This window comes from Scyliorhinus torazame, chromosome X, assembly GCF_047496885.1.
Source record: "Scyliorhinus torazame isolate Kashiwa2021f chromosome X, sScyTor2.1, whole genome shotgun sequence".
NCBI lineage: Eukaryota > Metazoa > Chordata > Chondrichthyes > Carcharhiniformes > Scyliorhinidae > Scyliorhinus > Scyliorhinus torazame.
The window spans coordinates 44,445,773-44,513,778 of NC_092738.1; positions in this window are offsets into that span (position 1 = coordinate 44,445,773).

The window sequence follows — 68,006 nt, forward strand, 5'->3', positions numbered from 1 at the left end:
TCCTTCTTCTCGTTTCGCTCTCTTTCACCCTCCTTCGTCTCGTTTAGCTCTCTTTCATCCTCCTTCGTCTCGTTTCGCTCTGTTTCACACTCCTTCGTCTCGTTTTGCTCTCTTTCACCCTCCTTCGTCTCGTTTCGCTCTCTTTCACCCTCCTTCGTCTTGTTTCGCTCTATTCCACTCGCCTTCGTCTCGTTTCGCCCTCTTTCACCCTCCTTTGTCTCTTTTCACTCTCTTTCACCCTCCTTCATCTCGTTTTGCTCTTTTTCATCCTCCTTAGTCTCGTTTCGCTCTGCTTCACACTCCTTCGTCTCGTTTTGCTCTCTTTCACCCTCCGTCGTCTCGTTTCGCTCTCTTTCACCCTCCTTCGTCTTGTTTAACTCTGTTCCACCTGCCTTCGTCTCGTTTCGCCCTCTTTCACCCTCCTTCGCCTCGTTTCGGTCTCTTTCATCCTCCTTCGTCTCGTTTCGCTCTCTTTCACCCTCCTTCGTATCGTTTCGCTCTCTTTGACACTCCTTCATCTCGTTTCGCTCTCTTTCACCCTCCTTCGTCTCATTTCACTCTCTATCACCCTCCTTCTTCTCGTTTCGCTCTCTTTCACCCTCCTTCATCTCGTTTCGCTCTCTTTCACCCGTCTTCGTCTTGTTTCGGTCTCTTTCACCCTCCTTCGTTTCGTTCCGCTCTCTTTCACTTTCTTCGTCTCGTTTCGCTCTCTTTCACCCTCCTTCGTCTTGTTTCGCTCTATTCCACCCGCCTTCGTCTCGTTTCGCCCTCTTTCACCCTCCTTTGTCTCTTTTCGCTCTCTTTCACCCTCCTACATCTCGTTTCTCTCGCTTTCCCCCTCCTTCATCTCGTTTTGCTGCCTTTCACCCTCCTTCGTCTCGTTTCGCTCTCTTTCACCCTCCTTCCTCTCGTTTCGCTCTCTTTCACCCTCCTTCAACTCCTTTCGCTCTCTTTCACCCTCCTTCGTCTCGTTTCGCTCTCTTTCACCCTCCTTCGTCTCGTTTCGCTCTCTTTGACACTCCTTCATCTCGTTTCACTCTCTTTTACCCTCCTTCATCTCGTTTCGCTCTCTTTCACCCGCCTTCATCTCGTTTCGGTCTCTTTCACCCTCCTTCGTCTCGTTCCGCTCTCTTTCACCCTCCTTCGACTCCTATCGCTCTCTTTCACACTCCTTCATCTCGTTTCGCTCTCTTTCACCCTCCTTCGTCTCCTTTCGCTCTCTTTCACCCTCCTTCGACTCCTATCGCTCTCTTTCACACTCCTTCGTCTCGTTTTGCTCTCTTTCACCCTCCGTCGTCTCGTTTCGCTCTCTTTCACCCTCCTTCGTCTTGTTTCACTCTGTTCCACCTGCCTTCGTCTCGTTTCGCCCTCTTTCACCCTCCTTCGCCTCGTTTCGGTCTCTTTCATCCTCCTTCATCTCGTTTCGCTCTCTTTCACCCTCCTTCTTATCGTTTCGCTCTCTTTGACACTCCTTCATCTCGTTTCGCTCTCTTTCACCCTCCTTCGTCTCATTTCACTCTCTATCACCCTCCTTCTTCTCGTTTCGCTCTCTTTCACCCTCCTTCATCTCGTTTCGCTCTCTTTCACCCGTCTTCATCTTGTTTCGGTCTCTTTCACCCTCCTTCGTCTCGTTCCGCTCTCTTTCACTTTCTTCGTCTCGTTTCGCTCTCTTTCACCCTCCTTCGTCTTGTTTCGCTCTGTTCCACCCGCCTTCGTCTCGTTTCGCCCTCTTTCACCCTCCTTTGTCTCTTTTCGCTCTCTTTCACCCTCCTACATCTCGTTTCTCTCGCTTTCCCCCTCCTTCATCTCGTTTTGCTGCCTTTCACCCTCCTTCGTCTCGTTTCGCTCTCTTTCACCCTCCTTCCTCTCGTTTCGCTCTCTTTCACCCTCCTTCAACTCCTTTCGCTCTCTTTCACCCTCCTTCGTCTCGTTTCGCTCTCTTTCACCCTACTTCGTCTCGTTTCGCTCTCTTTGACACTCCTTCATCTCGTTTCACTCTCTTTTACCCTCCTTCATCTCGTTTCGCTCTCTTTCACCCGCCTTCGTCTCGTTTCGGTCTCTTTCACCCTCCTTCGTCTCGTTCCGTTCTCTTTCACCCTCCTTCGACTCCTATCGCTCTATTTCACACTCCTTCATCTCGTTTCGCTCTCTTTCACCCTCCTTCGTCTCCTTTCGCTCTCTTTCACCCTCCTTCGTATCGTTTCGCTCTCTTTGACACTCCTTCATCTCGTTTCGCTCTCTTTTACCCTCCTTCATCTCGTTTCGCTCTCTTTCACCCGCCTTCGTCTCGTTTCGGTCTCTTTCACCCTCCTTCGTCTCGTTCCGCTCTCTTTCACCCTCCTTCGACTCCTTTCGCTCTCTTTCACCCTCCTTTGTCTCGTTTCGCTCTCTTTCACCCTCCTTCGTCTCCTTTCGCTCTCTTTCACCCTCCTTCGTCTCCTTTCGCTCACTTTCACTTTCTTCGTCTCCTTTCGCTCTCTTTCACCCTCCTTCGTCTCGTTTCGCTCTCTTTCCCCTCCTTCATCTCGTTTCGCTCTCTTTCACCCTCGTTCGTCTCGTTTCGCTCTCTTTCACCCTCCTTCGTCTCGCTTCGCTCTCTTTCACCCTCCTTCGTCTCGTTTCGCTCTCTTTGACCCTCCTTCGTCTCGTTTCGCTCTCTTTCACCCTCCTTCGTCTCGTTTCGCTCTCTTTCACCCTCCTTCTTCTCGTTTCGCTCTCTTTCACCCTCCTTCGTCTCGTTTAGCTCTCTTTCATCCTTCTTCGTCTCGTTTCGCTCTGTTTCACACTCCTTCGTCTCGTTTTGCTGTCTTTCACCCTCCTTCGTCTCGTTTCGCTCTCTTTCACCCTCCTTCGTCTTGTTTCGCTCTGTTCCACTCGCCTTCGTCTCGTTTCGCCCTCTTTCACCCTCCTTTGTCTCTTTTCACTCTCTTTCACCTTCCTTCATCTCGTTTCGCTCTCTTTCACACACCTTCGTCTCGTTTTGCTCTCTTTCACCCTCCTTCGTCTCGTTTCGCCCTCTTTCACCCTCCTTCGTCTCGTTTCACTCTCTTTCACACTCCTTCATCTCGTTTCGCTTTCTTTCACCATCCTTCGTCTCGTTTCGCCCTCTTTCACCCTCTTTCATCTCATTTCGCTCTCTTTTGTGCTCCTTCGTCTCGCTTCGCCCTTTTTCACCATCCTTCATCTCGTTTCGCCCTCTTTGACCCTCCTTCATCTCGTTTCGCTCTCTTTGACCCTCCTTCGTCTCGTTTAGCTCTCTTTCATCCTCCTTCGTCTCGTTTCGCTCTGTTTCACACTCCTTCGTCTCGTTTCGCCCTCTTTCACCCTCCTTTGTCTCTTTTCGCTCTCTTTCACCCTCCTTCATCTCGTTTTGCTCCCTTTCACCCTACTTCGTCTCGTTTCGCTCTCTTTCACCCTCCTTCCTCTCGTTTCGCTCTCTTTCAGCCTCCTTCGTCTCGTTTCGCTCTCTTTCACCCTCCTTCCTCTCGTTTCTCTCTCTTTCACCCTCCATCGTCTCGTTTCGCTCTCTTTCACACTCCTTCGTCTCGTTTTGCTCTCTTTCACCCTCCTTCGTCTCGTTTCGCTCTCTTTCACGCTCCTTCGTCTTGTTTCGCTCTGTTCCACCCGCCTTCGTCTCGTTTCGCCCTCTTTCACCCTCCTTCTTCTCGTTTCGCTCTCTTTCACCCTCCTTCGTCTCGTTTCGCTCTCTTTCACCCACCTTCATCTCGTTTCGCTCTCTTTCACCCTCCTTCGCCTCGTTTCGGAGTCTTTCATCCTCCTTCATCTCGTTCCATTCTCTTTCACCCTCCTTCGACTCCTTTCGCTCTCTGTCATCCTCCTTCATCTCGTTTCGCTCTCTTTCACCCTCCTTCGTCTCGTTTCGCTCTCTTTGACACTCCTTCATCTCGTTTTGCTCTCTTTCACCCTCCTTCTTCTCGTTTCGCTCTCTTTCACCCTCCTTCATCTCGTTTCGCTCTCTTTCACCCTCCTTCGTCTCGTTTCGGTCTCTTTGACACTCCTTCATCTCGTTTTGCTCACTTTCACCCTCCTTCTTCTCGTTTCGCTCTCTTTCACCCTCCTTCATCTCGTTTCGCTCTCTTTCACCCTCCTTCGTCTCGTTTCGCTCTCTTTCACCCTCCTTCATCTCGTTTCGCTCTCTTTCACCCTCCTTCGTCTCGTTTCGGTCTCTTTCACCCTCCTTCGTCTCGTTCCGCTCTCTTTCACCCTCCTTCGACTCCTTTCGCTCTCTTTCAACCTCCTTCGTCTCGTTTCGCACTCTTTCACCCTCCTTCATCTCGTTTCGCTCCCTTTCACCCTCCTTTGTCTCGTTTCACTCGCTTTCACCTTCCTTCGTCTCATTTCTCTCTCTTTCACCCTCTTTGGTCTCGTTTCACTCTCTTTCACCTTCCTTCGTCTCGTTTCACTCTCTTTCACCCTCATTCGTCTCGTTTCGCTCTCTTCCACCCTCCTTCATTTCGTTTCGCTCTCTTTCACCCTCCTTCGTCTCGTTTCGCTCTCTTTGACACTCCTTCATCTCGTTTCGCTCTCTTTTACCCTCCTTCATCTCGTTTCGCTCTCTTTCACCCGCCTTCGTCTCGTTTCGGTCTCTTTCACCCACCTGCGTCTCGTTCCGCTCTCTTTCACCCTCCTTCGACTCCATTCGCTCTCTTTCACCCTCCTTCGTCTCGTTTCGCTCTCTTTCACCCTCCTTCGTCTCCTTTCGCTCTCTTTCACCCTCCTTCGTCTCCTTTCGCTCACTTTCACTTTCTTCGTCTCGTTTCGCTCTCTTTCACCCTCCTTCGTCTCGTTTCGCTCTCTTTCCCCTCCTTCGTCTCGTTTCGCTCTCTTTCACACTTGTTCGTCTCGTTTCGCTCTGTTTCACCCTCCTTCGTCTCGTTTCGCTCTCTTTCACCCTCCTTCATCTCGTTTCGCTCTCTTTCACCCTCCTTCTTCTCGTTTCGCTCTCTTTCACCCTCCTTCGTCTCGCTAAGCTCTCTTTCATTCTCCTTCGTCTCGTTTCGCTCTGTTTCACACTCCTTCGTCTCGTTTTGCTCTCTTTCACCCTCCTTCATCTCGTTTCGCTCTCTTTCACCCTCCTTCGTCTTGTTTCGCTCTATTCCACTCGCCTTCATCTCGTTTCGCCCTCTTTCACCCTCCTTTGTCTCTTTTCACTCTCTTTCACCCTCCTTCATCTCGTTTCGATCTCTTTCATCCTCCTTAGTCTCGTTTCGCTCTGTTTCACACTCCTTCGTCTCGTTTTGCTCTCTTTCACCCTCCTTCGTCTCATTTCGCTCTCTTTCACCCTCCTTCGTCTTGTTTCACTCTGTTCCACCTGCTTTCGTCTCGTTTCGCCCTCTTTCACCCTCCTTCGCCTCGTTTTGGTCTCTTTCACCCTCCTTCATCTCGTTTCGCTCTCTTTCACCCTCCTTCGTCTCGTTTCGCTCTCTTTCACCCTCCTTCATCTCGTTTCGCTCTCTTTCACCCTCCTTCGTCTCGTTTCGGTCTCTTTCACCCTCCTTCGTCTCGTTCCGCTCTCTTTCACCCTCCTTCGACTCCTTTCGCTCTCTTTCAACCTCCTTCGTCTCGTTTCGCACTCTTTCACCCTCCTTCATCTCGTTTCGCACCCTTTCACCCTCCTTTGTCTCGTTTCACTCGCTTTCACCTTACTTCGTCTCATTTCTCTCTCTTTCACCCTCTTTGGTCTCGTTTCACTCTCTTTCACCTTCCTTCGTCTCGTTTCACTCTCTTTCACCCTCATTCGTCTCGTTTCGCTCTCTTCCACCCTCCTTCATTTCGTTTCGCTCTCTTTCACCCTCCTTCGTCTCGTTTCGCTCTCTTTGACACTCCTTCATCTCGTTTCGCTCTCTTTTACCCTCCTTCATCTCGTTTCGCTCTCGTTCACCCGCCTTCGTCTCGTTTCGGTCTCTTTCACCCACCTGCGTCTCGTTCCGCTCTCTTTCACCCTCCTTCGACTCCATTCGCTCTCTTTCACCCTCCTTCGTCTCGTTTCGCTCTCTTTCACCCTCCTTCGTCTCCTTTCGCTCTCTTTCACCCTCCTTCGTCTCCTTTCGCTCACTTTCACTTTCTTCGTCTCGTTTCGCTCTCTTTCACCCTCCTTCGTCTCGTTTCGCTCTCTTTCCCCTCCTTCGTCTCGTTTCGCTCTCTTTCACACTTGTTCGTCTCGTTTCGCTCTGTTTCACCCTCCTTCGTCTCGTTTCGCTCTCTTTCACCCTCCTTCATCTCGTTTCGCTCTCTTTCACCCTCCTTCTTCTCGTTTCGCTCTCTTTCACCCTCCTTCGTCTCGCTAAGCTCTCTTTCATTCTCCTTCGTCTCGTTTCGCTCTGTTTCACACTCCTTCGTCTCGTTTTGCTCTCTTTCACCCTCCTTCATCTCGTTTCGCTCTCTTTCACCCTCCTTCGTCTTGTTTCGCTCTCTTTCACCCTCCTTCATCTCGTTTCGATCTCTTTCATCCTCCTTAGTCTCGTTTCGCTCTGTTTCACACTCCTTCGTCTCGTTTTGCTCTCTTTCACCCTCCTTCGTCTCATTTCGCTCTCTTTCACCCTCCTTCGTCTTGTTTCACTCTGTTCCACCTGCTTTCGTCTAGTTTCGCCCTCTTTCACCCTCCTTCGCCTCGTTTTGGTCTCTTTCACCCTCCTTCATCTCGTTTCGCTCTCTTTCACCCGTCTTCGTCTTGTTTCGGTCTCTTTCACCCTCCTTCGTCTCGTTCCGCTCTCTTTCACTTTCTTCGTCTCGTTTCGCTCTCTTTCACCCTCCTTCGTCTTGTTTCACTCTGTTCCACCTGCCTTCGTCTCGTTTCACTCTCTTTCACCCTCCTTCTTCTCGTTTCGCTCTCTTTCACCCTGCTTCATCTCGTTTCGCTCTCTTTCACCCGTCTTCGTCTTGTTTCGGTCTCTTTCACCCTCCTTCGTCTCGTTCCGCTCTCTTTCACTTTCATCGTCTCGTTTCGCTCTCTTTCACCCTCCTTCGTCTTGTTTCGCTCTGTTCCACCCGCCTTCGTCTCGTTTCGCCCTCTTTCACCCTGCTTTGTCTCTTTTCGCTCTCTTTCACCCTCCTACATCTCGTTTCTCTCGCTTTCCCCCTCCTTCATCTCGTTTTGCTCCCTTTCACCCTCCTTCGTCTCGTTTCGCTCTCTTTCACCCTTCTTCCTCTCGTTTCGCTCTCTTTCACCCTCCTTCGACTCCTTTCGCTCTCTTTCACCCTCCTTCGTCTCGTTTCGCTCTCTTTCACCCTCCTTCGTCTCGTTTCGCTCTCTTTCACCCTCCTTCGTCTCGTTTCGCTCTCTTTCACCCTCCTTCGACTCCTTTCGCTCTCTTTCACCCTCCTTCGTCTCGTTTCGCTCTCTTTCACCCTCCTTCGTCTCCTTTCGCTCTCTTTCACCGTCCTTCGTCTCCTTTCGCTCACTTTCACTTCCTTCGTCTTCTTTCGCTCTCTTTCACCCTCCTTCGTCTCGTTTCGCTCTCTTTCCACTCCTTCGTCTCGTTTCGCTCTCTTTCACCCTCGTTCGTCTCGTTTCGCTCTCTTTCACCCTCCTTCGTCTCGCTTCGCTCTCTTTCACCCTCCTTCGTCTCGTTTCGCTCTCTTTGACCCTCCTTCATCTCGTTTCGCTCTCTTTCACCCTCCTTCGTCTCGTTTCACTCTCTTTCACCCTCCTTCTTCTGGCTTCGCTCTCTTTCACCCTCCTTCGTCTCGTTTGGCTCTCTTTCATCCTTCTTCGTCTCGTTTCGCTCTGTTTCACACTCCTTCGTCTCGTTTTGCTCTCTTTCACCCTCCTTCGTCTCGTTTCGCTCTCTTTCACACACCTTCGCCTCGTTTTGCTCTCTTTCACCCTCCTTCGTCTCGTTTCGCCCTCTTTCACCCTCCTTCGTCTCGTTTCACTCTCTTTCACACTCCTTCATCTCGTTTCGCTTTCTTTCACCTTCCTTCGTATCGTTTCACCCTCTTTCACCCTCTTTCATCTCATTTCGCTCTCTTTTGTGCTCCTTCGTCTCGCTTCGCCCTTTTTCACCCTCCTTCGTCTCGTTTCGCCCTCTTTGACCCTCCTTCATCTCGTTTCGCTCTCTTTGACCCTCCTTCGTCTCGTTTAGCTCTCTTTCATCCTCCTTCGTCTCGTTTCGCTCTGTTTCACACTCCTTCGTCTCGTTTCGCCCTCTTTCACCCTCGTTTGCCTCTTTTCGCTCTCTTTCACCCTCCTTCATCTCGTTTTGCTCCCTTTCACCCTACTTCGTCTCGTTTCGCTCTCTTTCACCCTCCTTCATCTCGTTTCACTCTCTTTCAGCCTCCTTCGTCTCGTTTCGCTCTCTTTCACCCTCCTTCCTCTCGTTTCGCTCTCTTTCACCCTCCATCGTCTCGTTTCGCTCTCTTTCACACTCCTTCGTCTCGTTTTGCTCTCTTTCACCCTCCTTCGTCTCGTTTTGCTCTGTTTCACGCTCCTTCGTCTTGTTTCGCTCTGTTCCACCCGCCTTCGTCTCGTTTCGCCCTCTTTCACCCTCCTTCTTCTCGTTTCGCTCTCTTTCACCCTCCTTCGTCTCGTTTCGCTCTCTTTCACCCTCCTTCATGTTTTTTCGCTCCCTTTCACCCTCCTTTGTCTCGTTTCACTCTCTTTCACCTTCCTTCGTCTCGTTTCTCTCTCTTTCATCCTCTTTGGTCTCGTTTCGCTCTCTTTCACCTTCCTTCGTCTCGTTTCACTATCTTTTACCCTCATTCATCTCGTTTCGCTCACTTTCACCCTCCTTCGTCTTGTTTCGCTCTGTTCCACCCGCCTTCATCTCGTTTCGCCCTCTTTCACCCTCCATCGTCTCGTTTCGCTCTCTTTCACACACCTTCGTCTCGTTTTGCTCTCTTTCACCCTCCTTCGTCGCGTTGCGCTCACTTTCACCCTCCTTCGTCTCGTTTCACTCTCTTTCACCCTCCTTCGTCTCGTTTCGGTCTTTTTCACCCTCCTTTGTCTTGTTTCGCTCTCTTTCACCCTCCATCGTCTCGTTTCGCTCTCTTTCACACACCTTCGTCTCGTTTTGCTCTCTTTCACCCTCCTTCGTCGCGTTGCGCTCACTTTCACCCTCCTTCGTCTTGTTTCGCTCTGTTCCACCCGCCTTCATCTCGTTTCGCCCTCTTTCACCCTCCTTCGTCTCGTTTCACTCTCTTTCACACTCTTTCGTCTCGTTTCGCTCTCTTTCACACTCCTTCGTCTCGTTTTGCTCTCTTTCACCCTCCTTCGTCTCGTTTCGCTCTCTTTCACGCTCCTTCGTCTCGTTTTGCTCTCTTTCACCCTCCTTCGTCTCGTTTCGCTCTCTTTCACGCTCCTTCGTCTTGTTTCGCTCTGTTCCACCCGCCTTCGTCTCGTTTCGCCCTCATTCACCCTCCTTCTTCTCGTTTCGCTCTCTTTCACCCTCCTTCGTCTCGTTTCGCTCTCTTTCACCCTCCTTCATCTCGTTTCGCTCCCTTTCACCCTCCTTTGTCTCGTTTCAATCTCTTTCACCTTCCTTCGTCTCGTTTCTCTCTCTTTCATCCTCTTTGGTCTCGTTTCGCTCTCTTTCACCTTCCTTCGTCTCGTTTCACTATCTTTTACCCTCATTCATCTCGTTTCGCTCTCTTCCACCCTCCTTCATTTCGTTACGCTCTCTTTCACCCTCCTTCATCTCGTTTTGCTCTCTTTCACCCTCCTTCTTCTCGTTTCGCTCTCTTTCAGCCTCCTTCGTCTCGTTTCACTCTCTTTCACCCTCCTTCGTCTCGTTTCGGTCTCTTTCACCCTCCTTTGTCTTGTTTCGCTCTCTTTCACCCTCCATCGTCTCGTTTCGCTCTCTTTCACACACATTCGTCTCGTTTTGCTCTCTTTCACCCTCCTTCGTCGCGTTTCACTCACTTTCACCCTCCTTCGTCTTGTTTCGCTCTGTTCTACCCGCCTTCGTCTCGTTTCGCCCTCTTTCACCCTCCTTCGTCTCGTTTCACTCTCTTTCACACTCTTTCGTCTCGTTTCGCTTTCTTTCACCATCCTTCGTCTCGTTTCGCCCTCTTTCACCCTCCTTCATCTCGTTTCGCGCTCATTTATGCTCCTTCGTCTCGCTTCGCCCTTTTTCACCCTCCTTCGTCTCGTTTCGCTCTCTTTCACCCTCCTTCTTCTCGTTTCGCTCTCTTTCACCCTCCTTCATCTCGTTCTGCTCTCTTTCACCAGCCTTCGTCTCGTTTCGGTCTCTTTCACCCTCCTTCGTCTCGTTCAGCTCTCTTTCACCCTCCTTCGACTCCTTTCGCTCTCTTTCACCCTCCTTCGTCTCGTTTCGCTCGCTTTCACCCTCCTTCGTCTCCTTTCGCTCTCTTTCACCCTCCTTCATCTCGTTTCGCGCACTTTCACTTTATTTGTCTCGTTTCGCTCTCTTTCTCCCTCCTTCGTCTCGTTTCGCTCTCTTTCACCCTCCTTCGTCTCGTTTCGCTCTCTTTCACCCTCCTTCGTCTCGTTTCGCTCTCATTGACCCTCCTTCACCTTGTTTCGCTCTCTTTCACCCTCCTTCATCTCGTTTCGCTCTCTTTCACTCTCCTTCTTCTCGTTTCGCTCTCTTTCACCCTCCTTTGTCTCGTTTAGCTCTCTTTCACCCTCCTTCATCTCATTTCGCTCTCTTTCACCCTCCTTCCTCTCGTTTCGCTCTCTTTCACCCTCCATCGTCTCGTTCCGCTCTCTTTCACACACCTTCATCTCGTTTTGCTCTCTTTCACCCTCCTTCGTCTTGTTTCGCTCTCTTTCACACTCCTTCGTCTCGTTCCGCTCTCTTTCACTTTCATCGTCTCGTTTCGCTCTCTTTCACCCTCCTTCGTCTTGTTTCGCTCTGTTCCACCCGCCTTCGTCTCGTTTCGCCCTCTTTCACCCTGCTTTGTCTCTTTTCGCTCTCTTTCACCCTCATACATCTCGTTTCTCTCGCTTTCCCCCTCCTTCATCTCGTTTTGCTCCCTTTCACCCTCCTTCGTCTCGTTTCGCTCTCTTTCACCCTTCTTCCTCTCGTTTCGCTCTCTTTCACCCTCCTTCGACTCCTTTCGCTCTCTTTCACCCTCCTTCGTCTCGTTTCGCTCTCTTTCACCCTCCTTCGTCTCGTTTCGCTCTCTTTGACACTCCTTCATCTCGTTTCGCTCTCTTTTACCCTCCTTCATCTCGTTTCGCTCTCTTTCACCCGCCTTCGTCTCGTTTCGGTCTCTTTCACCCTCCTTCGTCTCGTTCCGCTCTCTTTCACCCTCCTTCGACTCCTTTCGCTCTCTTTCACCCTCCTTCATCTCGTTTCGCTCTCTTTCACCCTCCTTCGTCTCGTTTCGCTCTCTTTCACCCTCCTTCGTATCGTTTCGCTCTCTTTGACACTCCTTCATCTCGTTTCGCTCTCTTTTACCCTCCTTCATCTCGTTTCGCTCTCTTTCACCCGCCTTCGTCTCGTTTCGGTCTCTTTCACACTCCTTCGTCTCGTTCCGCACTCTTTCACCCTCCTTCGACTCCTTTCGCTCTCTTTCACCCTCCTTCGTCTCGTTTCGCTCTCTTTCACCCTCCTTCGTCTCGTTTCGCTCTCTTTGACACTCCTTCATCTCGTTTCGCTCTCTTTTACCCTCCTTCATCTCGTTTCGCTCTCTTTCACCCGCCTTCGTCTCGTTTCAGTCTCTTTCACCCTCCTTCGTCTCGTTCCGCTCTCTTTCACCCTCCTTCGACTCCTTTCGCTCTCTTTCACCCTCCTTCATCTCGTTTCGCTCTCTTTCACCCTCCTTTGTCTCGTTTCGCTCTCTTTCACCCTCCTTCGTATCGTTTCGCTCTCTTTGACACTCCTTCATCTCGTTTCGCTCTCTTTTACCCTCCTTCATCTCGTTTCGCTCTCTTTCACCCGCCTTCGTCTCGTTTCGGTCTCTTTCACACTCCTTCGTCTCGTTCCGCTCTCTTTCACCCTCCTTCGACTCCTTTCGCTCTCTTTCACCCTCCTTCTTCTCGTTTCGCTCTCTTTCACCCTCCTTCGTCTCCTTTCGCTCTCTTTCACCCTCCTTCGTCTCCTTTCGCTCACTTTCACTTTCTTCGTCTCCTTTCGCTCTCTTTCACCCTCCTTCGTCTCGTTTCGCTCTCTTTCCACTCCTTCGTCTCGTTTCGCTCTCTTTCACCCTCGTTCGTCTCGTTTCGCTCTCTTTCACCCTCCTTCGTCTCGCTTCGCTCTCTTTCACCCTCCTTCGTCTCGTTTCGCTCTCTTTGACCCTCCTTCATCTCGTTTCGCTCTCTTTCACCCTCCTTCGTCTCGTTTCGCTCTCTTTCACCCTCCTTCTTCTGGTTTCGCTCTCTTTCACCCTCCTTCGTCTCGTTTGGCTTTCGTTCATCCTTCTTCGTCTCGTTTCGCTCTGTTTCACTCTCCTTCGTCTCGTTTTGCTCTCTTTCACCCTCCTTCGTCTCGTTTCGCTCTCTTTCACACACCTTCGTCTCGTTTTGCTCTCTTTCACCCTCCTTCGTCTCGTTTCGCCCTCTTTCACTCTCCTTCATCTCGTTTCGTGCTCATTTATGCTCCTTCGTCTCGCTTCGCCCTTTTTCACCCTCCTTTGTCTCGTTTCGCTCTCTTTCACCCTCCTTCTTCTCGTTTCGCTCTCTTTCACCCTCCTTCATCTCGTTCTGCTCTCTTTCACCAGCCTTCGTCTCGTTTCGGTCTCTTTCACCCTCCTTCGTCTCGTTCAGCTCTCTTTCACCCTCCTTCGACTCCTTTCGCTCTCTTTCACCCTCCTTCGTCTCGTTTCGCTCGCTTTCACCCTCCTTCGTCTCCTTTCGCTCTCTTTCACCCTCCTTCATCTCGTTTCGCTCACTTTCACTTTCTTTGTCTCGTTTCGCTCTCTTTCTCCCTCCTTCGTCTCGTTTCGCTCTCTTTCACCCTCCTTCGTCTCGTTTCGCTCTCTTTCACCCTCCTTCGTCTCGTTTCGCTCTCATTGACCCTCCTTCACCTTGTTTCGCTCTCTTTCACCCTCCTTCGTCTCGTTTCGCTCTCTTTCACTCTCCTTCTTCTCGTTTCGCTCTCTTTCACCCTCCTTCGTCTCGTTTAGCTCTCTTTCACCCTCCTTCATCTCGTTTCGCTCTCTTTCATCCTCCTTCATCTCGTTTCGCTCCCTTTCACCCTCCTTCGTCTCGTTTCGCTCTCTTTCATCCTCCTTCCTCTCGTTTCGCTCTCTTTCACCCTCCATCGTCTCGTTCCGCTCTCTTTCACACACCTTCATCTCGTTTTGCTCTCTTTCACCCTCCTTCGTCTTGTTTCGCTCTCTTTCACACTCCTTCGTCTCCTTCCGCTCTCTTTCACTTTCATCGTCTCGTTTCGCTCTCTTTCACCCTCCTTCGTCTTGTTTCGCTCTGTTCCACCCGCCTTCGTCTCGTTTCGCCCTCTTACACCCTGCTTTGTCTCTTTTCGCTCTCTTTCACCCTCCTACATCTCGTTTCTCTCGCTTTCCCCCTCCTTCATCTCGTTTTGCTCCCTTTCACCCTCCTTCGTCTCGTTTCGCTCTCTTTCACCCTTCTTCCTCTCGTTTCGCTCTCTTTCACCCTCCTTCGACTCCTTTCGCTCTCTTTCACCCTCCTTCGTCTCGTTTCGCTCTCTTTCACCCTCCTTCGTCTCGTTTCGCTCTCTTTGACACTCCTTCATCTCGTTTCGCTCTCTTTTACCCTCCTTCATCTCGTTTCGCTCTCTTTCACCCGCCTTCGTCTCGTTTCGGTCTCTTTCACCCTCCTTCGTCTCGTTCCGCTCTCTTTCACCCTCCTTCGACTCCTTTCGCTCTCTTTCACCCTCCTTCATCTCGTTTCGCTCTCTTTCACCCTCCTTCGTCTCGTTTCGCTCTCTTTCACCCTCCTTCGTATCGTTTCGCTCTCTTTGACACTCCTTCATCTCGTTTCGCTCTCTTTTACCCTCCTTCATCTCGTTTCGCTCTCTTTCACCCGCCTTCGTCTCGTTTCGGTCTCTTTCACACTCCTTCGTCTCGTTCCGCTCTCTTTCACCCTCCTTCGACTCCTTTCGCTCTCTTTCACCCTCCTTCGTCTCGTTTCGCTCTCTTTCACCCTCCTTCGTCTCCTTTCGCTCTCTTTCACCCTCCTTCGTCTCCTTTCGCTCACTTTCACTTTCTTCGTCTCCTTTCGCTCTCTTTCACCCTCCTTCGTCTCGTTTCGCTCTCTTTCCACTCCTTCGTCTAGTTTCGCTCTCTTTCACCCTCGTTCGTCTCGTTTCGCTCTCTTTCACCCTCCTTCGTCTCGCTTCGCTCTCTTTCACCCTCCTTCGTCTCGTTTCGCTCTCTTTGACCCTCCTTCATCTCGTTTCGCTCTCTTTCACCCTCCTTCGTCTCGTTTCGCTCTCTTTCACCCTCCTTCATCTGGTTTCGCTCTCTTTCACCCTCCTTCGTCTCGTTTGGCTCTCTTTCATCCTTCTTCGTCTCGTTTCGCTCTGTTTCACACTCCTTCGTCTCGTTTTGCTCTCTTTCACCCTCCTTCGTCTCGTTTCGCTCTCTTTCACACACCTTCGTCTCGTTTTGCTCTCTTTCACCCTCCTTCGTCTCGTTTCGCCCTCTTTCACCCTCCTTCGTCTCGTTTCACTCTCTTTCACACTCCTTCATCTCGTTTCGCTTTCTTTCACCATCCTTCGTCTCGTTTCGCCCTCTTTCACCCTCTTTCATCTCATTTCGCTCTCTTTTGTGCTCCTTCGTCTCGCTTCGCCCTTTTTCACCCTCCTTCGTCTCGTTTCGCCCTCTTTGACCCTCCTTCATCTCGTTTCGCTCTCTTTGACCCTCCTTCGTCTCGTTTAGCTCTCTTTCATCCTCCTTCGTCTCGTTTCGCTCTGTTTCACACTCCTTCGTCTCGTTTCGCCCTCTTTCACCCTCGTTTGTCTCTTTTCGCTCTCTTTCACCCTCCTTCATCTCGTTTTGCTCCCTTTCACCCTACTTCGTCTTGTTTCGCTCTCTTTCACCCTCCTTCATCTCGTTTCACTCTCTTTCAGCCTCCTTCGTCTCGTTTCGCTCTCTTTCACCCTCTTTCCTCTCGTTTCGCTCTCTTTCACCCTCCATCGTCTCGTTTCGCTCTCTTTCACACTCCTTCGTCTCGTTTTGCTCTGTTTCACGCTCCTTCGTCTTGTTTCGCTCTGTTCCACCCGCCTTCGTCTCGTTTCGCCCTCTTTCACCCTCCTTCTTCTCGTTTCGCTCTCTTTCACCCTCCTTCGTCTCGTTTCGCTCTCTTTCACCCTCCTTCATGTTTTTTCGCTCCCTTTCACCCTCCTTTGTCTCGTTTCACTCTCTTTCACCTTCCTTCGTCTCGTTTCTCTCTCTTTCATCCTCTTTGGTCTCGTTTCGCTCTCTTTCACCTTCCTTCGTCTCGTTTCACTATCTTTTACCCTCATTCATCTCGTTTCGCTCTCTTTCACCCGCCTTCGTCTCGTTTCGGTCTCTTTCACACTCCTTCGTCTCGTTCCGCTCTCTTTCACCCTCCTTCGACTCCTTTCGCTCTCTTTCACCCTCCTTCGTCTCGTTTCGCTCTCTTTCACCCTCCTTCGTCTCCTTTCGCTCTCTTTCACCCTCCTTCGTCTCCTTTCGCTCACTTTCACTTTCTTCGTCTCCTTTCGCTCTCTTTCACCCTCCTTCGTCTCGTTTCGCTCTCTTTCCACTCCTTCGTCTCGTTTCGCTCTCTTTCACCCTCGTTCGTCTTGTTTCGCTCTCTTTCACCCTCCTTCGTCTCGCTTCGCTCTCTTTCACCCTCCTTCGTCTCGTTTCGCTCTCTTTGACCCTCCTTCATCTCGTTTCGCTCTCTTTCACCCTCCTTCGTCTCGTTTCGCTCTCTTTCACCCTCCTTCTTCTGGTTTCGCTCTCTTTCACCCTCCTTCGTCTCGTTTGGCTCTCTTTCATCCTTCTTCGTCTCGTTTCGCTCTGTTTCACACTCCTTCGTCTCGTTTTGCTCTCTTTCACACTCCTTCGTCTCGTTTCGCTCTCTTTCACACACCTTCGTCTCGTTTTGCTCTCTTTCACCCTCCTTCGTCTCGTTTCGCCCTCTTTCACCCTCCTTCTTCTCGTTTCGCTCTCTTTCACCCTCCTTCGTCTCGTTTCGCTCTCTTTCACCCTCCTTCATCTTGTTTCGCTCCCTTTCACCCTCCTTTGTCTCGTTTCACTCTCTTTCACCTTCCTTCGTCTCGTTTCTCTCTCTTTCATCCTCTTTGGTCTCGTTTTGCTCTCTTTCACCTTCCTTCGTCTCGTTTCACTCTCTTTTACCCTTATTCGTTTCGTTTCGCTCTCTTCCACCCTCCTTCATTTCGTTACGCTCTCTTTCACCCTCCTTCATCTCGTTTTGCTCTCTTTCACCCTCCTTCTTCTCGTTTCACTCTCTTTCAGCCTCCTTCGTCTCGTTTCACTCTCTTTCACCCTCCTTTGCCTCGTTTCGGTCTCTTTCATCCTCCTTCATCTCGTTCCACTCTCTTTCACCCTCCTTCGACTCCTTTCGCTCTCTTTCATCCTCCTTCATCTCGTTTCGCTCTCTTTCACCCTCCTTCGTCTCGTTTCGCCCTCTTTCACCCTCCTTCATCTCGTTTCGCTCTCTTTTATGCTCCTTCGTCTCGCTTCGCACTTTTTCACCCTCCTTCATCTCGTTTCGCCCTCTTTGACCCTCCTTCATCTCGTTTCGCTCTCTTTGACCCTCCTTCGTCTCGTTTAGCTCTCTTTCATCCTCCTTCGTCTCGTTTCACTCTCTTTCACACTCCTTTGTCTCGTTTTGCTCTCTTTCACCCTCCTTCGTCTCGTGTCGCTCTCTTTCACGCTCCTTCATCTTGTTTCGCTCTGTTCCACCCGCCTTCGTCTCGTTTCGCCCTCTTTCACCCTCCTTCTTCTCGTTTCGCTCTCTTTCACCCTCCTTCGTCTCGTTTCGCTCTCTTTCACCCTCCTTCATCTTGTTTCGCTCCCTTTCACCCTCCTTTGTCTTGTTTCACTCTCTTTCACATTCCTTCGTCTCGTTTCGCTCTCTTTCATCCTCTTTGGTCTCGTTTCGCTCTCTTTCACCTTCCTTCGTCTCGTTTCACTCTCTTTTACCCTTATTCGTTTCGTTTCGCTCTCTTCCACCCGCCTTCATTTCGTTACGCTCTCTTTCACCCTCCTTCATCTCGTTTTGCTCTCTTTCACCCTCCTTCTTCTCGTTTCACTCTCTTTCAACCTCCTTCGTCTCGTTTCACTCTCTTTCACCCTGCTTCATCTCGTTTCGGTCTCTTTCACCCTCCTTTGACTTGTTTCTCTCTCATTCACCCACCTTCATCTCGTTTCGCTCTCTTTCACCCTCCTTCGCCTGGTTTCGGTCTCTTTCATCCTCCTTCGTCTCGTTCCATTCTCTTTCACCCTCCTTCGACTCCTTTCGCTCTCTTTCATCCTCCTTCATCTCGTTTCGCTCTCTTTAACCCTCCTTCGTCTCGTTTCGCTTTCTTTGACACTCCTTCATCACGTTTTGCTCTCTTTCACCCTCCTTCGTCTCGTTTCACTCTCTTTCACCCTCCTTCTTCATGTTTCGCTCTCTTTCACCCTCCTTCATCTCGTTTCGCTCTCTTTCACCCTCCTTCGTCTCGTTTCGGCCTCTTTCACCCTCCTTCGTCTCGTTCCGCTCTCTTTCACCCTCCTTCGACTCCTTTCGCGCTCTTTCACCCTCCTTCGTCTCGTTTCGCACTCTTTCACCCTCCTTCATCTCGTTTCACTCCCTTTCACCCTCCTTTGTCTCGTTTCACTCTCTTTCACCTTCCTTCGTCTCGTTTCTCTCTCTTTCATCCTCTTTGGTCTCGTTTCGCTCTCTTTCACCTTCCTTCGTCTCGTTTCACTATCTTTTACCCTCATTCATCTCGTTTCGCTCTCTTTCACCCGCCTTCGTCTCGTTTCGGTCTCTTTCACACTCCTTCGTCTCGTTCCGCTCTCTTTCACCCTCCTTCGACTCCTTTCGCTCTCTTTCACCCTCCTTCATCTCGTTTCGCTCTCTTTCACCCTCCTTCGTCTCCTTTCGCTCTCTTTCACCCTCCTTCGTCTCCTTTCGCTCACTTTCACTTTCTTCGTCTCCTTTCGCTCTCTTTCACCCTCCTTCGTCTCGTTTCGCTCTCTTTCCACTCCTTCGTCTCGTTTCGCTCTCTTTCACCCTCGTTCGTCTCGTTTCGCTCTCTTTCACCCTCCTTCGTCTCGCTTCGCTCTCTTTCACCCTCCTTCGTCTCGTTTCGCTCTCTTTGACCCTCCTTCATCTCGTTTTGCTCTCTTTCACCCTCCTTCGTCTCGTTTCGCTCTCTTTCACCCTCCTTCTTCTGGTTTCGCTCTCTTTCACCCTCCTTCGTCTCGTTTGGCTCTCTTTCATCCTTCTTCGTCTCGTTTCGCTCTGTTTCACACTCCTTCGTCTCGTTTTGCTCTCTTTCACCCTCCTTCGTCTCGTTTCGCTCTCTTTCACACACCTTCGTCTCGTTTTGCTCTCTTTCACCCTCCTTCGTCTCGTTTCGCCCTCTTTCACCCTCCTTCTTCTCGTTTCGCTCTCTTTCACCCTCCTTCGTCTCGTTTCGCTCTCTTTCACCCTCCTTCATCTTGTTTCGCTCCCTTTCACCCTCCTTTGTCTCGTTTCACTCTCTTTCACCTTCCTTCGTCTCGTTTCTCTCTCTTTCATCCTCTTTGGTCTCGTTTTGCTCTCTTTTACCTTCCTTCGTCTCGTTTCACTCTCTTTTACCCTTATTCGTTTCGTTTCGCTCTCTTCCACCCTCCTTCATTTCGTTACGCTCTCTTTCACCCTCCTTCATCTCGTTTTGCTCTCTTTCACCCTCCTTCTTCTCGTTTCACTCTCTTTCAGCCTCCTTCGTCTCGTTTCACTCTCTTTCACCCTGCTTCGTCTCGTTTCGGTCTCTTTCACCCTCCTTTGTCTTGTTTCTCTCTCATTCACCCACCTTCATCTCGTTTCGCTCTCTTTCACCCTCCTTCGCCTCGTTTCGGTCTCTTTCATCCTCCTTCATCTCGTTCCATTCTCTTTCACCCTCCTTCGACTCCTTTCGCTCTCTTTCATCCTCCTTCATCTCGTTTCGCTCTCTTTCACCCTCCTTCGTCTCGTTTCGCCCTCTTTCACCCTCCTTCATCTCGTTTCGCTCTCTTTTATGCTCCTTCGTCTCGCTTCGCACTTTTTCACCCTCCTTCATCTCGTTTCGCCCTCTTTGACCCTCCTTCATCTCGTTTCGCTCTCTTTGACCCTCCTTCGTCTCGTTTAGCTCTTTTTCATCCTCCTTCGTCTCGTTTCACTCTCTTTCACACTCCTTTGTCTCGTTTTGCTCTCTTTCACCCTCCTTCGTCTCGTGTCGCTCTCTTTCACGCTCCTTCATCTTGTTTCGCTCTGTTCCACCCGCCTTCGTCTCGTTTCGCCCTCTTTCACCCTCCTTCTTCTCGTTTCGCTCTCTTTCACCCTCCTTCGTCTCGTTTCGCTCTCTTTCACCCTCCTTCATCTTGTTTCGCTCCCTTTCACCCTCCTTTGTCTTGTTTCACTCTCTTTCACATTCCTTCGTCTCGTTTCGCTCTCTTTCATCCTCTTTGGTCTCGTTTCGCTCTCTTTCACCTTCCTTCGTCTCGTTTCACTCTCTTTTACCCTTATTCGTTTCGTTTCGCTCTCTTCCACCCGCCTTCATTTCGTTACGCTCTCTTTCACCCTCCTTCATCTCGTTTTGCTCTCTTTCACCCTCCTTCTTCTCGTTTCACTCTCTTTCAACCTCCTTCGTCTCGTTTCACTCTCTTTCACCCTGCTTCATCGCGTTTCGGTCTCTTTCACCCTCCTTTGACTTGTTTCTCTCTCATTCACCCACCTTCATCTCGTTTCGCTCTCTTTCACCCTCCTTCGCCTGGTTTCGGTCTCTTTCATCCTCCTTCGTCTCGTTCCATTCTCTTTCACCCTCCTTCGACTCCTTTCGCTCTCTTTCATCCTCCTTCATCTCGTTTCGCTCTCTTTAACCCTCCTTCATCTCGTTTCGCTCTCTTTGACACTCCTTCATCTCGTTTTGCTCTCTTTCACCCTCCTTCGTCTCGTTTCACTCTCTTTCACCCTCCTTCTTCTCGTTTCGCTCTCTTTCACCCTCCTTCATCTCGTTTCGCTCTCTTTCACCCTCCTTCGTCTCGTTTCGGCCTCTTTCACCCTCCTTCGTCTCGTTCCGCTCTCTTTCACCCTCCTTCGACTCCTTTCGCGCTCTTTCACCCTCCTTCGTCTCGTTTCGCACTCTTTCACCCTCCTTCATCTCGTTTCACTCCCTTTCACCCTCCTTTGTCTCGTTTCACTCTCTTTCACCTTCCTTCATCTCGTTTCTCTCTCTTTCACCCTCTTTGGTCTCGTTTCGCTCTCTTCCACCCTCCTTCATTTCGTTTCGCTCTCCTTCACCCTCCTTCATCTCGTTTCGCTCTCTTTCACCCTCCTTCGACTCCTTTCGCTCTCTTTCACCCTCCTTCGTCTCGTCTCGCTCTCTTTCACCCTCCTTCGTCTCGTTTCGCTCTCTTTGACACTCCTTCATCTCGTTTCGCTCTCTTTTACCCTCCTTCATCTCGTTTCGCTCTCTTTCACCCTCCTTCGACTCCTTTCGCTCTCTTTCACCCTCCTTCGTCTCGTTTCGCTCTCTTTCACCCTCCTTCGTCTCCTTTCGCTCTCTTTCACCCTCATTCGTCTCGTTTCGCTCACTTTCACTTTCTTCGTCTTGTTTCGCTCTCTTTCACCCTCCTTTGTCTCGTTTCGCTATCTTTCCCCTCCTTCGTCTCGTTTCGCTCTCTTTCACCCTCATTCGTCTCGTTTCGCTCTCTTTCACCCTCCTTCGTCTCGTTTTGCTCTCTTTCACCCTCCTTCGTCTCGTTTCGCTCTCTTTAACCCTCCTTCATCTCGTTTCGCTCTCTTTCACCCTCCTTCGTCTCGTTTCGCTCTCTTTCACCCTCCTGCTTCTCGTTTCGCTCTCTTTCACCCTTCTTCGTCTCGTTTAGCTCTCTTTCATCTTCCTTCGTCTCGTTTCGCTCGTTTTCACACTCCTTCGTCTCGTTTTGCTGTCTTTCACCCTCCTTCGTCTCGTTTCGCTCTCTTTCACACCCCTTCGTCTTGTTTCGCTCTGTTCCACTCGCCTTCGTCTCGTTTCGCCCTCTTTCGCCCTCCTTTGACTCTTTTCACTCTCTTTCACCCTCCTTCATCTCGTTTCGCTCTCTTTCATCCTCCTTAGTCTCGTTTCGCTCTGTTTCACTCTCCTTCGTCTCGTTTTGCTCTCTTTCACCCTCCTTCGTCTCGTTTCGCTCTCTTTCACTCTCCATCGTCTTGTTTCACTCTGTTCCACCTGCCTTCGTCTCGATTCGCCCTCTTTCACCCTCCTTTGTCTCTTTTCGCTCTCTTTCACCCTCCATCATCTCGTTTCGCTCTCTTTCACCCTTCTTCTTCTCGTTTCGCTCTCTTTCACCCTCCTTTGACTCCTTTCGCTCTCTTTCACCCTCCTTCGTCTCGTTTCGCTGTCTTTCACCCTCCTTTGCCTCGTTTCGCTCTCTTTGACACTCCTTCATCTCGTTTCGCTCTCTTTTACCCTCCTTCATCTCGTTTCGCTCTCTTTCACCCGCCTTCGTCTCGTTTCGCTCTCTTTCACCCTCCTTCGTCTCGTTTAGCTCTCTTTCATCTTCCTTCGTCTCGTTTCGCTCTGTTTCACACTCCTTCGTCTCGTTTTGCTCTCTTTCACCCTCCTTTGTCTCTTTTCGCTCTCTTTCACCCTCCTTTGTCTCGTTTCGCTCTCTTTCACCCTCCTTCGTCTTGTTTCGCTCTGTTCCACTCGCCTTCGTCTCGTTTCGCCCTCTTTCACCCTCCTTTGTCTCTTTTCACTCTCTTTCACCCTCCTTCATCTCGTTTCGCTCTCTTTCATCCTCCTTAGTCTCGTTTCGCTCTGTTTCACTCTCCTTCGTCTCGTTTTGCTCTCTTTCACCCTCCTTCGTCTCGTTTCGCTCTCTTTCACCCTCCTTCATCTTGTTTCACTCTGTTCCACCTGCCTTCGTCTCGTTTCGCCCACTTTCACCCTCCTTTGTCTCTTTTCGCTCTCTTTCACCCTCCTTCATCTCGTTTCGCTCTCTTTCACCCTTCTTCTTCTCGTTTCGCTCTCTTTCACCCTCCTTCGTCTCTTTTCACTCTCTTTCACCCTCCTTCGTCTCGTTTCGGTCTCTTTCACCCTCCTTTGTCTTGTTTCGATCTCTTTCACCCACCTTCATCTCGTTTCGCTCTCTTTCACCCTCCTTCGCCTCGTTTCGGTCTCTTTCATCCTCCTTCGTCTCGTTCCGCTCTCTTTCACCCTCCTTCGACTCCTTTCGCTCTCTTTCACCCTCCTTCGTCTCGTTTCGCTCTCTTTCACCCTCCTTCGTCTCGTTTAGCTCTCTTTCATCTTCCTTCGTCTCGTTTCGCTCTGTTTCACACTCCTTCGTCTCGTTTTGCTGTCTTTCACCCTCCTTCGTCTCGTTTCGCTCTCTTTCACACCCCTTCGTCTTGTTTCGCTCTGTTCCACTCGCCTTCGTCTCGTTTCGCCCTCTTTCGCCCTCCTTTGACTCTTTACCCTCTCTTTCACCCTCCTTCATCTCGTTTCGCTCTCTTTCATCCTCCTTAGTCTCGTTTCGCTCAGTTTCACTCTCCTTCGTCTCGTTTTGCTCTCTTTCACCCTCCTTCGTCTCGTTTCGCTCTCTTTCACTCTCCTTCATCTTGTTTCACTCTGTTCCACCTGCCTTCGTCTCGTTTCGCCCTCTTTCACCCTCCTTTGTCTCTTTTCGCTCTCTTTCACCCTCCATCATCTCGTTTCGCTCTATTTCACCCTTCTTCTTCTCGTTTCGCTCTCTTTCACCCTCCTTCTACTCCTTTCGCTATCTTTCACCCTCCTTCGTCTCGTTTCGCTGTCTTTCACCCTCCTTCGTCTCGTTTCGCTCTCTTTTACCCTCCTTCATCTCGTTTTGCTCTCTTTCACCCGCCTTCGTCTCGTTTCGCTCTCTTTCACCCTCCTTCGTCTCGTTTAGCTCTCTTTCATCTTCCTTCGTCTCGTTTCGCTCTGTTTCACACTCCTTCGTCTCGTTTTGCTCTCTTTCACCCTCCTTTGTCTCGTTTCGCTCTCTTTCACCCTCCTTTGTCTCGTTTCGCTCTCTTTCACCCTCCTTCGTCTTGTTTCGCTCTGTTCCACTCGCCTTCGTCTCGTTTCGCCCTCTTTCACCCTCCTTTGTCTCTTTTCACTCTCTTTCACCCTCCTTCATCTCGTTTCGCTCTCTTTCATTCTCCTTAGTCTCGTTTCGCTCTGTTTCACTCTCCTTCGTCTCGTTTTGCTCTCTTTCTCCCTCCTTCGTCTCGTTTCGCTCTCTTTCACCCTCCTTCATCTTGTTTCACTCTGTTCCACCTGCCTTCGTCTCGTTTCGCCCACTTTCACCCTCCTTTGTCTCTTTTCGCTCTCTTTCACCCTCCTTCATCTCGTTTCGCTCTCTTTCACCCTTCTTCTTCTCGTTTCGCTCTCTTTCACCCTCCTTCGTCTCTTTTCATTCTCTTTCACCCTCCTTCGTCTCGTTTCGGTCTCTTTCACCCTCCTTTGTCTTGTTTCGATCTCTTTCACCCACCTTCATCTCGTTTCGCTCTCTTTCACCCTCCTTCGCCTCGTTTCGGTCTCTTTCATCCTCCTTCGTCTCGTTCCGCTCTCTTTCACCCTCCTTCGACTCCTTTCGCTCTCTTTCACACTCCTTCGTCTCGTTTCGCTCTCTTTCACCCTCCTTCGTCTCGTTTAGCTCTCTTTCATCTTCCTTCGTCTCGTTTCGCTCTGTTTCACACTCCTTCGTCTCGTTTTGCTGTCTTTCACCCTCCTTCGTCTCGTTTCGCTCTCTTTCACACCCCTTCGTCTTGTTTCGCTCTGTTCCACTCGCCTTCGTCTCGTTTCGCCCTCTTTCGCCCTCCTTTGACTCTTTACCCTCTCTTTCACCCTCCTTCATCTCGTTTCGCTCTCTTTCATCCTCCTTAGTCTCGTTTCGCTCTGTTTCACTCTCCTTCGTCTCGTTTTGCTCTCTTTCACCCTCCTTCGTCTCGTTTCGCTCTCTGTCCCCTCCTTCGTCTCGTTTTGCTCTCTTTCACCCTCCTTCGTCTCGCTTCGCTCTCTTTCACCCTCCTTCGTCTCGTTTCGCTCTCTTTGACCCTCCTTCATCTCGTTTCGCTCTCTTTCACCCTCCTTCGTCTCGTTTTGCTCTCTTTCACCCTCCTTCTTCTCGTTTCGCTCTCTTTCACCCTCCTTCGTCTCGTTTAGCTTTCTTTCATCCTCCTTCGTCTCGTTTCGCTCTGTTTCACACTCCTTCGTCTCGTTTTGCTCTCTTTCACCCTCCTTTGTCTCGTTTCGCTCTGTTTCACCCTCCTTTGTCTCGTTTCGCTCTCTTTCACCCTCCTTCGTCTTGTTTCGCTCTGTTCCACTCGCCTTCGTCTCGTTTCGCCCTCTTTCACCCTCCTTTGTCTCTTTTCACTCTCTTTCACCCTCCTTCATCTCGTTTCGCTCTCTTTCATCCTCCTTAGTCTCGTTTCGCTCTGTTTCACTCTCCTTCGTCTCGTTTTGCTCTCTTTCACCCTCCTTCGTCTCGTTTCGCTCTCTTTCACCCTCCTTCATCTTGTTTCACTCTGTTCCACCTGCCTTCGTCTCGTTTCGCCCACTTTCACCCTCCTTTGTCTCGTTTCGCTCTCTTTCACCCTCCTTCGTCTCGTTTCGCTCTCTTTCACCCTCCTTCATCTCGTTTCGCTCTCTTTCATCCTCGTTCGTCTCGTTTCGCTCTGTTTCACACTCCTTCGTCTCGTTTTGCTCTCTTTCACCCTCCTTCGTCTCGTTTCGCTCTCTTTCACCCTCCTTCGTCTTGTTTCACTCTGTTCCACCTGCCTTCGTCTCGTTTCGCCCTCTTTCACCCTCATTTGTCTCTTTTTGCTCTCTTTCACCCTCCATCATCTCGTTTCGCTCTCTTTCACCCTTCTTCTTCTCGTTTCGCTCTCTTTCACCCTCCTTCGTCTCTTTTCACTCTCTTTCACCCTCCTTCGTCTCGTTTCGGTCTCTTTCACCCTCCTTTGTCTTGTTTCGATCTCTTTCACCCTCCTTCGACTCCTTTCGCTCTCTTTCACCCTCCTTCGACTCCTTTCGCTCTCTTTCACCCTCCTTCGTCTCGTTTCGCTGTCTTTCACCCTCCTTCGTCTCGTTTCGCTCTCTTTGACACTCCTTCATCTCGTTTCGCTCTCTTTTACCCTCCTTCATCTCGTTTCGCTCTCTTTCATCCTCCTTAGTCTCGTTTCGCTCTGTTTCACTCTCCTTCGTCTCGTTTTGCTCTCTTTCACCCTCCTTCGTCTCGTTTCGCTCTCTTTCACTCTCCTTCATCTTGTTTCACTCTGTTCCACCTGCCTTCGTCTCGTTTCGCCCTCTTTCACCCTCCTTTGTCTCTTTTCGCTCTCTTTCACCCTCCATCATCTCGTTTCGCTCTATTTCACCCTTCTTCTTCTCGTTTCGCTCTCTTTCACCCTCCTTCTACTCCTTTCGCTATCTTTCACCCTCCTTCGTCTCGTTTCGCTGTCTTTCACCCTCCTTCGTCTCGTTTCGCTCTCTTTTACCCTCCTTCATCTCGTTTTGCTCTCTTTCACCCGCCTTCGTCTCGTTTCGCTCTCTTTCACCCTCCTTCGTCTCGTTTAGCTCTCTTTCATCTTCCTTCGTCTCGTTTCGCTCTGTTTCACACTCCTTCGTCTCGTTTTGCTCTCTTTCACCCTCCTTTGTCTCGTTTCGCTCTCTTTCACCCTCCTTTGTCTCGTTTCGCTCTCTTTCACCCTCCTTCGTCTTGTTTCGCTCTGTTCCACTCGCCTTCGTCTCGTTTCGCCCTCTTTCACCCTCCTTTGTCTCTTTTCACTCTCTTTCACCCTCCTTCATCTCGTTTCGCTCTCTTTCATTCTCCTTAGTCTCGTTTCGCTCTGTTTCACTCTCCTTCGTCTCGTTTTGCTCTCTTTCACCCTCCTTCGTCTCGTTTCGCTCTCTTTCACCCTCCTTCATCTTGTTTCACTCTGTTCCACCTGCCTTCGTCTCGTTTCGCCCACTTTCACCCTCCTTTGTCTCTTTTCGCTCTCTTTCACCCTCCTTCATCTCGTTTCGCTCTCTTTCACCCTTCTTCTTCTCGTTTCGCTCTCTTTCACCCTCCTTCGTCTCTTTTCACTCTCTTTCACCCTCCTTCGTCTCGTTTCGGTCTCTTTCACCCTCCTTTGTCTTGTTTCGATCTCTTTCACCCACCTTCATCTCGTTTCGCTCTCTTTCACCCTCCTTCGCCTCGTTTCGGTCTCTTTCATCCTCCTTCGTCTCGTTCCGCTCTCTTTCACCCTCCTTCGACTCCTTTCGCTCTCTTTCACACTCCTTCGTCTCGTTTCGCTCTCTTTCACCCTCCTTCGTCTCGTTTAGCTCTCTTTCATCTTCCTTCGTCTCGTTTCGCTCTGTTTCACACTCCTTCGTCTCGTTTTGCTGTCTTTCACCCTCCTTCGTCTCGTTTCGCTCTCTTTCACACCCCTTCGTCTTGTTTCGCTCTGTTCCACTCGCCTTCGTCTCGTTTCGCCCTCTTTCGCCCTCCTTTGACTCTTTACCCTCTCTTTCACCCTCCTTCATCTCGTTTCGCTCTCTTTCATCCTCCTTAGTCTCGTTTCGCTCTGTTTCACTCTCCTTCGTCTCGTTTTGCTCTCTTTCACCCTCCTTCGTCTCGTTTCGCTCTCTGTCCCCTCCTTCGTCTCGTTTTGCTCTCTTTCACCCTCCTTCGTCTCGCTTCGCTCTCTTTCACCCTCCTTCGTCTCGTTTCGCTCTCTTTGACCCTCCTTCATCTCGTTTCGCTCTCTTTCACCCTCCTTCGTCTCGTTTTGCTCTCTTTCACCCTCCTTCTTCTCGTTTCGCTCTCTTTCACCCTCCTTCGTCTCGTTTAGCTTTCTTTCATCCTCCTTCGTCTCGTTTCGCTCTGTTTCACACTCCTTCGTCTCGTTTTGCTCTCTTTCACCCTCCTTTGTCTCGTTTCGCTCTGTTTCACCCTCCTTTGTCTCGTTTCGCTCTCTTTCACCCTCCTTCGTCTTGTTTCGCTCTGTTCCACTCGCCTTCGTCTCGTTTCGCCCTCTTTCACCCTCCTTTGTCTCTTTTCACTCTCTTTCACCCTCCTTCATCTCGTTTCGCTCTCTTTCATCCTCCTTAGTCTCGTTTCGCTCTGTTTCACTCTCCTTCGTCTCGTTTTGCTCTCTTTCACCCTCCTTCGTCTCGTTTCGCTCTCTTTCACCCTCCTTCATCTTGTTTCACTCTGTTCCACCTGCCTTCGTCTCGTTTCGCCCACTTTCACCCTCCTTTGTCTCGTTTCGCTCTCTTTCACCCTCCTTCGTCTCGTTTCGCTCTCTTTCACTCTCCTTCATCTCGTTTCGCTCTCTTTCATCCTCGTTCGTCTCGTTTCGCTCTGTTTCACACTCCTTCGTCTCGTTTTGCTCTCTTTCACCCTCCTTCGTCTCGTTTCGCTCTCTTTCACCCTCCTTCGTCTTGTTTCACTCTGTTCCACCTGCCTTCGTCTCGTTTCGCCCTCTTTCACCCTCATTTGTCTCTTTTCGCTCTCTTTCACCCTCCATCATCTCGTTTCGCTCTCTTTCACCCTTCTTCTTCTCGTTTCGCTCTCTTTCACCCTCCTTCGTCTCTTTTCACTCTCTTTCACCCTCCTTCGTCTCGTTTCGGTCTCTTTCACCCTCCTTTGTCTTGTTTCGATCTCTTTCACCCTCCTTCGACTCCTTTCGCTCTCTTTCACCCTCCTTCGACTCCTTTCGCTCTCTTTCACCCTCCTTCGTCTCGTTTCGCTGTCTTTCACCCTCCTTCGTCTCGTTTCGCTCTCTTTGACACTCCTTCATCTCGTTTCGCTCTCTTTTACCCTCCTTCATCTCGTTTCGCTCCCTTTCACCCGCCTTCGTCTCGTTTCGGTCTCTTTCACCCTCCTTCATCTCGTTCCGCTCTCTTTCACCCTCCTTCGACTCCTTTCGCTCTCTTTCACCCTCCTTCGTCTCGTTTCACTCTCTTTCACCCTCCTTGGTCTCGTTTCGCTCACTTTCACTTTCTTCGTCTCGTTTCGCTCTCTTTCACCCTCCTTCGTCTCGTTTCGCTCTCTGTCCCCTCCTTCGTCTCGTTTTGCTCTCTTTCACCCTCCTTCGTCTCGTTTCGCTCTCTTTCACCCTCCTTCGTCTCGCTTCGCTCTCTTTCACCCTCCTTCGTCTCGTTTCGCTCTCTTTGACCCTCCTTCATCTCGTTTCGCTCTCTTTCACCCTCCTTCGTCTCGTTTTGCTCTCTTTCACCCTCCTTCTTCTCGTTTCGCTCTCTTTCACCCTCCTTCGTCTCGTTTAGCTTTCTTTCATCCTCCTTCGTCTCGTTTCGCTCTGTTTCACACTCCTTCATCTCGTTTTGCTCTCTTTCACCCTCCTTCTACTCCTTTCGCTATCTTTCACCCTCCTTCGTCTCGTTTCGCTGTCTTTCACCCTCCTTCGTCTCGTTTCGCTCTCTTTTACCCTCCTTCATCTCGTTTTGCTCTCTTTCACCCGCCTTCGTCTCGTTTCGCTCTCTTTCACCCTCCTTCGTCTCGTTTAGCTCTCTTTCATCTTCCTTCGTCTCGTTTCGCTCTGTTTCACACTCCTTCGTCTCGTTTTGCTCTCTTTCACCCTCCTTTGTCTCGTTTCGCTCTCTTTCACCCTCCTTTGTCTCGTTTCGCTCTCTTTCACCCTCCTTCGTCTTGTTTCGCTCTGTTCCACTCGCCTTCGTCTCGTTTCGCCCTCTTTCACCCTCCTTTGTCTCTTTTCACTCTCTTTCACCCTCCTTCATCTCGTTTCGCTCTCTTTCATTCTCCTTAGTCTCGTTTCGCTCTGTTTCACTCTCCTTCGTCTCGTTTTGCTCTCTTTCACCCTCCTTCGTCTCGTTTCGCTCTCTTTCACCCTCCTTCATCTTGTTTCACTCTGTTCCACCTGCCTTCGTCTCGTTTCGCCCACTTTCACCCTCCTTTGTCTCTTTTCGCTCTCTTTCACCCTCCTTCATCTCGTTTCGCTCTCTTTCACCCTTCTTCTTCTCGTTTCGCTCTCTTTCACCCTCCTTCGTCTCTTTTCACTCTCTTTCACCCTCCTTCGTCTCGTTTCGGTCTCTTTCACCCTCCTTTGTCTTGTTTCGATCTCTTTCACCCACCTTCATCTCGTTTCGCTCTCTTTCACCCTCCTTCGCCTCGTTTCGGTCTCTTTCATCCTCCTTCGTCTCGTTCCGCTCTCTTTCACCCTCCTTCGACTCCTTTCGCTCTCTTTCACACTCCTTCGTCTCGTTTCGCTCTCTTTCACCCTCCTTCGTCTCGTTTAGCTCTCTTTCATCTTCCTTCGTCTCGTTTCGCTCTGTTTCACACTCCTTCGTCTCGTTTTGCTGTCTTTCACCCTCCTTCGTCTCGTTTCGCTCTCTTTCACACCCCTTCGTCTTGTTTCGCTCTGTTCCACTCGCCTTCGTCTCGTTTCGCCCTCTTTCGCCCTCCTTTGACTCTTTACCCTCTCTTTCACCCTCCTTCATCTCGTTTCGCTCTCTTTCATCCTCCTTAGTCTCGTTTCGCTCTGTTTCACTCTCCTTCGTCTCGTTTTGCTCTCTTTCACCCTCCTTCGTCTCGTTTCGCTCTCTGTCCCCTCCTTCGTCTCGTTTTGCTCTCTTTCACCCTCCTTCGTCTCGCTTCGCTCTCTTTCACCCTCCTTCGTCTCGTTTCGCTCTCTTTGACCCTCCTTCATCTCGTTTCGCTCTCTTTCACCCTCCTTCGTCTCGTTTTGCTCTCTTTCACCCTCCTTCTTCTCGTTTCGCTCTCTTTCACCCTCCTTCGTCTCGTTTAGCTTTCTTTCATCCTCCTTCGTCTCGTTTCGCTCTGTTTCACACTCCTTCGTCTCGTTTTGCTCTCTTTCACCCTCCTTTGTCTCGTTTCGCTCTGTTTCACCCTCCTTTGTCTCGTTTCGCTCTCTTTCACCCTCCTTCGTCTTGTTTCGCTCTGTTCCACTCGCCTTCGTCTCGTTTCGCCCTCTTTCACCCTCCTTTGTCTCTTTTCACTCTCTTTCACCCTCCTTCATCTCGTTTCGCTCTCTTTCATCCTCCTTAGTCTCGTTTCGCTCTGTTTCACTCTCCTTCGTCTCGTTTTGCTCTCTTTCACCCTCCTTCGTCTCGTTTCGCTCTCTTTCACCCTCCTTCATCTTGTTTCACTCTGTTCCACCTGCCTTCGTCTCGTTTCGCCCACTTTCACCCTCCTTTGTCTCGTTTCGCTCTCTTTCACCCTCCTTCGTCTCGTTTCGCTCTCTTTCACTCTCCTTCATCTCGTTTCGCTCTCTTTCATCCTCGTTCGTCTCGTTTCGCTCTGTTTCACACTCCTTCGTCTCGTTTTGCTCTCTTTCACCCTCCTTCGTCTCGTTTCGCTCTCTTTCACCCTCCTTCGTCTTGTTTCACTCTGTTCCACCTGCCTTCGTCTCGTTTCGCCCTCTTTCACCCTCATTTGTCTCTTTTCGCTCTCTTTCACCCTCCATCATCTCGTTTCGCTCTCTTTCACCCTTCTTCTTCTCGTTTCGCTCTCTTTCACCCTCCTTCGTCTCTTTTCACTCTCTTTCACCCTCCTTCGTCTCGTTTCGGTCTCTTTCACCCTCCTTTGTCTTGTTTCGATCTCTTTCACCCTCCTTCGACTCCTTTCGCTCTCTTTCACCCTCCTTCGACTCCTTTCGCTCTCTTTCACCCTCCTTCGTCTCGTTTCGCTGTCTTTCACCCTCCTTCGTCTCGTTTCGCTCTCTTTGACACTCCTTCATCTCGTTTCGCTCTCTTTTACCCTCCTTCATCTCGTTTCGCTCCCTTTCACCCGCCTTCGTCTCGTTTCGGTCTCTTTCACCCTCCTTCATCTCGTTCCGCTCTCTTTCACCCTCCTTCGACTCCTTTCGCTCTCTTTCACCCTCCTTCGTCTCGTTTCACTCTCTTTCACCCTCCTTGGTCTCGTTTCGCTCACTTTCACTTTCTTCGTCTCGTTTCGCTCTCTTTCACCCTCCTTCGTCTCGTTTCGCTCTCTGTCCCCTCCTTCGTCTCGTTTTGCTCTCTTTCACCCTCCTTCGTCTCGTTTCGCTCTCTTTCACCCTCCTTCGTCTCGCTTCGCTCTCTTTCACCCTCCTTCGTCTCGTTTCGCTCTCTTTGACCCTCCTTCATCTCGTTTCGCTCTCTTTCACCCTCCTTCGTCTCGTTTTGCTCTCTTTCACCCTCCTTCTTCTCGTTTCGCTCTCTTTCACCCTCCTTCGTCTCGTTTAGCTTTCTTTCATCCTCCTTCGTCTCGTTTCGCTCTGTTTCACACTCCTTCATCTCGTTTTGCTCTCTTTCACCCTCCTTTGTCTTGTTTCACTCTCTTTCACCCTCCTTCGTCTTGTTTCGCTCTGTTCCACCCGCCTACGTCTCGTTTCGTCCTCTTTCACCCTCCTTTGTCTCTTTTCGCTCTCTTTAACCCTCCTTCATCTCGTTTCGCTCTCTTTCACCGTCCTTCATCTTGTTTTGCTCCCTTTCACCCTCCTTCATCTCGTTTTGCTCTCTTTCATCCTCCTTCGTCTTGTTTCGCTCTGTTCCACCCGCCTTCATCTCGTTTCGCCCTCTTTCACCCTCCTTTGTCTCTTTTCGCTCTCTTTCACGCACCTTCGTCTCATTTCGCTCTCGTTCACCCTCCTTCGTCTCGTTTCGCTCTCTTTCACCCTCCTTCGTCTCGTTTTGCTCTCGTTCATCCTCCTTCGTCTTGTTTCGCTCTGTTCCACCCTCCTTCCTCTTGTTTCGCTCTCTTTCACCCTCCATTGTCTCTTTTCGCTCTCTTTCATCCTCCTTCGTCTCGTTTTGCTCTCTTTCATCCTCCTTCGTCTTGTTTCGCTCTGTTCCACCCGCCTTCGTCTCGTTTCGCCCTCTTTCACCCTCCTTCGTTTCGTTTGGCTCTCTTTCACCCTCCTTCATCTCGTTTCGCTCTCTTTCACCCTCCTTCGTCTCGTTTTGCTCTCTTTCACCCTCCTTCGTCTCGTTTCGCTCTCTTTCACCCTCCTTCGTCTTGTTTCGCTCTGTTCCACCCGCCTTCGTCTCGTTTCGCCCTCTTTCACCCTCCTTTGTCTCTTTTCGCTCTCATTCACCCTCCTTCGTCTCGTTTCGGTCTCTTTCACCCTCCTTCATCTCGTTCCACTCTCTTTCACCCTCCTTCGTCTCGTTTCGCTCTCTTTCACCCTCCTTCTTCTCGTTTCGCTCTCTTTCACTCTCCTTCGTCTCGTTTAGCTCTCTTTCACCTTTCTTCCTCTCGTTTCGCTCTCTTTCACCCACCTTCATCTCGTTTCACTGTCTTTCACCCTCCTTCGTCTCGGGTAGCTCTCTTTCACCTTCCTTCGCCTCGTTTCGCTCTCTGTCACTTTCCTTCATCTCGTTTCACTCTCTTTCACCCTCCTTCGTCTCGTTTCGCTCTCTTTGACCCTCCTTCATCTCGTTTCGCTCTCTTTCACCCTCCTTCGTCTCGTTTTGCTCTCTTTCACCCTCCTTCTTCTCGTTTCGCTCTCTTTCACCCTCCTTCGTCTCGTTTAGCTTTCTTTCATCCTCCTTCGTCTCGTTTCGCTCTGTTTCACACTCCTTCATCTCGTTTTGCTCTCTTTCACCCTCCTTTGTCTTGTTTCACTCTCTTTCACCCTCCTTCGTCTTGTTTCGCTCTGTTCCACCCGCCTACGTCTCGTTTCGTCCTCTTTCACCCTCCTTTGTCTCTTTTCGCTCTCTTTCACCCTCCTTCATCTCGTTTCGCTCTCTTTCACCGTCCTTCATCTTGTTTTGCTCCCTTTCACCCTCCTTCATCTCGTTTTGCTCTCTTTCATCCTCCTTCGTCTTGTTTCGCTCTGTTCCACCCGCCTTCGTCTCGTTTCGCCCTCTTTCACCCTCCTTCGTCTCGTTTGGCTCTCTTTCACCCTCCTTCATCTCGTTTCGCTCTCTTTCACCATCCTTCGTCTCGTTTTGCTCACTTTCACCCTCCTTTGTCTCGTTTCGCTCTCTTTCACCCTCCTTCGTCTTGTTTCGCTCTGTTCCACCCGCCTTCATCTCGTTTCGCCCTCTTTCACCCTCCTTTGTCTCTTTTCGCTCTCTTTCACGCACCTTCGTCTCATTTCGCTCTCGTTCACCCTCCTTCGTCTCGTTTCGCTCTCTTTCACCCTCCTTCGTCTCGTTTTGCTCTCGTTCATCCTCCTTCGTCTTGTTTCGCTCTGTTCCACCCTCCTTCCTCTTGTTTCGCTCTCTTTCACCCTCCATTGTCTCTTTTCGCTCTCTTTCATCCTCCTTCGTCTCGTTTTGCTCTCTTTCATCCTCCTTCGTCTTGTTTCGCTCTGTTCCACCCGCCTTCGTCTCGTTTCGCCCTCTTTCACCCTCCTTCGTTTCGTTTGGCTCTCTTTCACCCTCCTTCATCTCGTTTCGCTCTCTTTCACCCTCCTTCGTCTCGTTTTGCTCTCTTTCATCCTCCTTCGTCTCGTTTCGCTCTCTTTCACCCTCCTTCGTCTTGTTTCGCTCTGTTCCACCCGCCTTCGTCTCGTTTCGCCCTCTTTCACCCTCCTTTGTCTCTTTTCGCTCTCATTCACCCTCCTTCGTCTCGTTTCGGTCTCTTTCACCCTCCTTCATCTCGTTCCACTCTCTTTCACCCTCCTTCGTCTCGTTTCGCTCTCTTTCACCCTCCTTCTTCTCGTTTCACTGTCTTTCACCCTCCTTCGTCTCGGGTAGCTCTCTTTCACCTTCCTTCGCCTCGTGTCGCTCTCTGTCACTTTCCTTCATCTCGTTTCACTCTCTTTCACCCTCCTTCGTCTCGTTTCGCTCTCTTCCACCCTCCTTCATTTCGTTTTGCTCTCTTTCATCCTCGTTCATCTCGTTTCGCTCTGTTTCACCCTCTTTCGTCTCGTTTTGCTCTCTTTCACCCTCATTCGTCTTGTTTCACTCTCTTTCACCCTTCTTCGTCTTGTTTCGCTCTGTTCCACCCGCCTTCGTCTCGTTTCGTCCTCTTTCACCCTCCTTTGTCTCGTTTCACTCTCTTTCACCCTCCTTGGTCTCGTTTCGCTCACTTTCACTTTCTTCGTCTCGTTTCGCTCTCTTTCACCCTCCTTCGTCTCGTTTCGCTCTCTGTCCCCTCCTTCGTCTCGTTTTGCTCTCTTTCACCCTCCTTCGTCTCGTTTCGCTCTCTTTCACCCTCCTTCGTCTCGTTTCACTCTCTTTCACCCTCCTTGGTCTCGTTTCGCTCACTTTCACTTTCTTCGTCTCGTTTCGCTCTCTTTCACCCTCCTTCGTCTCGTTTCGCTCTCTGTCCCCTCCTTCGTCTCGTTTTGCTCTCTTTCACCCTCCTTCGTCTCGTTTCGCTCTCTTTCACCCTCCTTCGTCTCGCTTCGCTCTCTTTCACCCTCCTTCGTCTCGTTTCGCTCTCTTTGACCCTCCTTCATCTCGTTTCGCTCTCTTTCACCCTCCTTCGTCTCGTTTTGCTCTCTTTCACCCTCCTTCTTCTCGTTTCGCTCTCTTTCACCCTCCTTCGTCTCGTTTAGCTTTCTTTCATCCTCCTTCGTCTCGTTTCGCTCTGTTTCACACTCCTTCATCTCGTTTTGCTCTCTTTCACCCTCCTTTGTCTTGTTTCACTCTCTTTCACCCTCCTTCGTCTTGTTTCGCTCTGTTCCACCCGCCTACGTCTCGTTTCGTCCTCTTTCACCCTCCTTTGTCTCTTTTCGCTCTCTTTAACCCTCCTTCATCTCGTTTCGCTCTCTTTCACCGTCCTTCATCTTGTTTTGCTCCCTTTCACCCTCCTTCATCTCGTTTTGCTCTCTTTCATCCTCCTTCGTCTTGTTTCGCTCTGTTCCACCCGCCTTCATCTCGTTTCGCCCTCTTTCACCCTCCTTTGTCTCTTTTCGCTCTCTTTCACGCACCTTCGTCTCATTTCGCTCTCGTTCACCCTCCTTCGTCTCGTTTCGCTCTCTTTCACCCTCCTTCGTCTCGTTTTGCTCTCGTTCATCCTCCTTCGTCTTGTTTCGCTCTGTTCCACCCTCCTTCCTCTTGTTTCGCTCTCTTTCACCCTCCATTGTCTCTTTTCGCTCTCTTTCATCCTCCTTCGTCTCGTTTTGCTCTCTTTCATCCTCCTTCGTCTTGTTTCGCTCTGTTCCACCCGCCTTCGTCTCGTTTCGCCCTCTTTCACCCTCCTTCGTTTCGTTTGGCTCTCTTTCACCCTCCTTCATCTCGTTTCGCTCTCTTTCACCCTCCTTCGTCTCGTTTTGCTCTCTTTCACCCTCCTTCGTCTCGTTTCGCTCTCTTTCACCCTCCTTCGTCTTGTTTCGCTCTGTTCCACCCGCCTTCGTCTCGTTTCGCCCTCTTTCACCCTCCTTTGTCTCTTTTCGCTCTCATTCACCCTCCTTCGTCTCGTTTCGGTCTCTTTCACCCTCCTTCATCTCGTTCCACTCTCTTTCACCCTCCTTCGTCTCGTTTCGCTCTCTTTCACCCTCCTTCTTCTCGTTTCGCTCTCTTTCACTCTCCTTCGTCTCGTTTAGCTCTCTTTCACCTTTCTTCCTCTCGTTTCGCTCTCTTTCACCCACCTTCATCTCGTTTCACTGTCTTTCACCCTCCTTCGTCTCGGGTAGCTCTCTTTCACCTTCCTTCGCCTCGTTTCGCTCTCTGTCACTTTCCTTCATCTCGTTTCACTCTCTTTCACCCTCCTTCGTCTCGTTTCGCTCTCTTTGACCCTCCTTCATCTCGTTTCGCTCTCTTTCACCCTCCTTCGTCTCGTTTTGCTCTCTTTCACCCTCCTTCTTCTCGTTTCGCTCTCTTTCACCCTCCTTCGTCTCGTTTAGCTTTCTTTCATCCTCCTTCGTCTCGTTTCGCTCTGTTTCACACTCCTTCATCTCGTTTTGCTCTCTTTCACCCTCCTTTGTCTTGTTTCACTCTCTTTCACCCTCCTTCGTCTTGTTTCGCTCTGTTCCACCCGCCTACGTCTCGTTTCGTCCTCTTTCACCCTCCTTTGTCTCTTTTCGCTCTCTTTCACCCTCCTTCATCTCGTTTCGCTCTCTTTCACCGTCCTTCATCTTGTTTTGCTCCCTTTCACCCTCCTTCATCTCGTTTTGCTCTCTTTCATCCTCCTTCGTCTTGTTTCGCTCTGTTCCACCCGCCTTCGTCTCGTTTCGCCCTCTTTCACCCTCCTTCGTCTCGTTTGGCTCTCTTTCACCCTCCTTCATCTCGTTTCGCTCTCTTTCACCATCCTTCGTCTCGTTTTGCTCACTTTCACCCTCCTTTGTCTCGTTTCGCTCTCTTTCACCCTCCTTCGTCTTGTTTCGCTCTGTTCCACCCGCCTTCATCTCGTTTCGCCCTCTTTCACCCTCCTTTGTCTCTTTTCGCTCTCTTTCACGCACCTTCGTCTCATTTCGCTCTCGTTCACCCTCCTTCGTCTCGTTTCGCTCTCTTTCACCCTCCTTCGTCTCGTTTTGCTCTCGTTCATCCTCCTTCGTCTTGTTTCGCTCTGTTCCACCCTCCTTCCTCTTGTTTCGCTCTCTTTCACCCTCCATTGTCTCTTTTCGCTCTCTTTCATCCTCCTTCGTCTCGTTTTGCTCTCTTTCATCCTCCTTCGTCTTGTTTCGCTCTGTTCCACCCGCCTTCGTCTCGTTTCGCCCTCTTTCACCCTCCTTCGTTTCGTTTGGCTCTCTTTCACCCTCCTTCATCTCGTTTCGCTCTCTTTCACCCTCCTTCGTCTCGTTTTGCTCTCTTTCATCCTCCTTCGTCTCGTTTCGCTCTCTTTCACCCTCCTTCGTCTTGTTTCGCTCTGTTCCACCCGCCTTCGTCTCGTTTCGCCCTCTTTCACCCTCCTTTGTCTCTTTTCGCTCTCATTCACCCTCCTTCGTCTCGTTTCGGTCTCTTTCACCCTCCTTCATCTCGTTCCACTCTCTTTCACCCTCCTTCGTCTCGTTTCGCTCTCTTTCACCCTCCTTCTTCTCGTTTCGCTCTCTTTCACTCTCCTTCGTCTCGTTTAGCTCTCTTTCACCTTTCTTCCTCTCGTTTCGCTCTCTTTCACCCACCTTCATCTCGTTTCACTGTCTTTCACCCTCCTTCGTCTCGGGTAGCTCTCTTTCACCTTCCTTCGCCTCGTGTCGCTCTCTGTCACTTTCCTTCATCTCGTTTCACTCTCTTTCACCCTCCTTCGTCTCGTTTCGCTCTCTTCCACCCTCCTTCATTTCGTTTTGCTCTCTTTCATCCTCGTTCATCTCGTTTCGCTCTGTTTCACCCTCTTTCGTCTCGTTTTGCTCTCTTTCACCCTCATTCGTCTTGTTTCACTCTCTTTCACCCTTCTTCGTCTTGTTTCGCTCTGTTCCACCCGCCTTCGTCTCGTTTCGTCCTCTTTCACCCTCCTTTGTCTCTTTTCGCTCTCTTTCACCCTCCTTCATCTCGTTTCGCTCTCTTTCACCCTCCTTCATCTTGTTTTGCTCCCTTTCACCCTCCTTCGTCTCGTTTTGCTCTCTTTCATCCTCCTTCGTCTTGTTTCGCTCTGTTCCACCCGCCTTCGTCTCGTTTCGCCCTCTTTCACCCTCCTTCGTCTCGTTTGGCTCTCTTTCACCCTCCTTCATCTCGTTTCGCTCTCCTTCACCCTCCTTCGTCTCGTATTGCTCACTTTCACCCTCCTTCGTCTCGTTTCGCTCTCTTTCACCCTCCTTCGTCTTGTTTCGCTCTGTTCCACCCGCCTTCATCTCGTTTCGCCCTCTTTCACCCTCCTTTGTCTCTTTTCGCTCTCTTTCACACACCATCGTCTCATTTCGCTCTCGTTCACCCTCCTTCGTCTCGTTTCGCTCTCTTTCACCCTCCTTCGTCTCGCTTCGCCCTTTTTCACCCTCCTTCGTCTCGTTTCGCCCTCTTTCACCCTCGTTTGTCTCTTTTCGCTCTCTTTCACCCTCCTTCATCTCGTTTTGCTCCCTTTCACCCTACTTCGTCTCGTTTCGCTCTCTTTCACCCTCCTTCATCTCGTTTCACTCTCTTTCAGCCTCCTTCGTCTCGTTTCGCTCTCTTTCACCCTCCTTCCTCTCGTTTCGCTCTCTTTCACCCTCCATCGTCTCGTTTCGCTCTCTTTCACACTCCTTCGTCTCGTTTTGCTCTCTTTCACCCTCCTTCGTCTCGTTTTGCTCTGTTTCACGCTCCTTCGTCTTGTTTCGCTCTGTTCCACCCGCCTTCGTCTCGTTTCGCCCTCTTTCACCCTCCTTCTTCTCGTTTCGCTCTCTTTCACCCTCCTTCGTCTCGTTTCGCTCTCTTTCACCCTCCTTCATGTTTTTTCGCTCCCTTTCACCCTCCTTTGTCTCGTTTCACTCTCTTTCACCTTCCTTCGTCTCGTTTCTCTCTCTTTCATCCTCTTTGGTCTCGTTTCGCTCTCTTTCACCTTCCTTCGTCTCGTTTCACTATCTTTTACCCTCATTCATCTCGTTTCGCTCTCTTCCACCCTCCTTCATTTCGTTACGCTCTCTTTCACCCTCCTTCATCTCGTTTTGCTCTCTTTCACCCTCCTTCTTCTCGTTTCGCTCTCTTTCAGCCTCCTTCGTCTCGTTTCACTCTCTTTCACTCTCCTTCGTCTCGTTTCAGTCTTTTTCGCCCTCCTTTGTCTTGTTTCGCTCTCTTTCACCCTCCTTCGTCTCGTTTCGCTCTCTTCCACCCTCCTTCATTTCGTTTTGCTCTCTTTCATCCTCGTTCATCTCGTTTCGCTCTGTTTCACCCTCCTTCGTCTCGTTTTGCTCTCTTTCACCCTCATTCGTCTTGTTTCACTCTCTTTCACCCTTCTTCGTCTTGTTTCGCTCTGTTCCACCCGCCTTCGTCTCGTTTCGTCCTCTTTCACCCTCCTTTGTCTCTTTTCGCTCTCTTTCACCCTCCTTCATCTCGTTTCGCTCTCTTTCACCCTCCTTCATCTTGTTTTGCTCCCTTTCACCCTCCTTCGTCTCGTTTTGCTCTCTTTCATCCTCCTTCGTCTTGTTTCGCTCTGTTCCACCCGCCTTCGTCTCGTTTCGCCCTCTTTCACCCTCCTTCGTCTCGTTTGGCTCTCTTTCACCCTCCTTCATCTCGTTTCGCTCTCCTTCACCCTCCTTCGTCTCGTATTGCTCACTTTCACCCTCCTTCGTCTCGTTTCGCTCTCTTTCACCCTCCTTCGTCTTGTTTCGCTCTGTTCCACCCGCCTTCATCTCGTTTCGCCCTCTTTCACCCTCCTTTGTCTCTTTTCGCTCTCTTTCACACACCATCGTCTCATTTCGCTCTCGTTCACCCTCCTTCGTCTCGTTTCGCTCTCTTTCACCCTCCTTCGTCTCGCTTCGCCCTTTTTCACCCTCCTTCGTCTCGTTTCGCCCTCTTTCACCCTCGTTTGTCTCTTTTCGCTCTCTTTCACCCTCCTTCATCTCGTTTTGCTCCCTTTCACCCTACTTCGTCTCGTTTCGCTCTCTTTCACCCTCCTTCATCTCGTTTCACTCTCTTTCAGCCTCCTTCGTCTCGTTTCGCTCTCTTTCACCCTCCTTCCTCTCGTTTCGCTCTCTTTCACCCTCCATCGTCTCGTTTCGCTCTCTTTCACACTCCTTCGTCTCGTTTTGCTCTCTTTCACCCTCCTTCGTCTCGTTTTGCTCTGTTTCACGCTCCTTCGTCTTGTTTCGCTCTGTTCCACCCGCCTTCGTCTCGTTTCGCCCTCTTTCACCGTCCTTCTTCTCGTTTCGCTCTCTTTCACCCTCCTTCGTCTCGTTTCGCTCTCTTTCACCCTCCTTCATGTTTTTTCGCTCCCTTTCACCCTCCTTTGTCTCGTTTCACTCTCTTTCACCTTCCTTCGTCTCGTTTCTCTCTCTTTCATCCTCTTTGGTCTCGTTTCGCTCTCTTTCACCTTCCTTCGTCTCGTTTCACTATCTTTTACCCTCATTCATCTCGTTTCGCTCTCTTCCACCCTCCTTCATTTCGTTACGCTCTCTTTCACCCTCCTTCAACTCGTTTTGCTCTCTTTCACCCTCCTTCTTCTCGTTTCGCTCTCTTTCAGCCTCCTTCGTCTCGTTTCACTCTCTTTCACTCTCCTTCGTCTCGTTTCAGTCTTTTTCGCCCTCCTTTGTCTTGTTTCGCTCTCTTTCACCCTCCATCGTCTCGTTTCGCTCTCTTTCACACACCTTCGTCTCGTTTTGCTCTCTTTCACCCTCCTTCGTCGCGTTTCGCTCACTTTCACCCTCCTTCGTCTTGTTTCGCTCTGTTCCACCCGCCTTCATCTCGTTTCGCCCTCTTTCACCCTCCTTCGTCTCGTTTCACTCTCTTTCACACTCTTTCGTCTCGTTTCGCTCTCTTTCACACTCCTTCGTCTCGTTTTGCTCCCTTTCACCCTCCTTCGTCTCGTTTCGCTCTCTTTCACGCTCCTTCGTCTCGTTTTGCTCTCTTTCACCCTCCTTCGTCTCGTTTCGCTCTCTTTCACGCTCCTTCGTCTTGTTTCGCTCTGTTCCACCCGCCTTCGTCTCGTTTCGCCCTCATTCACCCTCCTTCGTCTCGTTTCGCTCTCTTTCACCCTCCTTCATGTTTTTTCGCTCCCTTTCACCCTCCTTTGTCTCGTTTCACTCTCTTTCACCTTCCTTCGTCTCGTTTCTCTCTCTTTCATCTTCTTTGGTCTCGTTTCACTCTCTTTCACCTTCCTTCGTCTCGTTTCACTATCTTTTACCCTCATTCATCTCGTTTCGCTCTCTTCCACCCTCCTTCATTTCGTTACGCTCTCTTTCACCCTCCTTCATCTCGTTTTGCTCTCTTTCACCTTCCTTCTTCTCGTTTCGCTCTCTTTCAGCCTCCTTCGTCTCGTTTCACTCTCTTTCACTCTCCTTCGTCTCGTTTCAGTCTTTTTCGCCCTCCTTTGTCTTGTTTCGCTCTCTTTCACCCTCCATCATCTCGTTTCGCTCTCTTTCACACACCTTCGTCTCGTTTTGCTCTCTTTCACCCTCCTTCGTCGCGTTTCGCTCACTTTCACCCTCCTTCGTCTTGTTTCGCTCTGTTCCACCCGCCTTCATCTCGTTTCGCCCTCTTTCACCCTCCTTCGTCTCGTTTCACCCTCTTTCACACTCTTTCGTCTCGTTTCGCTCTCTTTCACACTCCTTCGTCTCGTTTTGCTCTCTTTCACCCTCCTTCGTCTCGTTTCGCTCTCTTTCACGCTCCTTCGTCTCGTTTTGCTCTCTTTCACCCTCCTTCGTCTTGTTTCGCTCTCTTTCACGCTCCTTCGTCTTGTTTCGCTCTGTTCCACCCGCCTTCGTCTCATTTCGCCCTCATTCACCCTCCTTCGTCTCGTTTCGCTCGCTTTCACCCTCCTTCGTCTCCTTTCGCTCTCTTTCACCCTCCTTCATCTCGTTTCGCTCACTTTCACTTTCTTTGTCTCGTTTCGCTCTCTTTCTCCCTCCTTCGTCTCGTTTCGCTCTCTTTCACCCTCCTTCGTCTCGTTTCGCTCTCTTTCACCCTCCTTCGTCTCGTTTCGCTCTCATTGACCCTCCTTCACCTTGTTTCGCTCTCTTTCACCCTCCTTCGTCTCGTTTTGCTCCCTTTCACCCTCCTTCGTCTCGTTTCGCTCTCTTTCACGCTCCTTCGTCTTGTTTCGCTCTGTTCCACCCGCCTTCGTCTCGTTTCGCCCTCATTCACCCTCCTTCGTCTCGTTTCGCTCTCTTTCACCCTCCTTCATGTTTTTTCGCTCCCTTTCACCCTCCTTTGTCTCGTTTCACTCTCTTTCACCTTCCTTCGTCTCGTTTCTCTCTCTTTCATCCTCTTTGGTCTCGTTTCGCTCTCTTTCACCTTCCTTCGTCTCGTTTCACTATCTTTTACCCTCATTCATCTCGTTTCGCTCTCTTCCACCCTCCTTCATTTCGTTACGCTCTCTTTCACCCTCCTTCATCTCGTTTTGCTCTCTTTCACCCTCCTTCTTCTCGTTTCGCTCTCTTTCAGCCTCCTTCGTCTCGTTTCACTCTCTTTCACTCTCCTTCGTCTCGTTTCAGTCTTTTTCGCCCTCCTTTGTCTTGTTTCGCTCTCTTTCACCCTCCATCATCTCGTTTCGCTCTCTTTCACACACCTTCGTCTCGTTTTGCTCTCTTTCACCCTCCTTCGTCGCGTTTCGCTCACTTTCACCCTCCTTCGTCTTGTTTCGCTCTGTTCCACCCGCCTTCATCTCGTTTCGCCCTCTTTCACCCTCCTTCGTCTCGTTTCACTCTCTTTCACACTCTTTCGTCTCGTTTCGCTCTCTTTCACACTCCTTCGTCTCGTTTTGCTCTCTTTCACCCTCCTTCGTCTCGTTTCGCTCTCTTTCACGCTCCTTCGTCTCGTTTTGCTCTCTTTCACCCTCCTTCGTCTCGTTTCGCTCTCTTTCACGCTCCTTCGTCTTGTTTCGCTCTGTTCCACCCGCCTTCGTCTCGTTTCGCCCTCATTCACCCTCCTTCGTCTCGTTTTGCTCGCTTTCACCCTCCTTCGTCTCCTTTCGCTCTCTTTCACCCTCCTTCATCTCGTTTCGCTCACTTTCACTTTCTTTGTCTCGTTTCGCTCTCTTTCTCCCTCCTTCGTCTCGTTTCGCTCTCTTTCACCCTCCTTCGTCTCGTTTCGCTCTCTTTCACCCTCCTTCGTCTCGTTTCGCTCTCATTGACCCTCCTTCACCTTGTTTCGCTCTCTTTCACCCTCCTTCGTCTCGTTTCGCTCTCTTTCACTCTCCTTCTTCTCGTTTCGCTCTCTTTCACCCTCCTTCGTCTCGTTTAGCTCTCTTTCACCCTCCTTCATCTCGTTTCGCTCTCTTTCATCCTCCTTCATCTCGTTTCGCTCCCTTTCACCCTCCTTCGTCTCGTTTCGCTCTCTTTCACCCTCCTTCCTCTCGTTCCGCTCTCTTTCACCCTCCATCGTCTCGTTCCGCTCTCTTTCACACACCTTCATCTCGTTTTGCTCTCTTTCACCCTCCTTCGTCTTGTTTCGCTCTCTTTCACACTCCTTCGTCTCGTTTCGCTTTCTTTCACCATCCTTCGTCTCGTTTCGCCCTCTTTCACCCTCCTTCATCTCGTTTCGCTCTCTTTTATGCTCCTTCGTCTCGCTTCGCCCTTTTTCACCCTCCTTCGTCTTGTTTCTCTCTCATTCACCCACCTTCATCTCGTTTCGCTCTCTTTCACCCTCCTTCGCCTCGTTTCGGTCTCTTTCATCCTCCTTCGTCTCGTTCCATTCTCTTTCACCCTCCTTCGACTCCTTTCGCTCTCTTTCATCCTCCTTCATCTCGTTTCGCCCTCTTTGACCCTCCTTCGTCTCGTTTAGCTCTCTTTCATCCTACTTCGTCTCGTTTCGCTCTGTTTCACACTCCTTCGTCTCGTTTCGCCCTCTTTGACCCTCCATCATCTCGTTTCGCTCTCTTTGACCCTCCTTCGTCTCGTTTAGCTCTCTTTCATCCTCCTTCGTCTCGTTTCGCTCTGTTTCACACTCCTTCGTCTCGTTTCGCCCTCTTTCACCCTCCTTTGTCTCTTTTCGCTCTCTTTCACCCTCCTTCATCTCGTTTTGATGCCTTTCAGCCTCCTTCGTCTCGTTTCGCTCTTTTTCACCCTCCTTCCTCTCGTTTCGCTCTCTTTCACCCTCCATCGTCTCGTTTCACTCTCTTTCACCCTCCTTCATCTTGTTTCGCTCCCTTTCACCCTCCTTTGTCTCGTGTCGCTCTCTTTCACGCTCCTTCATCTTGTTTCGCTCTGTACCACCCGCCTTCGTCTCGTTTCGCCCTCTTTCACCCTCCTTCTTCTCGTTTCGCTCTCTTTCACCTTCCTTCGTCTCGTTTCGCTCTCTTTCACCCTCCTTCATCTTGTTTCGCTCCCTTTCACCCTCCTTTGTCTCGTTTCACTCTCTTTCACCTTCCTTCGTCTCGTTTCTCTCTCTTTCATCCTCTTTGGCCTCGTTTTGCTCTCTTTCACCTTCCTTCGTCTCGTTTCACTCTCTTTTACCCTTATTCGTTTCGTTTCGCTCTCTTCCACCCTCCTTCATTTCGTTACGCTCTCTTTCACCCTCCTTCATCTCGTTTTGCTCTCTTTCACCCTCCTTCTTCTCGTTTCACTCTCTTTCAGCCTCCTTCGTCTCGTTTCACTCTCTTTCACCCTGCTTCGTCTCGTTTCGGTCTCTTTCACCCTCCTTTGTCTTGTTTCTCTCTCATTCACCCACCTTCATCTCGTTTCGCTCTCTTTCACCCTCCTTCGCCTCGTTTCGGTCTCTTTCATCCTCCTTCATCTCGTTCCATTCTCTTTCACCCTCCTTCGACTCCTTTCGCTCTCTTTCATCCTCCTTCATCTCGTTTCGCTCTCTTTCACCCTCCTTCGTCTCGTTTCGCCCTCTTTCACCCTCCTTCATCTCGTTTCGCTCTCTTTTATGCTCCTTCGTCTCGCTTCGCACTTTTTCACCCTCCTTCATCTCGTTTCGCCCTCTTTGACCCTCCTTCATCTCGTTTCGCTCTCTTTGACCCTCCTTCGTCTCGTTTAGCTCTCTTTCATCCTCCTTCGTCTCGTTTCACTCTCTTTCACACTCCTTTGTCTCGTTTTGCTCTCTTTCACCCTCCTTCGTCTCGTGTCGCTCTCTTTCACGCTCCTTCATCTTGTTTCGCTCTGTTCCACCCGCCTTCATCTCGTTTCGCCCTCTTTCACCCTCCTTCTTCTCGTTTCGCTCTCTTTCACCCTCCTTCGTCTCGTTTCGCTCTCTTTCACCCTCCTTCATCTTGTTTCGCTCCCTTTCACCCTCCTTTGTCTTGTTTCACTCTCTTTCACATTCCTTTGTCTCGTTTTGCTCTCTTTCATCCTCTTTGGTCTCGTTTCGCTCTCTTTCACCTTCCTTCATCTCGTTTCACTCTCTTTTACCCTTATTCGTTTCGTTTCGCTCTCTTCCACCCGCCTTCATTTCGTTACGCTCTCTTTCACCCTCCTTCATCTCGTTTTGCTCTCTTTCACCCTCCTTCTTCTCGTTTCACTCTCTTTCAACCTCCTTCGTCTCGTTTCACTCTCTTTCACCCTGCTTCATCTCGTTTCGGTCTCTTTCACCCTCCTTTGACTTGTTTCTCTCTCATTCACCCACCTTCATCTCGTTTCGCTCTCTTTCACCCTCCTTCGCCTGGTTTCGGTCTCTTTCATCCTCCTTCGTCTCGTTCCATTCTCTTTCACCCTCCTTCGACTCCTTTCGCTCTCTTTCATCCTCCTTCATCTCGTTTCGCTCTCTTTCACCCTCCTTCGTCTCGTTTCGCTCTCTTTGACACTCCTTCATCTCGTTTTGCTCTCTTTCACCCTCCTTCGTCTCGTTTCACTCTCTTTCACCCTCCTTCTTCTCGTTTCGCTCTCTTTCACCCTCCTTCATCTCGTTTCGCTCTCTTTCACCCTCCTTCGTCTCGTTTCGGCCTCTTTCACCGTCCTTCGTCTCGTTCCGCTCTCTTTCACCCTCCTTCGACTCCTTTCGCGCTCTTTCACCCTCCTTCGTCTCGTTTCGCAATCTTTCACCCTCCTTCATCTCGTTTCACTCCCTTTCACCCTCCTTTGTCTCGTTTCACTCTCTTTCACCTTCCTTCATCTCGTTTCTCTCTCTTTCACCCTCTTTGGTCTCGTTTCGCTCTCTTCCACCCTCCTTCATTTCGTTTCGCTCTCCTTCACCCTCCTTCATCTCGTTTCGCTCTCTTTCACCCTCCTTCGACTCCTTTCGCTATCTTTCCCCTCCTTCGTCTCGTTTCGCTCTCTTTCACCCTCCTGCTTCTCGTTTCGCTCTCTTTCACCCTTCTTCGTCTCGTTTAGCTCTCTTTCATCTTCCTTCGTCTCGTTTCGCTCTGTTTCACACTCCTTCGTCTCGTTTTGCTGTCTTTCACCCTTCTTCGTCTCGTTTCGCTCTCTTTCACACCCCTTCGTCTTGTTTCGCTCTGTTCCACTCGCCTTCGTCTCGTTTCGCCCTCTTTCGCCCTCCTTTGACTCTTTTCACTCTCTTTCACCCTCCTTCATCTCGTTTCGCTCTCTTTCATCCTCCTTAGTCTCGTTTCGCTCTGTTTCACTCTCCTTCGTCTCGTTTTGCTCTCTTTCACCCTCCTTCGTCTCGTTTCGCTCTCTTTCACTCTCCTTCGTCTTGTTTCACTCTGTTCCACCTGCCTTCGTCTCGTTTCGCCCTCTTTCACCCTCCTTTGTCTCTTTTCGCTCTCTTTCACCCTCCATCATCTCGTTTCGCTCTCTTTCACCCTTCTTCTTCTCGTTTCGCTCTCTTTCACCCTCCTTCGACTCCTTTCGCTCTCTTTCACCCTCCTTCGTCTCGTTTCGCTGTCTTTCACCCTCCTTCGCCTCGTTTCGCTCTCTTTGACACTCCTTCATCTCGTTTCGCTCTCTTTTACCCTCCTTCATCTCGTTTCGCTCTCTTTCACCCGCCTTCGTCTCGTTTCGCTCTCTTTCACCCTCCTTCGTCTCGTTTAGCTCTCTTTCATCTTCCTTCGTCTCGTTTCGCTCTGTTTCACACTCCTTCGTCTCGTTTTGCTCTCTTTCACCCTCCTTTGTCTCGTTTCGCTCTCTTTCACCCTCCTTTGTCTCGTTTCGCTCTCTTTCACCCTCCTTCGTCTTGTTTCGCTCTGTTCCACTCGCCTTCGTCTCGTTTCGCCCTCTTTCACCCTCCTTTGTCTCTTTTCACTCTCTTTCACCCTCCTTCATCTCGTTTCGCTCTCTTTCATCCTCCTTAGTCTCGTTTCGCTCTGTTTCACTCTCCTTCGTCTCGTTTTGCTCTCTTTCACCCTCCTTCGTCTCGTTTCGCTCTCTTTCACCCTCCTTCATCTTGTTTCACTCTGTTCCACCTGCCTTCGTCTCGTTTCGCCCACTTTCACCCTCCTTTGTCTCTTTTCGCTCTCTTTCACCCTCCTTCATCTCGTTTCGCTCTGTTTCACCCTTCTTCTTCTCGTTTCGCTCTCTTTCACCCTCCTTCGTCTCTTTTCACTCTCTTTCACCCTCCTTCGTCTCGTTTCGGTCTCTTTCACCCTCCTTTGTCTTGTTTCGATCTCTATCACCCACCTTCATCTCGTTTCGCTCTCTTTCACCCTCCTTCGCCTCGTTTCGGTCTCTTTCATCCTCCTTCGTCTCGTTCCGCTCTCTTTCACCCTCCTTCGACTCCTTTCGCTCTCTTTCACCCTCCTTCGTCTCGTTTCGCTCTCTTTCACCCTCCTTCGTCTCGTTTAGCTCTCTTTCATCTTCCTTCGTCTCGTTTCGCTCTGTTTCACACTCCTTCGTCTCGTTTTGCTGTCTTTCACCCTCCTTCGTCTCGTTTCGCTCTCTTTCACACCCCTTCGTCTTGTTTCGCTCTGTTCCACTCGCCTTCGTCTCGTTTCGCCCTCTTTCGCCCTCCTTTGACTCTTTACCCTCTCTTTCACCCTCCTTCATCTCGTTTCGCTCTCTTTCATCCTCCTTAGTCTCGTTTCGCTCTGTTTCACTCTCCTTCGTCTCGTTTTGCTCTCTTTCACCCTCCTTCGTCTCGTTTCGCTCTCTTTCACTCTCCTTCATCTTGTTTCACCGTGTTCCACCTGCCTTCGTCTCGTTTCGCCCTCTTTCACCCTCCTTTGTCTCTTTTCGCTCTCTTTCACCCTCCATCATCTCGTTTCGCTCTCTTTCACCCTTCTTCTTCTCGTTTCGCTCTCTTTCACCCTCCTTCGACTCCTTTCGCTCTCTTTCACCCTCCTTCGTCTCGTTTCGCTGTCTTTCACCCTCCTTCGTCTCGTTTCGCTCTCTTTGACACTCCTTCATCTCGTTTCGCTCTCTTTTACCCTCCTTCATCTCGTTTTGCTCTCTTTTACCCTCCTTCATCTCGTTTTGCTCTCTTTCACCCGCCTTCGTCTCGTTTCGCTCTCTTTCACCCTCCTTCGTCTCGTTTAGCTCTCTTTCATCTTCCTTCGTCTCGTTTCGCTCTGTTTCACACTCCTTCGTCTCGTTTTGCTCTCTTTCACCCTCCTTTGTCTCGTTTCGCTCTCTTTCACCCTCCTTTGTCTCGTTTTGCTCTCTTTCACCCTCCTTCGTCTCGTTTCGCTCTCTTTCACCCTCCTTCATCTTGTTTCGCTCCCTTTCACCCTCCTTTGTCTTGTTTCACTCTCTTTCACATTCCTTTGTCTCGTTTTGCTCTCTTTCATCCTCTTTGGTCTCGTTTCGCTCTCTTTCACCTTCCTTCATCTCGTTTCACTCTCTTTTACCCTTATTCGTTTCGTTTCGCTCTCTTCCACCCGCCTTCATTTCGTTACGCTCTCTTTCACCCTCCTTCATCTCGTTTTGCTCTCTTTCACCCTCCTTCTTCTCGTTTCACTCTCTTTCAACCTCCTTCGTCTCGTTTCACTCTCTTTCACCCTGCTTCATCTCGTTTCGGTCTCTTTCACCCTCCTTTGACTTGTTTCTCTCTCATTCACCCACCTTCATCTCGTTTCGCTCTCTTTCACCCTCCTTCGCCTGGTTTCGGTCTCTTTCATCCTCCTTCGTCTCGTTCCATTCTCTTTCACCCTCCTTCGACTCCTTTCGCTCTCTTTCATCCTCCTTCATCTCGTTTCGCTCTCTTTCACCCTCCTTCGTCTCGTTTCGCTCTCTTTGACACTCCTTCATCTCGTTTTGCTCTCTTTCACCCTCCTTCGTCTCGTTTCACTCTCTTTCACCCTCCTTCTTCTCGTTTCGCTCTCTTTCACCCTCCTTCATCTCGTTTCGCTCTCTTTCACCCTCCTTCGTCTCGTTTCGGCCTCTTTCACCGTCCTTCGTCTCGTTCCGCTCTCTTTCACCCTCCTTCGACTCCTTTCGCGCTCTTTCACCCTCCTTCGTCTCGTTTCGCACTCTTTCACCCTCCTTCATCTCGTTTCACTCCCTTTCACCCTCCTTTGTCTCGTTTCACTCTCTTTCACCTTCCTTCATCTCGTTTCTCTCTCTTTCACCCTCTTTGGTCTCGTTTCGCTCTCTTCCACCCTCCTTCATTTCGTTTCGCTCTCCTTCACCCTCCTTCATCTCGTTTCGCTCTCTTTCACCCTCCTTCGACTCCTTTCGCTCTCTTTCACCCTCCTTCGTCTCGTCTCGCTCTCTTTCACCCTCCTTCGTCTCGTTTCGCTCTCTTTGACACTCCTTCATCTCGTTTCGCTCTCTTTTACCCTCCTTCATCTCGTTTCGCTCTCTTTCACCCTCCTTCGACTCCTTTCGCTCTCTTTCACCCTCCTTCGTCTCGTTTCGCTCTCTTTCACCTTCCTTCGTCTCCTTTCGCTCTCTTTCACCCTCATTCGTCTCGTTTCGCTCACTTTCACTTTCTTCGTCTCGTTTCGCTCTCTTTCACCCTCCTTTGTCTCGTTTCGCTATCTTTCCCCTCCTTCGTCTCGTTTCGCTCTCTTTCACCCTCCTGCTTCTCGTTTCGCTCTCTTTCACCCTTCTTCGTCTCGTTTAGCTCTCTTTCATCTTCCTTCGTCTCGTTTCGCTCTGTTTCACACTCCTTCGTCTCGTTTTGCTGTCTTTCACCCTTCTTCGTCTCGTTTCGCTCTCTTTCACACCCCTTCGTCTTGTTTCGCTCTGTTCCACTCGCCTTCGTCTCGTTTCGCCCTCTTTCGCCCTCCTTTGACTCTTTTCACTCTCTTTCACCCTCCTTCATCTCGTTTCGCTCTCTTTCATCCTCCTTAGTCTCGTTTCGCTCTGTTTCACTCTCCTTCGTCTCGTTTTGCTCTCTTTCACCCTCCTTCGTCTCGTTTCGCTCTCTTTCACTCTCCTTCGTCTTGTTTCACTCTGTTCCACCTGCCTTCGTCTCGTTTCGCCCTCTTTCACCCTCCTTTGTCTCTTTTCGCTCTCTTTCACCCTCCATCATCTCGTTTCGCTCTCTTTCACCCTTCTTCTTCTCGTTTCGCTCTCTTTCACCCTCCTTCGACTCCTTTCGCTCTCTTTCACCCTCCTTCGTCTCGTTTCGCTGTCTTTCACCCTCCTTCGCCTCGTTTCGCTCTCTTTGACACTCCTTCATCTCGTTTCGTTCTCTTTTACCCTCCTTCATCTCGTTTCGCTCTCTTTCACCCGCCTTCGTCTCGTTTCGCTCTCTTTCACCCTCCTTCGTCTCGTTTAGCTCTCTTTCATCTTCCTTCGTCTCGTTTCGCTCTGTTTCACACTCCTTCGTCTCGTTTTGCTCTCTTTCACCCTCCTTTGTCTCGTTTCGCTCTCTTTCACCCTCCTTTGTCTCGTTTCGCTCTCTTTCACCCTCCTTCGTCTTGTTTCGCTCTGTTCCACTCGCCTTCGTCTCGTTTCGCCCTCTTTCACCCTCCTTTGTCTCTTTTCACTCTCTTTCACCCTCCTTCATCTCGTTTCGCTCTCTTTCATCCTCCTTAGTCTCGTTTCGCTCTGTTTCACTCTCCTTCGTCTCATTTTGCTCTCTTTCACCCTCCTTCGTCTCGTTTCGCTCTCTTTCACCCTCCTTCATCTTGTTTCACTCTGTTCCACCTGCCTTCGTCTCGTTTCGCCCACTTTCACCCTCCTTTGTCTCTTTTCGCTCTCTTTCACCCTCCTTCATCTCGTTTCGCTCTGTTTCACCCTTCTTCTTCTCGTTTCGCTCTCTTTCACCCTCCTTCGTCTCTTTTCACTCTCTTTCACCCTCCTTCGTCTCGGTTCGGTCTCTTTCACCCTCCTTTGTCTTGTTTCGATCTCTTTCACCCACCTTCATCTCGTTTCGCTCTCTTTCACCCTCCTTCGCCTCGTTTCGGTCTCTTTCATCCTCCTTCGTCTCGTTCCGCTCTCTTTCACCCTCCTTCGACTCCTTTCGCTCTCTTTCACCCTCCTTCGTCTCGTTTCGCTCTCTTTCACCCTCCTTCGTCTCGTTTAGCTCTCTTTCATCTTCCTTCGTCTCGTTTCGCTCTGTTTCACACTCCTTCGTCTCGTTTTGCTGTCTTTCACCCTCCTTCGTCTCGTTTCGCTCTCTTTCACACCCCTTCGTCTTGTTTCGCTCTGTTCCACTCGCCTTCGTCTCGTTTCGCCCTCTTTCGCCCTCCTTTGACTCTTTACCCTCTCTTTCACCCTCCTTCATCTCGTTTCGCTCTCTTTCATCCTCCTTAGTCTCGTTTCGCTCTGTTTCACTCTCCTTCGTCTCGTTTTGCTCTCTTTCACCCTCCTTCGTCTCGTTTCGCTCTCTTTCACTCTCCTTCATCTTGTTTCACTCTGTTCCACCTGCCTTCGTCTCGTTTCGCCCTCTTTCGCCCTCCTTTGACTCTTTTCACTCTCTTTCACCCTCCTTCATCTCGTTTCGCTCTCTTTCATCCTCCTTAGTCTCGTTTCGCTCTGTTTCACTCTCCTTCGTCTCGTTTTGCTCTCTTTCACCCTCCTTCGTCTCGTTTCGCTCTCTTTCACTCTCCTTCGTCTTGTTTCACTCTGTTCCACCTGCCTTCGTCTCGTTTCGCCCTCTTTCACCCTCCTTTGTCTCTTTTCGCTCTCTTTCACCCTCCATCATCTCGTTTCGCTCTCTTTCACCCTTCTTCTTCTCGTTTCGCTCTCTTTCACCCTCCTTCGACTCCTTTCGCTCTCTTTCACCCTCCTTCGTCTCGTTTCGCTGTCTTTCACCCTCCTTCGCCTCGTTTCGCTCTCTTTGACACTCCTTCATCTCGTTTCGTTCTCTTTTACCCTCCTTCATCTCGTTTCGCTCTCTTTCACCCGCCTTCGTCTCGTTTCGCTCTCTTTCACCCTCCTTCGTCTCATTTAGCTCTCTTTCATCTTCCTTCGTCTCGTTTCGCTCTGTTTCACACTCCTTCGTCTCGTTTTGCTCTCTTTCACCCTCCTTTGTCTCGTTTCGCTCTCTTTCACCCTCCTTTGTCTCGTTTCGCTCTCTTTCACCCTCCTTCGTCTTGTTTCGCTCTGTTCCACTCGCCTTCGTCTCGTTTCGCCCTCTTTCACCCTCCTTTGTCTCTTTTCACTCTCTTTCACCCTCCTTCATCTCGTTTCGCTCTCTTTCATCCTCCTTAGTCTCGTTTCGCTCTGTTTCACTCTCCTTCGTCTCATTTTGCTCTCTTTCACCCTCCTTCGTCTCGTTTCGCTCTCTTTCACCCTCCTTCATCTTGTTTCACTCTGTTCCACCTGCCTTCGTCTCGTTTCGCCCACTTTCACCCTCCTTTGTCTCTTTTCGCTCTCTTTCACCCTCCTTCATCTCGTTTCGCTCTGTTTCACCCTTCTTCTTCTCGTTTCGCTCTCTTTCACCCTCCTTCGTCTCTTTTCACTCTCTTTCACCCTCCTTCGTCTCGGTTCGGTCTCTTTCACCCTCCTTTGTCTTGTTTCGATCTCTTTCACCCACCTTCATCTCGTTTCGCTCTCTTTCACCCTCCTTCGCCTCGTTTCGGTCTCTTTCATCCTCCTTCGTCTCGTTCCGCTCTCTTTCACCCTCCTTCGACTCCTTTCGCTCTCTTTCACCCTCCTTCGTCTCGTTTCGCTCTCTTTCACCCTCCTTCGTCTCGTTTAGCTCTCTTTCATCTTCCTTCGTCTCGTTTCGCTCTGTTTCACACTCCTTCGTCTCGTTTTGCTGTCTTTCACCCTCCTTCGTCTCGTTTCGCTCTCTTTCACACCCCTTCGTCTTGTTTCGCTCTGTTCCACTCGCCTTCGTCTCGTTTCGCCCTCTTTCGCCCTCCTTTGACTCTTTACCCTCTCTTTCACCCTCCTTCATCTCGTTTCGCTCTCTTTCATCCTCCTTAGTCTCGTTTCGCTCTGTTTCACTCTCCTTCGTCTCGTTTTGCTCTCTTTCACCCTCCTTCGTCTCGTTTCGCTCTCTTTCACTCTCCTTCATCTTGTTTCACTCTGTTCCACCTGCCTTCGTCTCGTTTCGCCCTCTTTCACCCTCCTTTGTCTCTTTTCGCTCTCTTTCACCCTCCATCATCTCGTTTCGCTCTCTTTCACCCTTCTTCTTCTCGTTTCGCTCTCTTTCACCCTCCTTCGACTCCTTTCGCTCTCTTTCACCCTCCTTCGTCTCGTTTCGCTGACTTTCACCCTCCTTCGTCTCGTTTCGCTCTCTTTGACACTCCTTCATCTCGTTTCGCTCTCTTTTACCCTCCTTCATCTCGTTTTGCTCTCTTTCACCCGCCTTCGTCTCGTTTCGCTCTCTTTCACCCTCCTTCGTCTCGTTTAGCTCTCTTTCATCTTCCTTCGTCTCGTTTCGCTCTGTTTCACACTCCTTCGTCTCGTTTTGCTCTCTTTCACCCTCCTTTGTCTCGTTTCGCTCTCTTTCACCCTCCTTTGTCTCGTTTCGCTCTCTTTCACCCTCCTTCGTCTTGTTTCGCTCTGTTCCACTCGCCTTCGTCTCGTTTCGCCCTCTTTCACCCTCCTTTGTCTCTTTTCACTCTCTTTCACCCTCCTTCATCTCGTTTCGCTCTCTTTCATCCTCCTTAGTATCGTTTCGCTCTGTTTCACTCTCCTTCGTCTCGTTTTGCTCTCTTTCACCCTCCTTCGTCTCGTTTCGCTCTCTTTCACCCTCCTTCATCTTGTTTCACTCTGTTCCACCTGCCTTCGTCTCGTTTCGCCCACTTTCACCCTCCTTTGTCTCTTTTCGCTCTCTTTCACCCTCCTTCATCTCGTTTCGCTCTCTTTCACCCTTCTTCTTCTCGTTTCGCTCTCTTTCACCCTCCTTCATCTCTTTTCCCTCTCTTTCACCCTCCTTCGTCTCGTTTCGGTCTCTTTCACCCTCCTTTGTCTTGTTTCGATCTCTTTCACCCACCTTCATCTCGTTTCGCTCTCTTTCACCCTCCTTCGCCTCGTTTCGGTCTCTTTCATCCTCCTTCGTCTCGTTCCGCTCTCTTTCACCCTCCTTCGACTCCTTTCGCTCTCTTTCACCCTCCTTCGTCTCGTTTCTCTCTCTTTCACCCTCCTTCGTCTCGTTTCGCTCTCATTGACACTCCTTCATCTCGTTTCGCTCTCTTTCACCCTCCTTCGTCTCGTTTCACTCTCTTTCACCCTCCTTGTTCTCGTTTCGCTCTCTTTCACCCTCCTTCATCTCGTTTCGCTCTCTTTCACACGTCTTCGTCTCGTTACGGTCTCTTTCGCACTCCTTCGTCTCGTTCCGCTCTCTTTCACTTTCATCGTCTCGTTTCGCTCTCTTTCACCCTCCTTCATCTCGTTTCGCTCTCTTTCACCCTCCTTCGTCTCGTTTCACTCTCTTTCACCCTCCTTCGTCTCGTTTCGCTCTCTTTCACCCTCCTTCATCTCGTTTCGCTCTCTTTCACCCTCCTTCGTCTCGTTTCGCTCTCTTTCACCCTCCTTCATCTCGTTTCGCTCTCTTTCACCCTGCTTCGTCTCGTTTCGCTCTCTTTCACCCTCCTTCTTCTCGTTTCACTCTCTTTCACACCCCTTCGTCTTGTTTCGCTCTGTTCCACTCGCCTTCGTCTCGTTTCGCCCTCTTTCGCACTACTTTGACTCTTTTCACTCTCTTTCACCCTCCTTCATCTCGTTTCGCTCTCTTTCAACCTCCTTAGTCTCGTTTCGCTCTGTTTCACCCTCCTTCGTCTCGTTTTGCTCTCTTTCACCCTCCTTCGTCTCGTTTCGCTCTCTTTCACCCTCCTTCGTCTTGTTTCACTCTCTTTCACCCTCCTTCGACTCCTTTAGCTCTATTTCACCCTGCCTTCGTCTCGTTTCGCCCTCTTTCACCCTCATTTGTCTCTTTTTGCTCTCTTTCACCCTCCATCATCTCGCTTCGCTCTCTTTCACCCTTCTTCTTCTCGTTTCGCTCTCTTTCACCCTCCTTTGTCTCTTTTCACTCTCTTTCACCCTCCTTCATCTCGTTTCGCTCTCTTTCATCCTCCTTAGTCTCGTTTCGCTCTGTTTCACTCTCCTTCGTCTCGTTTTGCTCTCTTTCACCCTCCTTCGTCTCGTTTCGCTCTCTTTCACCCTCCTTCATCTTGTTTCACTCTGTTCCACCTGCCTTCGTCTCGTTTCGCCCACTTTCACCCTCCTTTGTCTCTTTTCGCTCTCTTTCACCCTCCTTCATCTCGTTTCGCTCTCTTTCACCCTTCTTCTTCTCGTTTCGCTCTCTTTCACCCTCCTTCGTCTCTTTTCACTCTCTTTCACCCTCCTTCGTCTCGTTTCGGTCTCTTTCACCCTCCTTCGTCTCGTTTCACTATCTTTTACCCTCATTCATCTCGTTTCGCTCTCTTCCACCCTCCTTCATTTCGTTACGCTCTCTTTCACCCTCCTTCATCTCGTTTTGCTCTCTTTCACCCTCCTTCTTCTCGTTTCGCTCTCTTTCAGCCTCCTTCGTCTCGTTTCACTCTCTTTCACTCTCCTTCGTCTCGTTTCAGTCTTTTTCGCCCTCCTTTGTCTTGTTTCGCTCTCTTTCACCCTCCATCATCTCGTTTCGCTCTCTTTCACACACCTTCGTCTCGTTTTGCTCTCTTTCACCCTCCTTCGTCGCGTTTCGCTCACTTTCACCCTCCTTCGTCTTGTTTCGCTCTGTTCCACCCGCCTTCATCTCGTTTCGCCCTCTTTCACCCTCCTTCGTCTCGTTTCACTCTCTTTCACACTCTTTCGTCTCGTTTCGCTCTCTTTCACACTCCTTCGTCTCGTTTTGCTCTCTTTCACCCTCCTTCGTCTCGTTTCGCTCTCTTTCACGCTCCTTCGTCTCGTTTTGCTCTCTTTCACCCTCCTTCGTCTCGTTTCGCTCTCTTTCACGCTCCTTCGTCTTGTTTCGCTCTGTTCCACCCGCCTTCGTCTCGTTTCGCCCTCATTCACCCTCCTTCGTCTCGTTTCGCTCGCTTTCACCCTCCTTCGTCTCCTTTCGCTCTCTTTCACCCTCCTTCATCTCGTTTCGCTCACTTTCACTTTCTTTGTCTCGTTTCGCTCTCTTTCTCCCTCCTTCGTCTCGCTTCGCTCTCTTTCACCCTCCTTCGTCTCGTTTCGCTCTCTTTCACCCTCCTTCGTCTCGTTCCGCTCTCTTTCACACACCTTCATCTCGTTTTGCTCTCTTTCACCCTCCTTCGTCTTGTTTCGCTCTCTTTCACACTCCTTCGTCTCGTTTCGCTTTCTTTCACCATCCTTCGTCTCGTTTCGCCCTCTTTCACCCTCCTTCATCTCGTTTCGCTCTCTTTTATGCTCCTTCGTCTCGCTTCGCCCTTTTTCACCCTCCTTCGTCTTGTTTCTCTCTCATTCACCCACCTTCATCTCGTTTCGCTCTCTTTCACCCTCCTTCGCCTCGTTTCGGTCTCTTTCATCCTCCTTCGTCTCGTTCCATTCTCTTTCACCCTCCTTCGACTCCTTTCGCTCTCTTTCATCCTCCTTCATCTCGTTTCGCCCTCTTTGACCCTCCTTCGTCTCGTTTAGCTCTCTTTCATCCTACTTCGTCTCGTTTCGCTCTGTTTCACACTCCTTCGTCTCGTTTCGCCCTCTTTGACCCTCCTTCATCTCGTTTCGCTCTCTTTGACCCTCCTTCGTCTCGTTTAGCTCTCTTTCATCCTCCTTCGTCTCGTTTCGCTCTGTTTCACACTCCTTCGTCTCGTTTCGCCCTCTTTCACCCTCCTTTGTCTCTTTTCGCTCTCTTTCACCCTCCTTCATCTCGTTTTGATGCCTTTCAGCCTCCTTCGTCTCGTTTCGCTCTCTTTCACCCTCCTTCCTCTCGTTTCGCTCTCTTTCACCCTCCATCGTCTCGTTTCACTCTCTTTCACCCTCCTTCATCTTGTTTCGCTCCCTTTCACCCTCCTTTGTCTCGTGTCGCTCTCTTTCACGCTCCTTCATCTTGTTTCGCTCTGTACCACCCGCCTTCGTCTCGTTTCGCCCTCTTTCACCCTCCTTCTTCTCGTTTCGCTCTCTTTCACCCTCCTTCGTCTCGTTTCGCTCTCTTTCACCCTCCTTCATCTTGTTTCGCTCCCTTTCACCCTCCTTTGTCTCGTTTCACTCTCTTTCACCTTCCTTCGTCTCGTTTCTCTCTCTTTCATCCTCTTTGGTCTCGTTTTGCTCTCTTTCACCTTCCTTCGTCTCGTTTCACTCTCTTTTACCCTTATTCGTTTCGTTTCGCTCTCTTCCACCCTCCTTCATTTCGTTACGCTCTCTTTCACCCTCCTTCATCTCGTTTTGCTCTCTTTCACCCTCCTTCTTCTCGTTTCACTCTCTTTCAGCCTCCTTCGTCTCGTTTCACTCTCTTTCACCCTGCTTCGTCTCGTTTCGGTCTCTTTCACCCTCCTTTGTCTTGTTTCTCTCTCATTCACCCACCTTCATCTCGTTTCGCTCTCTTTCACCCTCCTTCGACTCCTTTCGCTCTCTTTCATCCTCCTTCATCTCGTTTCGCTCTCTTTCACCCTCCTTCGTCTCGTTTCGCCCTCTTTCACCCTCCTTCATCTCGTTTCGCTCTCTTTTATGCTCCTTCGTCTCGCTTCGCACTTTTTCACCCTCCTTCATCTCGTTTCGCCCTCTTTGACCCTCCTTCATCTCGTTTCGCTCTCTTTGACCCTCCTTCGTCTCGTTTAGCTCTCTTTCATCCTCCTTCGTCTCGTTTCACTCTCTTTCACACTCCTTTGTCTCGTTTTGCTCTCTTTCACCCTCCTTCGTCTCGTGTCGCTCTCTTTCACGCTCCTTCATCTGGTTTCGCTCTGTTCCACCCGCCTTCGTCTCGTTTCGCCCTCTTTCACCCTCCTTCTTCTCGTTTCGCTCTCTTTCACCCTCCTTCGTCTCGTTTCGCTCTCTTTCACCCTCCTTCATCTTGTTTCGCTCCCTTTCACCCTCCTTTGTCTTGTTTCACTCTCTTTCACATTACTTTGTCTCGTTTTGCTCTCTTTCATCCTCTTTGGTCTCGTTTCGCTCTCTTTCACCTTCCTTCGTCTCGTTTCACTCTCTTTTACCCTTATTCGTTTAGTTTCGCTCTCTTCCACCCGCCTTCATTTCGTTACGCTCTCTTTCACCCTCCTTCATCTCGTTTTGCTCTCTTTCACCCTCCTTCTTCTCGTTTCACTCTCTTTCAACCTCCTTCGTCTCGTTTCACTCTCTTTCACCCTGCTTCATCTCGTTTCGGTCTCTTTCACCCTCCTTTGACTTGTTTCTCTCTCATTCACCCACCTTCATCTCGTTTCGCTCTCTTTCACCCTCCTTGGCCTGGTTTCGGTCTCTTTCATCCTCCTTCGTCTCGTTCCATTCTCTTTCACCCTCCTTCGACTCCTTTCGCTCTCTTTCATCCTCCTTCATCTCGTTTCGCTCTCTTTCACCCTCCTTCGTCTCGTTTCGCTCTCTTTGACACACCTTCATCTCGTTTTGCTCTCTTTCACCCTCCTTCGTCTCGTTTCACTCTCTTTCACCCTCCTTCTTCTCGTTTCGCTCTCTTTCACCCTCCTTCATCTCGTTTCGCTCTCTTTCACCCTCCTTCGTCTCGTTTCGGCCTCTTTCACCCTCCTTCGTCTCGTTCCGCTCTCTTTCACCCTCCTTCGACTTCTTTCGCGCTCTTTCACCCTCCTTCGTCTCGTTTCGCACTCTTTCACCCTCCTTCATCTCGTTTCACTCCCTTTCACCCTCCTTTGTCTCGTTTCACTCTCTTTCACCTTCCTTCATCTCGTTTCTCTCTCTTTCACCCTCTTTGGTCTCGTTTCGCTCTCTTCCACCCTCCTTCATTTCGTTTCGCTCTCCTTCACCCTCCTTCATCTCGTTTCGCTCTCTTTCACCCTCCTTCGACTCCTTTCGCTCTCTTTCATCCTCCTTCGTCTCGTCTCGCTCTCTTTCACCCTCCTTCGTCTCGTTTCGCTCTCTTTGACACTCCTTCATCTCGTTTCGCTCTCTTTTACCCTCCTTCATCTCGTTTCGCTCTCTTTCACCCTCCTTCGACTCCTTTCGCTCTCTTTCACCCTCCTTCGTCTCGTTTCGCTCTCTTTCACGCTCCTTCGTCTCCTTTCGCTCTCTTTCACCCTCATTCGTCTCGATTCGCTCACTTTCACTTTCTTCGTCTCGTTTCGCTCTCTTTCACCCTCCTTTGTCTCGTTTCGCTATCTTTCCCCTCCTTCGTCTCGTTTCGCTCTCTTCCACCCTCATTCGTCTCGTTTCGCTCTCTTTCACCCTCCTTCGTCTCGTTTCGCTCTCTTTCACCCTCCTTCGTCTCGTTTCGCTCTCTTTAACCCTCCTTCATCTCGTTTCGCTCTCTTTCACCCTCCTTCGTCTCGTTTCGCTCTCTTTCACCCTCCTGCTTCTCGTTTCGCTCTCTTTCACCCTTCTTCGTCTCGTTTAGCTCTCTTTCATCTTCCTTCGTCTCGTTTCACTCTCTTTCAGCCTCCTTCGTCTCGTTTCACTCTCTTTCACCCTGCTTCGTCTCGTTTCGGTCTCTTTCACCCTCCTTTGTCTTGTTTCTCTCTCATTCACCCACCTTCATCTCGTTTCGCTCTCTTTCACCCTCCTTCGACTCCTTTCGCTCTCTTTCATCCTCCTTCATCTCGTTTCGCTCTCTTTCACCCTCCTTCGTCTCGTTTCGCCCTCTTTCACCCTCCTTCATCTCGTTTCGCTCTCTTTTATGCTCCTTCGTCTCGCTTCGCACTTTTTCACCCTCCTTCATCTCGTTTCGCCCTCTTTGACCCTCCTTCATCTCGTTTCGCTCTCTTTGACCCTCCTTCGTCTCGTTTAGCTCTCTTTCATCCTCCTTCGTCTCGTTTCACTCTCTTTCACACTCCTTTGTCTCGTTTTGCTCTCTTTCACCCTCCTTCGTCTCGTGTCGCTCTCTTTCACGCTCCTTCATCTTGTTTCGCTCTGTTCCACCCGCCTTCGTCTCGTTTCGCCCTCTTTCACCCTCCTTCTTCTCGTTTCGCTCTCTTTCACCATCCTTCGTCTCGTTTCGCTCTCTTTCACCCTCCTTCATCTTGTTTCGCTCCCTTTCACCCTCCTTTGTCTTGTTTCACTCTCTTTCACATTCCTTTGTCTCGTTTTGCTCTCTTTCATCCTCTTTGGTCTCGTTTCGCTCTCTTTCACCTTCCTTCGTCTCGTTTCACTCTCTTTTACCCTTATTCGTTTAGTTTCGCTCTCTTCCACCCGCCTTCATTTCGTTACGCTCTCTTTCACCCTCCTTCATCTCGTTTTGCTCTCTTTCACCCTCCTTCTTCTCGTTTCACTCTCTTTCAACCTCCTTCATCTCGTTTCACTCTCTTTCACCCTGCTTCATCTCGTTTCGGTCTCTTTCACCCTCCTTTGACTTGTTTCTCTCTCATTCACCCACCTTCATCTCGTTTCGCTCTCTTTCACCCTCCTTCGCCTGGTTTCGGTCTCTTTCATCCTCCTTCGTCTCGTTCCATTCTCTTTCACCCTCCTTCGACTCCTTTCGCTCTCTTTCATCCTCCTTCATCTCGTTTCGCTCTCTTTCACCCTCCTTCGTCTCGTTTCGCTCTCTTTGACACACCTTCATCTCGTTTTGCTCTCTTTCACCCTCCTTCGTCTCGTTTCACTCTCTTTCACCCTCCTTCTTCTCGTTTCGCTCTCTTTCACCCTCCTTCATCTCGTTTCGCTCTCTTTCACCCTCCTTCGTCTCGTTTCGGCCTCTTTCACCCTCCTTCGTCTCGTTCCGCTCTCTTTCACCCTCCTTCGACTCCTTTCGCGCTCTTTCACCCTCCTTCGTCTCGTTTCGCACTCTTTCACCCTCCTTCATCTCGTTTCACTCCCTTTCACCCTCCTTTGTCTCGTTTCACTCTCTTTCACCTTCCTTCATCTCGTTTCTCTCTCTTTCACCCTCTTTGGTCTCGTTTCGCTCTCTTCCACCCTCCTTCATTTCGTTTCGCTCTCCTTCACCCTCCTTCATCTCGTTTCGCTCTCTTTCACCCTCCTTCGACTCCTTTCGCTCTCTTTCATCCTCCTTCGTCTCGTCTCGCTCTCTTTCACCCTCCTTCGTCTCGTTTCGCTCTCTTTGACACTCCTTCATCTCGTTTCGCTCTCTTTTACCCTCCTTCATCTCGTTTCGCTCTCTTTCACCCTCCTTCGACTCCTTTCGCTCTCTTTCACCCTCCTTCGTCTCGTTTCGCTCTCTTTCACCCTCCTTCGTCTCCTTTCGCTCTCTTTCACCCTCATTCGTCTCGTTTCGCTCACTTTCACTTTCTTCGTCTCGTTTCGCTCTCTTTCACCCTCCTTTGTCTCGTTTCGCTATCTTTCCCCTCCTTCGTCTCGTTTCGCTCTCTTCCACCCTCATTCGTCTCGTTTCGCTCTCTTTCACCCTCCTTCGTCTCGTTTCGCTCTCTTTCACCCTCCTTCGTCTCGTTTCGCTCTCTTTAACCCTCCTTCATCTCGTTTCGCTCTCTTTCACCCTCCTTCGTCTCGTTTCGCTCTCTTTCACCCTCCTGCTTCTCGTTTCGCTCTCTTTCACCCTCCTTCTTCTCGTTTCACTCTCTTTCAACCTCCTTCGTCTCGTTTCACTCTCTTTCACCCTGCTTCATCTCGTTTCGGTCTCTTTCACCCTCCTTTGACTTGTTTCTCTCTCATTCACCCACCTTCATCTCGTTTCGCTCTCTTTCACCCTCCTTCGCCTGGTTTCGGTCTCTTTCATCCTCCTTCGTCTCGTTCCATTCTCTTTCACCCTCCTTCGACTCCTTTCGCTCTCTTTCATCCTCCTTCATCTCGTTTCGCTCTCTTTCACCCTCCTTCGTCTCGTTTCGCTCTCTTTGACACACCTTCATCTCGTTTTGCTCTCTTTCACCCTCCTTCGTCTCGTTTCACTCTCTTTCACCCTCCTTCTTCTCGTTTCGCTCTCTTTCACCCTCCTTCATCTCGTTTCGCTCTCTTTCACCCTCCTTCGTCTCGTTTCGGCCTCTTTCACCCTCCTTCGTCTCGTTCCGCTCTCTTTCACCCTCCTTCGACTCCTTTCGCGCTCTTTCACCCTCCTTCGTCTCGTTTCGCACTCTTTCACCCTCCTTCATCTCGTTTCACTCCCTTTCACCCTCCTTTGTCTCGTTTCACTCTCTTTCACCTTCCTTCATCTCGTTTCTCTCTCTTTCACCCTCTTTGGTCTCGTTTCGCTCTCTTCCACCCTCCTTCATTTCGTTTCGCTCTCCTTCACCCTCCTTCATCTCGTTTCGCTCTCTTTCACCCTCCTTCGACTCCTTTCGCTCTCTTTCATCCTCCTTCGTCTCGTCTCGCTCTCTTTCACCCTCCTTCGTCTCGTTTCGCTCTCTTTGACACTCCTTCATCTCGTTTCGCTCTCTTTTACCCTCCTTCATCTCGTTTCGCTCTCTTTCACCCTCCTTCGACTCCTTTCGCTCTCTTTCACCCTCCTTCGTCTCGTTTCGCTCTCTTTCACCCTCCTTCGTCTCCTTTCGCTCTCTTTCACCCTCATTCGTCTCGTTTCGCTCACTTTCACTTTCTTCGTCTCGTTTCGCTCTCTTTCACCCTCCTTTGTCTCGTTTCGCTATCTTTCCCCTCCTTCGTCTCGTTTCGCTCTCTTCCACCCTCATTCGTCTCGTTTCGCTCTCTTTCACCCTCCTTCGTCTCGTTTCGCTCTCTTTCACCCTCCTTCGTCTCGTTTCGCTCTCTTTAACCCTCCTTCATCTCGTTTCGCTCTCTTTCACCCTCCTTCGTCTCGTTTCGCTCTCTTTCACCCTCCTGCTTCTCGTTTCGCTCTCTTTCACCCTTCTTCGTCTCGTTTAGCTCTCTTTCATCTTCCTTCGTCTCGTTTCACTCTCTTTCAGCCTCCTTCGTCTCGTTTCACTCTCTTTCACCCTGCTTCGTCTCGTTTCGGTCTCTTTCACCCTCCTTTGTCTTGTTTCTCTCTCATTCACCCATCTTCATCTCGTTTCGCTCTCTTTCACCCTCCTTCGACTCCTTTCGCTCTCTTTCATCCTCCTTCATCTCGTTTCGCTCTCTTTCACCCTCCTTCGTCTCGTTTCGCCCTCTTTCACCCTCCTTCATCTCGTTTCGCTCTCTTTTATGCTCCTTCGTCTCGCTTCGCACTTTTTCACCCTCCTTCATCTCGTTTCGCCCTCTTTGACCCTCCTTCATCTCGTTTCGCTCTCTTTGACCCTCCTTCGTCTCGTTTAGCTCTCTTTCATCCTCCTTCGTCTCGTTTCACTCTCTTTCACACTCCTTTGTCTCGTTTTGCTCTCTTTCACCCTCCTTCGTCTCGTGTCGCTCTCTTTCACGCTCCTTCATCTTGTTTCGCTCTGTTCCACCCGCCTTCGTCTCGTTTCGCCCTCTTTCACCCTCCTTCTTCTCGTTTCGCTCTCTTTCACCCTCCTTCGTCTCGTTTCGCTCTCTTTCACCCTCCTTCATCTTGTTTCGCTCCCTTTCACCCTCCTTTGTCTTGTTTCACTCTCTTTCACATTCCTTTGTCTCGTTTTGCTCTCTTTCATCCTCTTTGGTCTCGTTTCGCTCTCTTTCACCTTCCTTCGTCTCGTTTCACTCTCTTTTACCCTTATTCGTTTAGTTTCGCTCTCTTCCACCCGCCTTCATTTCGTTACGCTCTCTTTCACCCTCCTTCATCTCGTTTTGCTCTCTTTCACCCTCCTTCTTCTCGTTTCACTCTCTTTCAACCTCCTTCGTCTCGTTTCACTCTCTTTCACCCTGCTTCATCTCGTTTCGGTCTCTTTCACCCTCCTTTGACTTGTTTCTCTCTCATTCACCCACCTTCATCTCGTTTCGCTCTCTTTCACCCTCCTTCGCCTGGTTTCGGTCTCTTTCATCCTCCTTCGTCTCGTTCCATTCTCTTTCACCCTCCTTCGACTCCTTTCGCTCTCTTTCATCCTCCTTCATCTCGTTTCGCTCTCTTTCACCCTCCTTCGTCTCGTTTCGCTCTCTTTGACACACCTTCATCTCGTTTTGCTCTCTTTCACCCTCCTTCGTCTCGTTTCACTCTCTTTCACCCTCCTTCTTCTCGTTTCGCTCTCTTTCACCCTCCTTCATCTCGTTTCGCTCTCTTTCACCCTCCTTCGTCTCGTTTCGGCCTCTTTCACCCTCCTTCGTCTCGTTCCGCTCTCTTTCACCCTCCTTCGACTCCTTTCGCGCTCTTTCACCCTCCTTCGTCTCGTTTCGCACTCTTTCACCCTCCTTCATCTCGTTTCACTCCCTTTCACCCTCCTTTGTCTCGTTTCACTCTCTTTCACCTTCCTTCATCTCGTTTCTCTCTCTTTCACCCTCTTTGGTCTCGTTTCACTCTCTTCCACCCTCCTTCATTTCGTTTCGCTCTCCTTCACCCTCCTTCATCTCGTTTCGCTCTCTTTCACCCTCCTTCGACTCCTTTCGCTCTCTTTCATCCTCCTTCGTCTCGTCTCGCTCTCTTTCACCCTCCTTCGTCTCGTTTCGCTCTCTTTGACACTCCTTCATCTCGTTTCGCTCTCTTTTACCCTCCTTCATCTCGTTTCGCTCTCTTTCACCCTCCTTCGACTCCTTTCGCTCTCTTTCACCCTCCTTCGTCTCGTTTCGCTCTCTTTCACCCTCCTTCGTCTCCTTTCGCTCTCTTTCACCCTCATTCGTCTCGTTTCGCTCACTTTCACTTTCTTCGTCTCGTTTCGCTCTCTTTCACCCTCCTTTGTCTCGTTTCGCTATCTTTCCCCTCCTTCGTCTCGTTTCGCTCTCTTCCACCCTCATTCGTCTCGTTTCGCTCTCTTTCACCCTCCTTCGTCTCGTTTCGCTCTCTTTCACCCTCCTTCGTCTCGTTTCGCTCTCTTTAACCCTCCTTCATCTCGTTTCGCTCTCTTTCACCCTCCTTCGTCTCGTTTCGCTCTCTTTCACCCTCCTGCTTCTCGTTTCGCTCTCTTTCACCCTTCTTCGTCTCGTTTAGCTCTCTTTCATCTTCCTTCGTCTCGTTTCGCTCTGTTTCACACTCCTTCGTCTCGTTTTGCTGTCTTTCACCCTTCTTCGTCTCGTTTCGCTCTCTTTCACACCCCTTCGTCTTGTTTCGCTCTGTTCCACTCGCCTTCGTCTCGTTTCGCCCTCTTTCGCCCTCCTTTGACTCTTTTCACTCTCTTTCACCCTCCTTCATCTCGTTTCGCTCTCTTTCATCCTCCTTAGTCTCGTTTCGCTCTGTTTCACTCTCCTTCGTCTCGTTTTGCTCTCTTTCACCCTCCTTCGTCTCGTTTCGCTCTCTTTCACTCTCCTTCGTCTTGTTTCACTCTGTTCCACCTGCCTTCGTCTCGTTTCGCCCTCTTTCACCCTCCTTTGTCTCTTTTCGCTCTCTTTCACCCTCCATCATCTCGTTTCGCTCTCTTTCACCCTTCTTCTTCTCGTTTCGCTCTCTTTCACCCTCCTTCGACTCCTTTCGCTCTCTTTCACCCTCCTTCGTCTCGTTTCGCTGTCTTTCACCCTCCTTCGCCTCGTTTCGCTCTCTTTGACACTCCTTCATCTCGTTTCGCTCTCTTTTACCCTCCTTCATCTCGTTTCGCTCTCTTTCACCCGCCTTCGTCTCGTTTCGCTCTCTTTCACCCTCCTTCGTCTCGTTTAGCTCTCTTTCATCTTCCTTCGTCTCGTTTCGCTCTGTTTCACACTCCTTCGTCTCGTTTTGCTCTCTTTCACCCTCCTTTGTCTCGTTTCGCTCTCTTTCACCCTCCTTTGTCTCGTTTCGCTCTCTTTCACCCTCCTTCGTCTTGTTTCGCTCTGTTCCACTCGCCTTCGTCTCGTTTCGCCCTCTTTCACCCTCCTTTGTCTCTTTTCACTCTCTTTCACCCTCCTTCATCTCGTTTCGCTCTCTTTCATCCTCCTTAGTCTCGTTTCGCTCTGTTTCACTCTCCTTCGTCTCGTTTTGCTCTCTTTCACCCTCCTTCGTCTCGTTTCGCTCTCTTTCACCCTCCTTCATCTTGTTTCACTCTGTTCCACCTGCCTTCGTCTCGTTTCGCCCACTTTCACCCTCCTTTGTCTCTTTTCGCTCTCTTTCACCCTCCTTCATCTCGTTTCGCTCTGTTTCACCCTTCTTCTTCTCGTTTCGCTCTCTTTCACCCTCCTTCGTCTCTTTTCACTCTCTTTCACCCTCCTTCGTCTCGTTTCGGTCTCTTTCACCCTCCTTTGTCTTGTTTCGATCTCTTTCACCCACCTTCATCTCGTTTCGCTCTCTTTCACCCTCCTTCGCCTCGTTTCGGTCTCTTTCATCCTCCTTCGTCTCGTTCCGCTCTCTTTCACCCTCCTTCGACTCCTTTCGCTCTCTTTCACCCTCCTTCGTCTCGTTTCGCTCTCTTTCACCCTCCTTCGTCTCGTTTAGCTCTCTTTCATCTTCCTTCGTCTCGTTTCGCTCTGTTTCACACTCCTTCGTCTCGTTTTGCTGTCTTTCACCCTCCTTCGTCTCGTTTCGCTCTCTTTCACACCCCTTCGTCTTGTTTCGCTCTGTTCCACTCGCCTTCGTCTCGTTTCGCCCTCTTTCGCCCTCCTTTGACTCTTTACCCTCTCTTTCACCCTCCTTCATCTCGTTTCGCTCTCTTTCATCCTCCTTAGTCTCGTTTCGCTCTGTTTCACTCTCCTTCGTCTCGTTTTGCTCTCTTTCACCCTCCTTCGTCTCGTTTCGCTCTCTTTCACTCTCCTTCATCTTGTTTCACTCTGTTCCACCTGCCTTCGTCTCGTTTCGCCCTCTTTCACCCTCCTTTGTCTCTTTTCGCTCTCTTTCACCCTCCATCATCTCGTTTCGCTCTCTTTCACCCTTCTTCTTCTCGTTTCGCTCTCTTTCACCCTCCTTCGACTCCTTTCGCTCTCTTTCACCCTCCTTCGTCTCGTTTCGCTGTCTTTCACCCTCCTTCGTCTCGTTTCGCTCTCTTTGACACTCCTTCATCTCGTTTCGCTCTCTTTTACCCTCCTTCATCTCGTTTTGCTCTCTTTCACCCTCCTTCGCCTCGTTTCGGTCTCTTTCATCCTCCTTCGTCTCGTTCCGCTCTCTTTCACCCTCCTTCGACTCCTTTCGCTCTCTTTCACCCTCCTTCGTCTCGTTTCTCTCTCTTTCACCCTCCTTCGTCTCGTTTCGCTCTCATTGACACTCCTTCATCTCGTTTCGCTCTCTTTCACCCTCCTTCGTCTCGTTTCACTCTCTTTCACCCTCCTTGTTCTCGTTTCGCTCTCTTTCACCCTCCTTCATCTCGTTTCGCTCTCTTTCACACGTCTTCGTCTCGTTTCGGTCTCTTTCGCACTCCTTCGTCTCGTTCCGCTCTCTTTCACTTTCATCGTCTCGTTTCGCTCTCTTTCACCCTCCTTCATCTCGTTTCGCTCTCTTTCACCCTCCTTCGTCTCGTTTCGCTCTCTTTCACCCTCCTTCGTCTCGTTTCGCTCTCTTTCACCCTCCTTCATCTCGTTTCGCTCTCTTTCACCCTCCTTCGTCTCGTTTCGCTCTCTTTCACCCTCCTTCATCTCGTTTCGCTCTCTTTCACCCTGCTTCGTCTCGTTTCGCTCTCTTTCACCCTCCTTCTTCTCGTTTCACTCTCTTTCACACCCCTTCGTCTTGTTTCGCTCTGTTCCACTCGCCTTCGTCTCGTTTCGCCCTCTTTCGCCCTCCTTTGACTCTTTTCACTCTCTTTCACCCTCCTTCATCTCGTTTCGCTCTCTTTCATCCTCCTTAGTCTCGTTTCGCTCTGTTTCACTCTCCTTCGTCTCGTTTTGCTCTCTTTCACCCTCCTTCGTCTCGTTTCGGTCTCTTTCACCCTCCTTTGTCTTGTTTCGATCTCTTTCACCCTCCTTCGACTCCTTTCGCTCTCTTTCACCCTCCTTCGACTCCTTTCACTCTCTTTCACCCTCCTTCGTCTCGTTTCGCAGTCTTTAACCCTCCTTCGTCTCGTTTTGCTCTCTTTCACCCTCCTTCGTCTCGTTTCGCTCTCTTTCACCCTTCTTCGTCTTGTTTCACTCTGTTCCACCTGCCTTCGTCTCGTTTCTCCCTCTTTCACCCTCCTTTGTCTCTTTTCGCTCTCTTTCACCCTCCATCATCTCGTTTCGCTCTCTTTCACCCTTCTTCTTCTCGTTTCGCTCTCTTTCACCCTCCTTCGACTCCTTTCGCTCTCTTTCACCCTCCTTCGTCTCGTTTCGCTGTCTTTCACCCTCCTTCGCCTCGTTTCGCTCTCTTTGACACTCCTTCATCTCGTTTCGCTCTCTTTTACCCTCCTTCATCTCGTTTCGCTCTCTTTCACCCGCCTTCGTCTCGTTTCGC